Below are 72089 nucleotides of genomic sequence, written 5' to 3' on the forward strand. Positions count from 1 at the left end.
CTACAAACGAGGACTGCATCGAAGGTTATAACATGAGGGTTTCAGGTTTCCAATTACCAGAAGGGTTCGAAGAATGGACATCCTATCTCCGGGCCATCACTGCAGAACAAATAAACTGGACTTTGGGTTGGCTCCCTGTGGAAGAAATTATATACATGCCCTCCACTGGTCCTCACTTCCTCTTAATGGGACTCAGAGGTATTCAACCTTATGCCCCTTACAGGGTGATGAGGCAGTTAGGAAGGTGTCAGGTGGTACACCCGGACGAAGATCTCAGCACCTATGTAGTCGAGGTCAGCAGTGACGGCCAATTCCCTGAAAAGACAGTTTGTTGCATATGGAGTGAATGCCAGTACCTGACAGCAAATACTCGGGTAGGTGATGTGTCTAGGGGTGAAGTCTCGCCAGCCTATCTCGCCTGGCATGATAAGAAGAACATTGCAGAGCGGCCGACCAAACGGCCTCACCTCCAAGATTTTGTTGGGTCATCATAAGAACAATGGGGCTGGCTCGCAAAGGAGGAAGGTTACCGGGTTGAAATCGGGAAGCTAAAACGGCAAGTTGAAAGGCTTGTATTCGAAAACAACGTGCAAGTCGCCCAGGAGCAGGCTGAAAAAAACAAGCTAGCCCAAGAGAACCAGACCCTGAAGGCCCGCCTTCGCCAAGCCAGTAAGAATAACATTGACCGACAGAAGCATCGCTCCGACGAAAGATTGATAGCAAGTTTGAGAAATCAGGTCATCCAAGGCCAAGAAGAATTAGAACAATCAGAAGCTTGCATCGCAAGGATGAAGGTCAAATGGGCAAAATGCACAATGGCCCGGAGGCAGCGTCTGCAACAGGTCATAAGGGATTATGAAATGAGCATCGGGATATTAAGGGAAACGAACTCCACTCTACATGATCGGATCATCAAACAAGCACGAGATGCCCAGGCCGACAGAAGACATTGTTACGATGCAATGGCCTGCATGGAAAGACAAATGGAGTTGTTCCAGGATCGACTTGCCGACAATGCTCAGGCACTGGGATTGAAGAACCGACAAATCAGGCAATTGTTCATTGAAAGGGACAACATTCGAGGAAGGATTGACGAAATTGGGCATTACATCTACATGAAATGCCTAGCATGTGAGCGAACACCTCGGAAGACCCTCCTTGTTTCCATCATGGGCTGCGTCCACCGGATTATGAACGAGTTGAAGAGCTTGCAAATAGACCTTACACCTAGGGCCGCGAAAGGGCCGAAAGATGCCTCGTGGGCCCCTAAGTTGAAAAATTAGTCTTTGATCGAGTCCTGTTTATTTGGCTTTGTTGCTTTCCCATATGTTGTTTTCTTTTCGTTTAGTCAAACCAAGTTAAAAATTGTGGAGTCTGTACTGTTGCTATTCTTGTTTGAAGTAATGTGTAATAGCAAATTTTGATAATGAAATTAAGTGACTCCAAAAGAATTTCTATGTGTCTTTACTTTATGGCAGAACTACGCCTGGTCTGATTCGCGCGGGGACATGATACATAGGCAATCCCGATAAGATTCGACCACTTTTAATAAAGAAAGAATAAAATAAAATACATGGTTTCCCAAATACTCTAAAGGACAAATGAGCAAACCGGGATGACGTATGTTGTTTGAAGCAAAGCATGTAGAAACGGTTAACTTCCTAGGAGCATTGCATCCTCTATGTGTCGTGATCAAATCTGTTAAACTCTAAATCTAACAAAGTTTGGTGTTGTCTGATTCAAGACAGTTAGTTGTTAAAGAATTCTGGCAACACACTCTTACCAAACCAGATCCAAAGGACCAGTAGTAACAAGCATGACTACTTCAGAGAATAGTAATGAGGAAGAAAGGCCGATGAGCCAGTTGTTAAAAGAGGCGATGGAAAAGATTGAAAGGATGGGACTAGAGATGAATGCAATGTAGCTGGCTCTAGCCAAAGCACAAAAGAGCCCTGAGCCACTGGGGCACATGCCGGAATACCCTCACTCCGGCCCTTCAACAAGCCTCCCGAATCCCCGTTATCATCAAGAAAGAAGCCCTCATGATTCCCAAGCCCCACCACTCCATCAACCTCTCCCAACACCCAATATTCCCACCTTTGTGGGACCTACATCAGCCCCCTTGCAAAGAACGACCAGTGAGCCATTATTTCAGGCTCACGATACGCAATACTATCCCCCTGAGCCTACATTCCATGCCCCCGAACCACATGCTTACAATCCACACTTGTAGGTACCGGCAGAGATTGAAAAGCCGGTTAAAGCCCCTGAACAGGATGAGGTATTGAGAAAGTTCAAAAGCCTGGAGCAGTCCTTCAGGAACCTGCACGGTTTGAGCAACCAGGTCAGCGTAGCGTACAAAGATCTATGCCCTTTCCCAGACGTCCAACTCCCGGCTGGGTTCAAGATGCCTAAGTTTGATTTATATGAAGGGCACGGTGATCCCATGGCACATTTGCGGGGATTCTGTAGCAAAATGAGAGGGGCAGGCGGCAAGGATGAGCTGCTAATAGCTTATTTCGGCCAAAGTCTGAGAGGGTCTGCACTAGAATGGTATACCAGGCAGGATTCCAGTAGGTGGTATACTTGGGATGATCTAGCGCAGGCTTTCGCAGGTCATTTCCAGTACAATCTCGAGATAGTCCCTGACCGTCTCACATTATTAAGAACTGGGAAGAAACTCGGGGAAAGTTTTCGCGAGTTCGGGTTCCGCTGGAGAGAGCAAGCGGCCAGAGTCGATCCTCCCATGAGAGAGGGAGAGATGGTGGACTATTTCTTACAAACATTGGATCCAACCTACTTTGGTCACTTGGTGACAACGGTTGGAAAATCCTTCAACGAGGTGGTCAAGATAGGGGTCATGATAGAAGAGGGTCTGAGGTCTGACAAAATCTTGAACTACTCGGCATTCAAGGCCACGACCCAGGCTATTCAGAGAGGCACAGGAGGTGCGCTGAGAAGAAAGAAAGAAGAGGTTGCCACGATCGAGGCAGGCAGTTGGTCCAGGGCTGGCAAGCCACACTACAACCAACCCAGACCTCACAGGCCAAACTACCCATACAACCCACCACAACATTTCTATCCACTTCGAGAACCACATTGCTCCGTACACAGGGCCCAGGCATACACTCAGCCTCCGGTTCGCTCGCAATGGCGCGCGCCGACTCCCCAGAACATATATGCACCACCACAAAACACCTATCCTCCACCGAGGGCGTATAGAAACCATCCAGGGGCAGGCTTTTGGGGAAATCCAGATGCTAGGAATGACAGGTTGCGGAAACAGAGAACTTTCACGGAGTTGGGAGAAACCTACACCGCTTTGTTCCACAAACTGAGGCAATTGGGTTTGGTTAGTCCTGTCCAGACTCGAGAACCAAATCCCCCACCCCAGAATTTGGATCGATCAATAAGTTGTGAATACTGCTCAGGGATGCTCGGGCATGATACCGAAAAGTGTTGGAAATTGAGGCATGCCATACAGGATCTTATTGACACCAATAAGATCGAGGTCTAGACACCGGAGGCTCCTAACATCAACCAGAACCCACTGCCAGCGCACCTCGAGACTCACATGATTGAGTTGATGTATGAGGGAGGAGAGTTGAGAAAACCCTCACAAACAGTGATGATGATCCAGGCCGCCCCGAAAGAAGCTTCAACCAGCGGGGGAACGAGGGTACAGTCACAAGGAGAAGGCGTCAAGCCAATAGTGATATTGGGAAAGAGCCCGTCCGCCATAACGAGCAAACCCGAGCCAAACAAGTTGGTAATATCAGGGATTCCGCCCACACCTGCAGTTGTGTTGAAAGGGGTATATAAAGAACTGGTCACCATAAAGCCTGTAGTCCAGCTGCCGATGATTGATAGCAAGGCTGTGCCTTGGAAATATGAAAAGGCGGTGGTGATGTACAAGGGAAAACAGGTGGAAGAAGTTAGTTGTGAAGCGCAAGGGCTGACTCGATCAGGTCGATGTTTTGCTCCGGTGGAGTTAAGGAGAACCAACCCAGCTGCAACCAAGAAACCTGTGTCTGAAGAAGAGGCTGAAGAGTTCCTGAGGAAGATGAAAGTGCAGGACTACTCCGTGGTCGAACAGCTGAGAAAAACACCGGCCCAGATCTCGCTGCTGTCATTACTGATCCATTCTGAGGAGCATCGCTGGGCTTTGATGAAGATATTGAACGAAGCTCATGTACCCAACGAGATTTCTGTAAACCACCTGGAAACCATTGCCAACAAGATTTTCGAGGTGAACAGGGTGACATTCTCAGATGATGATCTGCCGGTGGAAGGTACGGAGCATAATAAAGCTCTATACCTAGCTGTCAAATGTGAAGACTCGGTAGTTACTCGGGTATTGGTGGATAACGGTTCAAGTGCCAATATCTGCCCATTATCCACTCTAAACCAGTTAAAGATAGATCACGGAAGAATCCGCAAGAATAGCATCTGCGTCCGAGGATTCGACGGAAATGGAACAGCCACTGTAGGGGATGTTGTACTTGAATTGACCATCGGTCCAGTCCTGTTCACCATGGAGTTCCAGGTGCTAGATGCCACAGTATCTTATAACCTTCTGTTAGGACGACCATGGATTCATGCAGCCAAAGCAGTGCCCTCCACCCTACATCAGATGGTGAAGTTCGAGTGGGAAAGGCAAGAGGTCGTGCTACACGGCGAGGACACAGCGTGCACCATGGGTGGCGCCATTGTACCTTTCATAGAGACCGATGATGACAAAGGTCCTTGGGTCTACCAGATTTTCGATACAGTGTCGGCAAACAAAATTTCTGAAGGAGAAATCATCCCGCACCCTAGGGTAGCTGCCGCGACAGTCATGATGGTCTCGGAAATGCTGGGTAATGGATTTGTGCCGGGAAAAGGCCTGGGAGTCGAGCTTCAGGGGATTGTCCAACCTGTCACCCTGCCTAAAAATCTAGAAACTTTCGGATTGGGGTTCAAACCAACCGCAGCAGATAGGAAGCAAGCGCGAAAAATGAAGAAGAGGGTCTGGTTTCTGCCCAAACCGGTGCCACGTCTCTCAAGGTCCTTTGTCAGAGCCAGTGCCAAGGGGTCGCTAGTCCCGAAGATCCTAGGACCATTGATTGGTATGGATGGGGACCTGAATCAGAGTTTCGAGAGGCTATTCGCTGATGTCAGTATGGTAGAAGCTGGAGAAGGTTCCAGCAAAACAGAGATACAGTTTGTGGGGCCTGAGGCCAAAACCAACAATTGGACAGTTACTCCTCTTCCTGTCCGAGGGAGTCTTGGTAGTAGGCTTTGATTTATGTTTTGTTTGTTTTGTTTTGATCGGATTATTCCAGGGTGTAATCCAAATTTTACTTTTGTTTTGTAAAAGTGTGAACCCTTTTATCCCGCAAGTTTAATAAAGTTCTCTTCTTTTGCCCATTTTAATTTTGTTTTGTTCTTTTTCTTTCTGAACAGTTCTCTTTTTACTGGTTCTAATGATATGGCATGCACAGCGGATCGTCGACCTAGTCTAATAAATCAATCTGAATCCGACTTAATGACACAAGAGGTCGTTTGCGACGATGAATCTGAATATGACGAAGATAAAGCCTTCGAAGAGATAAACCGAGAACTGCGCCAATTTGAAGAAAAACCCAAACCTAACCTAAATGACACTGAGGCTGTGAATCTAGGGGACGCTGATAATGTCCGAGAAACCAAAATCAGCATCCATATTGAGCCGAATGTCAGGGAAGAATTGATCAAAACCCTCATGGAATTCAAAGATGTTTTTGCATGGTCATATGATGATATGCCAGGATTAAGCACCAATTTAGTGGTTCACAAATTGCCCACTGACCTGGCATACCCTCCGGTCAAGCAAAAGCTAAGGAAATTTAAAACAGAAATGAGTGTAAAGATCAAAGAAGAGGTGATTAAGCAGTTGCAGGCGAAGGTCATTCGGGTCACTCGATATACCGAGTGGTTGGCCAATGTGGTACCAGTTCCAAAGAAGGACGGGAAAATCAGGGTGTGCGTCGACTACCGCAACCTCAACAAAGCCAGTCCTAAGGACAACTTTCCATTACCCAACATCCATATCTTGATCGATAATTGCGCTGGGCGCGATATCGGATCATTTGTGGATTGCTATGCGGGTTATCATCAGATCCTAATGGACGAAGAAGATGCGGAAAAGACAGCATTTATCACGCCATAGGGAACTTACTGCTATCGAGTAATGCCGTTCGAACTAAAGAATGCCGGGGCAACGTACATGCGAGCAATGACTGCTGTGTTTCACGACATGATACACAAAGAAATTGAGGTGTACGTCGATGATGTGATCATAAAGTCTTGGCGTTAGGAAGACCATGTAGCAGACCTAAGGAGATTCTTCCAAAGACTCCGAAGGTATGATATCAAGCTTAACCCGGCCAAATGAGCATTTGGGGTTCCATCAGGAAAGTTGTTAGGATTCATCGTCAGTCGACAGGGAATTGAGTTAGACCCATCCAAAGTCAAATCCATCCGAGATTTGCCACCGCCAAAGAACAAAACAGAGGTAATGAGCTTGCTGAGTAGACTCAATTACATCAGCAGGTTCATCGCTCAACTCACAGCAACTTGTGAGCCCATATTTCGGCTGCTGAGAAAGGATGCTGCGGTAAGTTGGACGGCAGAGTGTCAAGAGGCCTTCGACCAAATCAAAGCGTATCTGTCTAATCCACCCGTATTGGTCCCACCTAAGCCAGGGAAGCCCTTAATTCTTTATCTGACGGTCCTGGAAAATTCATTTGGTTGTGTACTGGGGCAACATGATGACACAGGAAGGAAGGAGCAGGCCATCTACTATCTTAGCAAGAAATTCACAGTACATGAGGTCAAGTACACTCAACTCGAGAAAACATGTTGCGCCCTAACTTGGGTAGCTCAGAAGTTGAAGCACTACCTGTCTTCGTATACTACTTATCTCATATCCCGTTTGGACCCATTGAGGTATATCTTTCAGAAACCTATGCCCACAGGGAGGTTGGCAAAGTGGCAAATTCTGCTCACAGAGTTCGATATCATCTATGTGACAAGGACAGCCATGAAAGCCCAAGCACTGGCCGACCATCTGGCAGAGAATCCCGTTGATGAAAAATACGAGCCCTTAAGAACGTATTTTCCCGACGAAGAGGTAATGCATACAAATGAGCTGGAGTTACCCAAAGAACCAGGTTGGAAGCTTTTCTTCGATGGAGCTGCAAATGCGAAAGGGGTTGGAATAGGAGCAGTACTCATTTCTGAAACAGGACGCCATTATCCTGTTACGGCTCAACTACGCTTCTATTGCACCAATAATATGGCCGAGTATGAAGCTTGCATTTTGGGTCTGCGATTGGCTGCGGACATGGATGTCCAAGACGTCTTGGTCTTGGGAGACTCGGACCTCTTGGTGCATCAGATTCAGGGTGAATAGGAAACGCGGGATCTAAAGCTCATACCATATCGACAATGCTTGCATGATCTGAGCAAGCGATTTCGATCAGTGAAGTTCAAACATATCCCGAGAGTTCATAACGAAGTTGCAGATGCATTGGCCACCTTAGCATCAATGTTGCACCACCCGGACAAAATGTATGTTGATCCTCTGTACATCCAGGTCCGTGATCAGCACGCTTATTGCAACGCCGTAGAAGAAGAAGCAGATGACGAACCCTGGTTTCATGATATCAAGGAATACCTCAGAATGAGGATATATCCAGAACAGGCCACTAGAGACCAAAAAAGAGCCCTTCGGCGTTTGTCGAATGGTTTCTTCCTCAGCGGAGGAGTGTTGTACAAAAGAACCCCGGATTTGGTATTGTTGAGATGCATAGATGCCTGTCAAGCCACGACGGTTATGGCAGAGGTACATGCTGGAGTTTGTGGGCCACACATGAGCGGATATGTATTGGCAAGGACGATCCTTCGAACAGGGTGTTATTGGCTCACCATGGAACACGACTGTATCACTTTCGTGAGGAAATGCCATCAGTGCCAGATACATGGAGATCTGATTCATTCTCCGCCAACAGAGTTACACGCGATGTCAGCACCCTGGCCGTTTGTGGCATGGGGCATGGACGTCATTGGACCTATCGAGCCAGCAACATCCAACGGTCATAGGTTCATTCTAGTAACTATTGACTACTTCACCAAATGGGTTGAGGCTAACACCTTCAAGTCGGTAACTAAAAAGGCAGTGGTGGATTTTGTGCACTCCCATATCATCTGCAGATTTGGGATCCCAAAAGTGATCATCACGGATAACGGTGCGAATCTTAATAGTAGCCTGATGAGAGAGGTATGCCAACAATTCAAGATTACACACCGCAATTCCACCCCATATCGTCCCAAGGCGAATGGAGCGGTCGAAGAAGCCAATAAGAACATCAAGAAAATACTGCGAAAGATGGTGGAAGGATCTAGACAATGGCATGAGAGATTACCCTTTGCTTTGTTGGGTTACCGCACTACCGTCCGAACCTCCGTAGGTGCAACTCCTTATTTGTTGGTGTACGGAACTGAGGCTGTAATACTAGCGGAGGTCGAAATTCCATCCCTCCGGATTGTCGCTGAAGCCGAGATTGATGATGATGAATGGGTCAAAGCTCGATTGGAACAGTTAAGTTTGATAGACGAGAAAAGATTGGCAGCAGTGTGCCATGGTCAGCTGTATCAGAAGAGAATGGCGAGAACATATAATAAGAAGGTACGCCACAGGAAGTTTGAAGTAGGGCAGCAGGTGCTAAAGAGAATCCTCCCGCATCAGGTTGAGGCAAAAGGCAAGTTCGCCCCAAATTGGCAAGGGCCTTATATTGTGACCAGAATGTTGTCCAACGGTGCTTTGTGTTTGACAGATATCGAGGGGAGATGTGTCGACATAGCTATCAATTATGATGCAGTCAAGAGATATTATGCATAATTTCTTTAATTATGGCAATTTTTGGTTCGTTTGTTTGTATTTGGTATTTATTGGATAATGAGATGACGAAGGCAATTCTTTCTTCTATCCAAACACTTTTAACCCTTGCTTCCCCCTTTTTGAGACTTAAGTTATTCTTTCATACCCCTCTTTTGGAATCACTAATGGAAAAGATATGAAAGAAAGAAAAGAAAAATCTTTAAAGGAAAATGAAAAAAGAAGGAAAAAAAAAAGAAAGAAGAAGAAGATAAAAACCACAAACATTGGGAACTACGTTCGACCTGATTCCTCAAAGAGGATACGTAGGCGCCTCACGGCTCGGTCATAGTGTGCATCATAGTGTATATAGGATGCATAGTTTACATAAATACGCATAATAAGGCACAGTGTACATAACGCACATGGCTCAACATAGAGTAAAAAGTAGAATCCCCCAAGTAAGAAAACTGGGGCAGAGGCTATGTTTTAAAATTCCAACAAAGGTTTGATTCCAAAAGTTGTAGCAGATCACCCGTCGAAATTATTTCATTTTGATAAGCCTTTCTTCTAGCCCTCACACCAAGACCAACATCGACGTCCAAAAGACCTCCCGATCAATATCCAAGAGATGCCAAGTCAGGCAAATAAAGCCGAGAATAATACACCGATCCCCAGCAAAGAAGAGGATCATAAGACTGGGAGTGAACTGGTGGTCAAAGGAATCTCCAGAAGAGAGGGTCGCATCGACAACACCCCGATTCCTCGACGAAGAAATAAAATGAGAGAGTCTTATTGGTGAAAACCTTCCCAGGCACCGAAAGGCGACGTAAGATGAGAGATATAAAATGAGAGAGTCTTATTGGTGAAAACCTTCACAGGCACCATAAGGCGCCGGGAGCTGAGAGAAAAGAGAGAGTCTCATTAGTGAAAACCCTTCGAAGGGCACTATGAGGCAACAAGACAGATCAACAAAAGCATCCACATTCGCAAAGAAATGGACACTCATTTATCCCCGGCAAGTCAGATCATCGGGCAAGTCGATTGATACAACTAGACTGGGTCGGAAATCTATGGTGCACATCATGATCACGGGGACCAGTCATGTCGTCCAGATAAGTTCTCCCGAATTTCTTTTCCCACCAAGTATTGGTTCAGAAATATTTTCTCCTTTTTCTATCTTTTTATTTCTCTTTCTAAAAATTTCTCTTGAAAAGGATTTTTCAAAGCTTACTACTAGAGACCAAGGGGGATTCATCTGATGCAGGATAACCCCAGCAGTCCTAAAGGATAGCCCCAGGCAATGCAATGTAGTGCCCTGCAATTTTGGAGGAAGTAAACTCCTAAAGAGAGTGGTTTCGGGAGTAAAAGCAGACTCCCACAGCATGTACTGTAAAGAGAAAGCAGAAAAGAGGATAAATTGAAAACCAATCCCCACCAGGCCGGAAACCCCCAGCAAGCAACTTTGTCCACCAACCAGTTATGGGGGCACAGAGCAAGAAAAGGGAAAAAGAGGAAAAATCATCCACCGGAAAGGCACCTCCTCCCACCATGGTTAAAACTAACTCAATCCTTTTTGTCTGCTGCAGGAAAACAAAGGATTGATGATGGCAGCAGGAAGCGATGCCAGGGAAATCACCAAAATCGGGGCAGAAAGTTTTCTGCCGATTGTCAAAAATTTTCTCCGAAGAACGAGGAAACAATTTTAATACTTTTCAGCTCTAGGTCGCCCACCAGTAAAATGCGGGAATACTTTAAGTTCTAGGTCGCCCACCAGTAAAATGCGGGAATACTTTAAGTTCTAGGTCGCCCACCAGTAAAATACGGGAATACTTTTAAGTTCTAGGTCATCCACCAGTAAAATGCGGGAATACTTTAAGTTCTAGGTCGCCCACCAGTAAAATGTGGGAATACTTTTAAGCTCTAGGTCGCCCACCAGTAAAATGCGGGAATACTTTAAGTTCTAGGTCGCCCACCAGTAAAATGCGGGAATACTTTTAAGTTCTAGGTCGCCCACCAGTAAAATGCGGGAATACATTTAAGTTCTAGGTCACCCACCAGTAAAATGCGGGAATACATTTAAGTTCTAGGTCGCCCACCAGTAAAATGCGGGAATACTTTTAAGTTTTCTGCCGATTGTCGAAAATTTTCTCGGAAGAACGGGGAAACAATTTCGAATACATTTAAGTTCTAGGTCGCCCACCAGTAAAATGCGGGAATACTTTAAGTTCTAGGTCGCCCACCAGTAAAATGCGGGAATACTTTTAAGTTCTAGGTCGCCCACCAGTAAAATGCGGGAATACATTTAAGCTCTAGGTCGCCCACCAATAAAATACGGGAATACTTTAAGTTCTAGGTCGCCCACCAGTAAAATGCGGGAATACTTTTAAGTTCTAGGTCGCCCACCAGTAAAATGCGGGAATACTTTAAGCTCTAGGTCGCCCACCAGTAAAATGCGGGAATACTTTAAGTTCTAGGTCGCTCACCAGTAAAATGCGGGAATACTTTTAAGTTCTAGGTCGCCCACCAGTAAAATGAGGGAATACTTTAAGCTCTAGGTCGCCCTGGAGAACAAGGACAAAGGAAGGAAGAAATCAGGCGTTCACCTGGAGAACAAGGATAAATAAAAGAAATAGAAATCAGGCGCCCACCTGGAGAATAAGGGAATACAATTGAAGTATTGAAGTCAAAAGCCCGCTCATATGAGAAAGGAGCACACTTAGAATCAATAAAGCAGAGGAATACAACAGGAATCCCTAGCAGGAAGCAATAAAAATCCCCAGCACCGGGAAGCAGAAGGCTACAACAAAAAATCCCCAGCATTCACAAAAGGCTGGTCACAAAAAAAAAATAACAAGAAAAAAAGAGAGAAAAAAAAATGAATCCAAAGTACGGAAGTGGAGAACATATGTGGTCTGCTCAAGAACTAGCGCCTACAACTAGCAAGTATCAAGGTTCAAATCCAAAGTCTGTATGAAGCACCATTCAAGACTCAAGACCAAGTTTCAGAAGACTTAAAGATAGGAATCCTTGTAACTAGTAGCTGATAGGCTTAGTTAGTCTTTTTCAGTTTTCATTTTTGTTGTAATGACAGGACCGCGGACCGGAACCTCAACGGAACGGCACCTCGATCGGCTCTCCACCTCGGTACACTCTACCATCTCTCTCATTTCCGAACTACACGTGGCCTGATTCCTGTATAACCAAGGATATGTAGGCAGCTCAGATACCAGGGCTCGGTCACATTCCCTTCCTTTCCTTAGTGTAGTCCGTCCAAGTAATGGTCGGGTCAAAAATATGTCTAGTCGTTCTTTGTCGGAAAACTCTTCGTGTTTCCAGTCAAAGAGGGGCAGCTGTAGACACCGGATTTTTGACCCTCCCCGAGAATTTTCACATTTTTAGCGTGGATATGTGAAATTGGGTCTAATATAGCCATTTTGACTATTTTTACCATATTTCGTTGCAAAAGGAAAAAATTACAAAAAAATATATATAAATTTTAGTTTATGTATTTCTCATAAACTTGAAAAAATACAAAATTGTACTTTATTTCGGTACTTTACATAATTTCGAAAATTACCAAGAAAATATAGTTCTATTAATGTTTTGTAGTCATTTTAAATTTTGAAAAATACAAAAATGTTACTTTATATTCTATCTTTATTTAAAAACGAAAATTACAAAAAACATAGTTTTATTAATATTTCATAGCTATTTTAATCTTGAAAAATATTAAAAAAAGATATAGTTTTGTTTAAATATTAGTCTTATTTTGGTAGTTATTTTGCTTACATAGGATTAGTCGAACAACGTCGTGTTCTTAATCGGGTCCGGGCAAAAGAATAATATTCGGGTTCAAACTACCCGTTGTTAGGCCTAATTTTCGGACCTAGCCCATAATAATCCGAGTCCACCACACATGAGGGGACACACGTGGGGAACACGGACGGAATCCCATACACGGGGAACCCCACCACGCGTGGGGAACACAAGCCTCGAAAATGGGCATTAATACACGGACAAGGATTTTGAAGAGGAGGACTTTTGAAAATTTTGAGAGGATTGGCACTGTTCCTCCATCTTCTTCCTAAAAGGAGAAGAACAAAAACGATAAAAACCCTACTCCAAAACCTTCACGCCTTCACGTCCGAAACAGCAAACAAAAACCACCATCGTCTTCCTCCTTATCTCAGGACCGAAAAGCCTAAGCAAAACCCTATCGTCCCCCACCGTGAAACCACCATAAACAGACCACTCATCCTCCTCCTAGCTCCGTCAAACCATTTGCCGGCGAACCTCCATTAAAGCCGTCGAGCAGCAGCTGTTGCTGCTGCGTCGTTGCTGTCCGTCGACCACATCCAAACACCAAGCAAAACCAGTCGCGACGCCCCCCTCACGTCCGAACGACCATCGCCTTCTTCCTCCATTAAATCCAACGAACACTGCTGCTTCGTCTTCGTCGTCACTGCCCCCACTCCCCCAACGCCATAACCACCGCCTGAAACCTGCGACCACCTCCAGTCGCACCTCCCACCGTCGCCTTCCCCGTCGCCTACAACCACCGGCTGTCCTCTATTACTGTTTTATCGACCATCACCAAACCACCCTTCCAGCTTCCCCATAACCCCTGCTGCTCGTCGTTCAGCCCCATCGACCACTGCCCAAACGACCCTCCAATCTCCACAGCTGCTCACCCACATCCGAACCCACCAACAACCACCCTTGCCTAGCTCCCTCTCCGTCCCACGTCCACCATCGCCCAGCTCCCTCCATCTCGTCACCTTCCCCATCGCCCAAAACCACCTGAAGAGAAAGATCCTATCGACTTCTTCTTCAACTGCCCAAACGACCCCCTCCTGCTGCAGCTTCACGTACCAGGTGTTGCGCCGGAAAAATACAGCAGCAACCAAACAATCCTTGGTTGTTGACAGTTGTGGATCCGAGCTTTCTATTTCCATCGAGGTCGTCTTTGGTTCATCGAGGTCCGGTACGTCGAGGTGTTTGTCCGAGGTTCCGTCGTTTTTCTTCGTTCAGAGAGGTCCGGTTTGAGTCCCGTCGGGGTCGTGTTTGTCGTCCCGAGTTTGCCGAGGTTCAAAGGTTAGTAAACCTCAAGTATTAGATAAGGAAATGTTACGTTAAATGTTCGAAGATGCAATATAGAAATTGGTATGATAATTTTCTGCTTATATTTTCATCGTATGCATTTTTGCTCATTTTGCGTTACGCGATTCTTATTTATCCGATGTCATTTAATTAAGTTGGACTAGTTGTTCTATGACACAAGTTTGACGTTAATCTGTTCGTCCTTTCCTTTGCTTAGGTCATTCGGACAAAATTATTATTAGTACATGCTCTTACTACTCCCGAAACACTCATTCACTAGACTCATTTTATTAAATTTTGACAAGTTATGAGATTTTAGTTGTAAAGAAGTCGTAAGGTTTAGTATTGTTAAAGGCGTAAAAATGGCATCATTTTAAAAATATAAAAAATTTAAAAAAAATAAAATGAGACGAGCCTCGCCAAATAAAAGGGACAAATTGCGGGGCCCTCACAAAATATATGTATTAAATACTTAGATTCCGGGACGGGCCGTTTAGCAAATTTCACGGCCCTACCCCAAAATAATAATGCGCTAGTTGCTTTAGGCGCGCCTTTAATAATGTTATCTCCCTAAACTCGGGTGCACATTTATGTGACCCAAATCCAAATCTCAACGGGATCGAAATACGTCTCTAATCACGGGCACATTGATTGTGGCGTGGCCCGAGATGCATTTCCATGACGTTGCGAATTCTTTTTTTTTAAAAAATAATAAATGAGACGAGCCTCGACAAACAAAAAATGCAAATTGTGGGGCCCTCAGTGAATACTTGTTTTAAATTTACTTAGAATTCAGGAGGGCCGCTTAGCGAATTTCGTGGCCTTCCCAAAATAATAACACGATAGTCTCTTTAGGCGCATGTTTAATAATCTACATTCTTAAACTTGGATGTGCATTTCATGCAACCCAGATCCAAATCCCAAAACATCAAATAAAATATGTTTCGGATTGTGGGTGCATTTCATGTGACGCAGTCCGAAGACATGTCTTAAGCGATGTTCACATTCTTTTAAAAATAATAATAATAATAAAGTGGTAAAAAGTTAAAATTGGCACATTGGTTCATAATTGTGTTTAAAATCAGATAAATAAGCCGAATATGACAGTTGAGCGACCGTGCTAGAACCACGGAACCCGGGAATGCCTAACACCTTCTCCCGGGTTAACAGAATTCCTTATCCGGATTTCTGGTACGCAAACTGTAATATGGAGTCATTCTTTTCCTCGATTCAGGATTAAAATAGGTGACTTGGGACACCCTAAATCTCCCAAGTGGCGACTCTGAAATAAATAAACCAATCCCGTTTTGATTGTCCTTTAATTGGAAAAAACTCCCTTGCGCCCCCTCGGGTGCGTAAAAAGGAGGTGTGACACTTATTTCACATTCTCACTCTATTAGCTATTCGCTTCTCGCCATTTCTTCCCACCTTCTCCGCCACCGCCCTCCACCGCATCACTACCGTGCACAACCTCATTCTCTGCCTCCTCTCTCTCATCATGGCCGTCGACTGCAGCCTCTCCGTCATTCATCGAATGCCACGTCATGATTGGAAATTGATAGTCTGCTTCCCTGCCAATCATACTCTTCCACGTGGACCTTTGTTCTTCTGGGCTAAATTCTTTTACCTTTCCAAAATTCTTGAATTCATAGACACCCTTTTGACCATCCTCAGTAATTCTCGATCACGAAGGCTCACGTTCCTCCACATGTACCACCATGCTACGGTGGCTGTTATCTGTTACCTCACTCTTTCTAGTGCGAATTCACAGTCGATGATCCATGTTGGGGCGATTACAAATTCTTCGGTTCATGTTATAATGTACGCTTATTACTTCCTTTGTGCAATGGGAAAGAGGCCACGGTGGAAGAGGTTGGTCACAAACTGCCAAATTTTTCAATTCATCCTTAACTTCCTATGTGCAGTGGTAACAATGTATTATCACCTCACAACTGAGATTGGGTGCTCTGGGGTTGGAACTTTGTGCTTTAATATGACCTTTAATACCTCACTTTTGCTACTTTTTCTTGACTTTCGTTCCAAGAACTATACCAACAACATGATCATCAAAGACCGTGCTGATAACCAAAAAAATACGTTTATTAGTTTCTAGTTAGCCTCCCTTTTCCGTTGCTTTTATATAGTACTTGGTTTAGTTCGTTTCTATATGCTTATGCAATACTTACATCATTACATCTGTATTTTAGTAAAATTAGGGGCTGTTTGGTTTACATACTATCTATGATGAGATTAGATATTGATATGCTGTAAATAATAATGTAAGAATTCTTATGCAGATATTGCTTACTTTAAGATTTTTTTTAATTTTTAATTACTTTAAACCAGGGTACTGTATCTTTTGTTAAAAAAAAAAGATATTACTTTTATCTCGTTATTGTTAATACATGCATATATCCTTATTTCACATTCTCACTCTATTAGCTCTTCGCTTCTCGCCATTTCTTCCCACCTTCTCCGCCACCGCCCTCCACCGCATCACTAGCGTGCACAGCCTCATTCTCTGCCTCCTCTCTCTCATCATGGGCGTCGACTGCAGCCTCTCCGTCATTCATCAAATGCCACATCATGATTGGAAATGGATAGTCTGCTTCCCTGCCAATCATACTCTTCCACGTGGACCTTTGTTCTTCTGGCTAAATTCTTTTACCTTTCCAAGATTCTTGAATTCATAGACACCCTTTAGATCATCCTCAGTAATTCTCGATCACGAAGGCTCACGTTCCTCCACGTGTACCACCATGCTACGGTGCCTGTTATCTGTTACCTCACTCTTTCTAGTGCGAATTCACAGTCGATGATCCATGTTGGGGTGATTACAAATTCTTCGGTTCATGTTATAATGTACGCTTATTACTTCCTTTGTGCAATGGGAAAGAGGCCACGGTGGAAGAGGTTGGTCACAAACTGCCAAATTTTTCAATTCATCCTTAACTTCCTATGTGCAGTGGCAACAATGTATTATCACCTCACAACTGAGATTGGGTGCTCTGGGGTTGGAACTTTGTGCTTTAATATGACCTTTAATACCTCACTTTTGCTACTTTTTCTTGACTTTCGTTCCAAGAACTATACCAACAACATGATCATCAAAGACCGTGCTGATAACCAAAAAAAATACGTTTATTAGTTTCTAGCTAGCCTCCCTTTTCCGTTGCTTTTATATAGTACTTGGTTTAGTTCGTTTCTATATGCTTATGCAATACTTACATCATTACATTTGTATTTTAGTAAAATTAGGGGCTGTTTGGTTTACATACTATCTATGATGAGATTAGATATTGATATGCCGTAAATAATAATGTAAGAATTCTTATGCAGATATTGCTTACTTTAAGATTTTTTTTAATTTTTAATTACTTTAAACCAGGGTACTGTATCTTTTGTTAAAAAAAAAGATATTACTTTTAACTCGTTATTGTTAATACATGCATATATCCTTATTTCACATTCTCACTCTATTAGCTCTTCGCTTCTCGCCATTTCTTCCCACCTTCTCCGCCACCGCCCTCCACCGCATCACTACCGTGCACAGCCTCATTCTCTGCCTCCTCTCTCTCATCATGGCCGTCGACTGCAGCCTCTCCGTCATTCATCAAATGCCATGTCATGATTGGAAATGGATAGTCTGCTTCCTTGCCAATCATACTCTTCCACGTGGACCTTTGTTCTTCTGGGCTAAATTCTTTTACCTTTCCAAGATTCTTGAATTCATAGACACCCTTTTGATCATCCTCAGTAATTCTCGATCACGAAGGCTCACGTTTCTCCACGTGTACCACCATGCTACGGTGCCTGTTATCTGCTACCTCACTCTTTCTAGTGCGAATTCACAGTCGATGATCCATGTTGGGGTGATTACAAATTCTTCGGTTCATGTTATAATGTACGCTTATTACTTCCTTTGTGCAATGGGAAAGATGCCACGGTGGAAGAGGTTGGTCACAAACTGCCCAATTTTTCAATTCATCCTTAACTTCCTATGTGCAGTGACAACAATGTATTATCACCTCACAACTGAGATTGGGTGCTCTGGGATTGGAACTTTGTGCTTTAATATGACCTTTAATACCTCGCTTTTGCTACTTTTTCTTGACTTTCGTTCCAAGAACTAAACCAACAACATGATCATCAAAGACCGTGCTGATAACCAAAAAAAATTCGTTTATTAGTTTCTAGCTAGCCTCCCTTTTCCGTTACTTTTATATAGTACTTGGTTTAGTTCGTTTCTATATGCTTATGCAATACTTACATCATTACATTTGTATTTTAGTAAAATTAGGGGCTGTTTGGTTTACATACTATCTATGATGAGATTAGATATTGATATGCCGTAAATAATAATGTAAGAATTCTTATGCAGATATTGCTTACTTTAAGATTTTTTTTAATTTTTAATTACTTTAAACCAGGGTACTGTATCTTTTGTTAAAAAAAAAGATATTACTTTTAACTCGTTATTGTTAATACATGCATATATCCTTATTTCACATTCTCACTCTATTAGCTCTTCGCTTCTCGCCATTTCTTCCCACCTTCTCCGCCACCGCCCTCCACCGCATCACTATCGTGCACAGTCTCATTCTCTGCCTCCTCTCTCTCATCATGGCCGTCGACTGCAGCCTCTCCGTCATTCATCAAATGCCACATCATGATTGGAAATGGATAGTCTGCTTCCCTGCCAATCATACTCTTCCACGTGGACCTTTGTTCTTCTGGCTAAATTCTTTTACCTTTCCAAGATTCTTGAATTCATAGACACCCTTTAGATCATCCTCAGTAATTCTCGATCACGAAGGCTCACGTTCCTCCATGTGTACCACCATGCTACGGTGCCTGTTATCTGTTACCTCACTCTTTCTAGTGCGAATTCACAGTCGATGATCCATGTTGGGGTGATTACAAATTCTTCGGTTCATGTTATAATGTACGCTTATTACTTCCTTTGTGCAATGGGAAAGAGGCCACGGTGGAAGAGGTTGGTCACAAACTGCCAAATTTTTCAATTCATCCTTAACTTCCGATGTGCAGTGGCAACAATGTATTATCACCTCACAACTGAGATTGGGTGCTCTGGGGTTGGAACTTTGTGCTTTAATATGACCTTTAATACCTCACTTTTGCTACTTTTTCTTGACTTTCGTTCCAAGAACTATACCAACAACATGATCATCAAAGACCGTGCTGATAACCAAAAAAATCCGTTTATTAGTTTCTAGCTAGCCTCCCTTTTCCGTTGCTTTTATATAGTACTTGGTTTAGTTCGTTTCTACATGCTTATGCAATACTTACATCGTTACATCTGTATTTTAGTAAAATTAGGGGTTGTTTGGTTTACATACTATTTATGATGAGATTAGATATTGATATGCCGTAAATAATAATGTAAGAATTCTTATGCAGATATTGCTTACTTTAGGATTTGTTTTTAAAAAAATTAATTACTTTAAACCATATGGTATCTTTTGTTTTAAAAAACGATTACTTTTATCTAGTTATTGTTAATACATGCATACATTCTTATTTCACATTCCTCCAACATTAAAATAAGTAATACACATGCATAACTTATTTATGCAACTACTAGCAATGCGAAATTTAATGAGACCAACCGAATGTTGTATTAAGTTATAGTGGAAATGACACCAAGTAGCCACTTTTAAGCATACTATTTAAAATATATTCACAGTTACAATGTATTTAAAGATTAGCCATTTTTGTTCAAACTTTTGGACAGAGCGTCCTAGAGTTTAAACCTCAAAGTTCAAACTTCAGGACATCGTGTCCTAAAGTTCAAAAATTGTGTCCAGAAATTGGAATCTTATATCTTGAATTTTAAATTAGTAGTTCAGGAATTCAGAACAAAGTATCCTGAATTTCAAATTAGCAGTTCAAAAATTCATGATACTAAGTCCTGAAGTTCCAAATTCTGGACACTAATTCCTGAATTTCCAAATTCAAAATATTTTGTCCGAAGTTTGGGTGAATTGGCTAATCTTTAAAGACATTATAAATGATGGATATATTTTAAATATCAAACTTAAAAGTGGCTATTGCTGCACTTTGCCCTAAGTTATACAACAATTATCTAATATCATGTACAACCAACCAAATGGTGAGTATAATTTATCCGAAATTGTAAGTTAAAAATTATTTTTTGTTAATGCGGTGAACCAAATCTAACCAAATAAAATATGAAATAACAAAGGGAATCTAACAGATAAATTCATTATTCTTTCTGAAACGCCCCTGTGATGGCCCGATAGGCCATCTAGAGCTTTAACCCATAATTCTGTGTTTCAAAACCTTTTTTTATCTTTTCTCAATTTACGTGCACAGTCCGTATCTCTTTTCTGAAAGTTTTTTATGTGAAAATTTAATTAATATGTGAATTCATACCTTAAAACTTATTTGAGTTGACTTCAGTTAATATTTTGAGCAAATAGATCTGCATCCATAGTTTCATGATCCTGGTGGATTCACATCGTAATTTGGGACTTGGTCGTATGCCCGCAATCGAATTCGGAAGTCCCTAGTGTAGACATGTGATTTTTGACCCTCCCCAAGATCTTTTATATATTAGCGTAAAATATTTAATTTAGGCATAATATAAATATTTTAAGTAATTTGGACTCTTTTTACTCTATTTTATTACAAGAAAACAAAATCACAAAAATAGGTTCATTTATGTTTTGTAGTCATTTTTAGTTAAAAAAAGAAATCTTAAAAATATATACGACAATAGTATCGTATTTTTATTTTAATATGATATTTTGAAAATACCAAAAATAGATTTGTTTTAATGGTTAGTTTTATTTTAATAATTATTTGAATAGTAGGAATAATTAACAAATGGGCGCGTATTTTTAATCTCATTCGTGGCAAAAGAATAGAGCTTGTGCTCGAGCAACCCATCTTTAGGCCTAATTTTGGACCTAGCCCACAATTGCCAAGTCCATAATTCCTAGGCCCATACCCCTTAACCTAAAACCCTACCACTAACCTAGACCTATATATATGAAACAAAGCCTAAAGAAAAAAAGGAGGAAAAAAAAGAAAAAAAAAAGAAAAAGGCTGACCAAAAGGCAGCGCCGCTTTCTCTAAAAAGACCGAAGGAAAAACAAACAAAAATGAAGGACCCCAAGATCTACATAGAGATCAGCCATTTTCATTTGGGAGCCTAAGGTACCTAGGAGCTAAAAACACAAAAACAAATACTCAAAAAGAGAAGAAACAAACACCAAAAAGCTAACAGAACACCACCCCGTCTGACTCCATCTTCTTCTTCATTAGAAAAGGAAATCAACGCATGCGACACAGATACGCTCACCCCCCCTCCCCCTCATTCCGAACAACCAACAGCGACCACCGGCTACTATTTTCAATCCAAAACGAGAGCCCTTTTGCACTCGAAATGATTGCTTGTATAGATTGCGCCCGGGTTTTGTTTCGAGCTCGTCATTAAGGTTTTGGCCGTTTGGTTCTGTTCCGTTGGAAGGTCCCTGTTTTGCTTTTGCTTGGGTCAAAATTGTAGTTGCCGATTTCCTGGTATTTTTGGCTTCACCGAAGGTTCTTCAATATAAAAGGAAGTTCTCAGCTGTAAGGTCCACTCTTTGCACTAATATTATCTCAATTTGAAATTGCTAGTATAGTGAATGATATTGGCTATTGTCGCTCTTCGATGTTATTTTATCTTTTGTTCGTCGTCTTCGTTCATTTGTCTGTTTTGTAAAGATAGGTACTTCCTTCTTGAAATCTTTTGGATGAATTCATGCTAATTTTTGCTACTTTGAATCAAATCATATGCTTGATATATTTATTAGATTGATGTATTGGTTTGTTATTTTTTTTAATATAAAATATGGCAGTAAGTTTATTTGGCCATTTGTATTTTAAGAGTTAATTGATCATGTTTGGAATTGTTTGAAGCTGATAAGGCTCAGGATTCAATTTAACTTTGAACCTGTTCATTTAATTACGTAGGTAGAAGTAGAGTAATTAATAATGAGAGGCCTGGGTCGCGATGTTAATACCATAGGTACGTTTCCCATGGCATGGTTACGATACGTGAATCTCAATTCGGGGGTGCATTTCATGCGACCTGATTATAACAACTTCAAATAATAAAATCCTTTGAAAAGGTTCGATGTGTGCCACAAATTAAATGAGGTAACCGGTGGCCCTCGCTTAATTAACTTATATCCTTTAGAATTCGAGGTGTGCCATTAGCAAATTTCCATGGCCCTCGAGAAGTTGAAAATGCATAGTTGCTTTGGGTGCGCTATTTTAAAAATTACCTTCCTAAACTCGGGTGTGCATTTATGTGACCCAAATCCAAATCTTAACAATGTTAGATAAAATATGTTGAGGACCGCAGGTGCATTTATGTGACGTGGTTCAAGACGTGTTTTAATAATGTTGAAATCTTCCTAAAAAAATAATTCAATAAGAGCGGTTATAAAGTTAAAATTGCACCATGGACTAAAACATGTACTAAAATCAAGTAAATAGGTCAATTATAATAGTTAAGCGACCGTTCTAGAACCACGAAACTCGGGAATGCCTAACACCTTCTCCCGGGTTAACAGAATTTCTTAACCGAATTTCTGGTTCGCGGACTGTTAACAGAGTCATATTTTTCCTCGGTTCGGGATTCAACCGGTGACTTGGGACACCATTAATATCCCAAGTGGTGACTCTAAATCTCTTAATAAATTAAATCCCATTCCGATTGTCCTTTAAATGGAAAAACTCCTTTACGCCCTTGCGGGGTGTAGGTGAAAAGGAGGTGTGACAGCTCTGGCGACTCTGCTGGGGATAGAACCCAGAATCTCTGGTTCAAGGTTCAGAATTCGAGCTTAGATAAATTGTTGTATTTTATTGTATCTGATTTTCCTACATGTTTTGTGCTGAATGTGCTAAATGTTACCGCTTTGATATTATTTGAACTGTATATAAACTGTGCCGACACCCTTCTCTCTTCACCTACGGGGATGTTCTTACTGGTTGAGACTCCCTATTCTGTTAGTGTCAGACCTTGAAATAAGAAAGAGGCCGGACAAGTTACTAAGCCGATTGACCTTTTGGTTCCCGGAAAGTTGCCCCCTCCTCGACTCGAGTCGTCCACTCGGGTACACAGTCTAGAACACCGACCCAGGTTTTGAACATAGTATAACGTGACTTCATACCGGATCCCTAGTAGGAACGATTATTTGCATCATGTTGCATTTGACTTAGGGGACTCAACACAGGGGTTGGGTCCGTCTAAGACTAGCAACCTGAAATGAAAAGACCATCCTGATACATCCTACTTGCTTTGTACATATATTTGTTTCGAACCTGCATGTTGATCGGTTTCTGACTCTCGGGAATGTTGGAAAATTGAGAAAAAAAAAAGAGAAAAGAGAACAAAAGAAATATCAGTTAGGGAGTTAATTGATTATTTTAGAAATAAAAATCAATGACCAATTACTGGCAAAACTCTGCCGAAATTTTGAGGAAATAAAAAAAAAGGAAAATGTTTTATTTTGTTTTACTAAAAAAAAAAGCAAAGACAAATAGAAAAAAAAAGAGTCTTTTAATTTTGGAAAGTTGGTTGTTGAAAAAGAAAAGGATAAAAAGAGTCATTGTTTTAGTTTGAAAAACATAAGTTGTTTCATTATTTGTTGAAAAGGAAGGGAAAAAGAGGTTTTTATTTTTAGTTTGGAAAAATAGGTTGTTTTATTGTCTGTGGAAAATGAAAAGGAAAAAGAGTCTGTTATTTTTAGCTTGGAAAAATAGGCTGTTTTATTTGTTGAAAAGAAAAAGGAAAAAGAGGGTCTTGTTTCTAAAAAATAGTTTTTATTCGCTTATGAAATGCCAAAAATAAAAATGGAAAAGAGTCATGTTTTAAAATAGTTCGGATAATTCGCCCGAACTACGCATGGTTTGATTCTCACAGGGCGTGAGATACGCACGCAACCCTCATCGGGCCCAACCTCCCCTTTGCAAAAATAACTAAAAAATATCAAAATTTTAATTTTTGTCATAAATAAACCAGGTGATGCCATTTTTGTCAAAAATAGCCAAATGTTCCCAAACGGTGTGTCGGAAGGCTGACTTTGCATAAACAGCCACCTTTGGTCGTATTTTGATTTTTGACCCTCACAACCTTAAAATCTTCGCCCCCGAGACGCAGGAAGGCCGTGTTTGCAATACTGGGTCATTTATTTTAATTTTGAAAAAACAAGAAAAGAGTCAGTGGTCAAGTGAATACCGTTCGGATTTTTGGGTCAAAGTTGGCATATAGGGGAAGGAATCTGTCATTTTGTTTTTGGGTTTGTATTTATTTTGATTAGAGTATATGGGTCGTTTGATTTTCGACTCTGTATTGCATCGTTAAGTTGGTCAGTTTTGTCGTTATTATGAAAATGGAAAATTCCAAAAAATATTTTATTGTCGTTTACCTTTTATTTGCAAGAACTACGCACTGTCTGATTCATGCGGGGTCATGATACGTAGGCAATCTCCATAAGATTCGACCGCAACCAAAAAAAAAATGAAAAATGAAAAATGGAAAGGAAGAATTGAAGAAAAATGGGAAAAGATGTTGTGAATAACGAGGACCGACCCAATCCATTCTAACATGTTTTGTTTTGAATTGTGAAGAAAGTTGAGGTGGTCGGTTGTGGTAAGCTGGAAACACAAGATCCAAGGAAAATGATAACTGACATCGAAGCTGTTACGAGTGCTCAAGAGACTCAGGATCAGAGGGTTCAACAAGGGTCTACTGTGGTTGAGGAAAATAGAACACTGAAACAACAAATGACCAAAATACGTCAAGCCTGGGCCAATGGCCAAGGACAGCCTTGTCACGAGCCACAATTTGCTACAAAACAAGAACAGTACCACTATCCCGAGTACCACTCGTACTCGTTTGATCTTCCTGCAAACATCGAGAAGCCTGCTCGGAAGAGGGTACAGGAAGAAATAACCCAAAGAGTGAAAAGATTAGAACAACGGTTGAAAAACATGCAAGAAATGGCAGGACAAAAGAGTGTTGCCTTCAAAGATCTATGCATGTTCCCCAATGTCCGCTTGCCGCCTGGCTTCAAGATCCCCAAATTTGAAAAGTACAATGGACATGGAGACCCCATAGCCCACCTGAAAAGGTATTGCAACCAATTGAGAGGTGTTGGAAGAAATGAAGAATTGCTTATAGCTTATTTTGGGGAAAGCCTCACGGGTGTAGCATCTGAATGGTTTTTGGATCAAGACACATCTTGCTGGTACGTCTGGGATGACATGGCACGGGACTTTGTCAAACAGTTTCAATACAACATCGACATCGCCCCAGACCGCATTTCCCTTTCTAACCTAAAAAAGAAACCAACTGAAAGTTTCAGGGAATATGCCATCAAATGGAGAGAGCAGGCAGCTAGAGCTAAGCCACCCATGGATGACCACGAGTTAATCACTGTCTTTCTACAGGCTCAAGAGCCAGATTATTTTCAATACATGACATCCGCAGTGGGTAAATCCTTCCCGGAAGCAATCAAAATGGGAGAAATGGTGGAGAACGGTCTTAAGATAGGCAGAATTATAAGTCAAACAGCTCTCAAAGCTGCAGCTCAAGCTGTCCAAATTGAATATGGTAACACGAATGAGAGGGATGGAGAAATCATGGTGATATCAGGGTCGAGAAGAGGTCCTAGGAGAACATCTCGAAGGCATGTGCAGCCTCATCAGGTTTTCCATGACCCCCCTAAGCATTACTATCCACCTCCGAACCCCTCATACTCGCCACCAAATCACCCAAGAAAGCGAGAACGAGTAGCACAAAATCTTCACTAGCCTCCACAAAATTTTCAATTACCTTTTAACCCACATCCAAGCCAGGGGTATAGAAGGGAACAAAAGTTGAAAGATAGTTTTACACCAATAGGAGAGTCCTATGCAAGCTTATTTGAGAAGTTAAAACAACATGACATGATTGCACCCATTCCTCCAAATCATGTGGACCGACGTGCGAGAAGATTTGACTCATCTAAAAGGTGTGAATACCACTCCAATGCTCTGGGGCACAATGTGGAAAATTGTCGGGATTTGAAGAGAGAAATAGAAAGGATGATCCAGGAAAATTTAATTCATGACAGTGGCACCCAGAACATGCCCGGTGACATGGGGTATGAGAATCCTCTTGGGAACTTGTTGACCGAAGTTGAAATTACTAACGCAGATAGTGGTCATGGCATTATGGATGCGAAGCTTAGTGGCTAAAATGTCGTGCTTGGTAATTGGAAAGACGCTCCATTCCTAAGTCAGCTCGGGAGGAGCTTTGGTGGTCCATTTTGCTGTCATTTCTATTGTCCGGGTTATTTGCAGGGTTGTAATCCAGATATTGTCTTGTGATCAAACCCTCTTATCCTTTCACTTTTGTCTAGCTTGTTTAGTCGTAGTAGTTCATTTAGTGTTGACCATGGGTGTTTCAGGTTCATTCTAGGGTCGTACTCCAGTTTGTTTGCTTGTTTTATTATTCGAGTTATTTCATCGTTGTCTAATGCAAATTCCGGTCTTTTGTTACTTCCAATCATTTTTCTTTGTTTAGTTCTTTTCTATCCTTTTGTTTGGTCTTTTGTCCAATGCTAGTTCTAGTGACATGACATGCACGCATAATTCTCAGTCGGATCTTTAAAAGCTATGTTAGTCGGAAAACTATGGGGGTACTTGAGGAAATAAGAACATATTTGGACGTTGGAGAATTGTTTGACGCCCGAACCATGTGAAACTGGGTCAAAGAGAACAAGTCGGCCAAAGTTACAGGGGGCCGGTCGTGGTAATAAGAGTAAGAGTGTTGCCCAATGACACGTTATATTAGACAGATGTAGAAGAAAAATGTGTGGAAATGGTTGTCAATTCCGATGCGGTCAAGAGATGATGTGCATGGTTTCTTTATTCTGATTGTACTTGTTTGTATTGGGCATATTTTGAAGTTTGAAATGATGAAGGCGTTTTGTTCTGCGATCCAAACACTTTTTTTTCATTGTCACCCCTTTCGAGCCGTGTTTATTTTCTTTCGTACCCCTCTTTCGGAATCAACGACACAATTAAGAAACGCAAGTGTCGCAAATAAGCAAATGAAAAAAGGGGAAGGAAAGGGAAAAAGAAAAGGAAATAAAAAAAGGGGAAAAGGAAAGAAAGGAAAAGGAGAAAGAAAGAAAGAAAGGAAGAAAGGAAAAGAAGAAAAAGAAAAGAGAAAAGGAAAGAAAAGAAAAGAAAGAAAGAGAAGAAAGAAAAAGAAAAATGAAGAAAAGAAAGGAAAAAGAAAAAAAAGAGAAAAAAAGAAAAAGAAAGAGAGAGAAAGAAAATCGCAACAACGTAGTTTCTATGACGTGAACTACGTTTGACTTGATCCCGAAAGGGTACGTAGGCAGCCTCTATGAGGTTCAGTCATACCAAAACAAAAATCCAAAAGTCCCCAAGCAAGAAACTGGGGCAGAAATTGTGGTTGTTGTGAGAAGTTAGATTCCGAAAGTTGTAATTTTAACCCATTTTGAAATTGTTTTGAGCCTTTTATACTCTTTCTTTCTAACCCATCCAAAAGCCTACATTACGGTTCAAAGAAAGACCTTCTGATCAGTCTTTGAGAAATGCCAAGTCAAGCAGGTAAGGTAATTCTTGTCAGGGGCAACACTCCGGTCCAAACAAGGAAAATGAAAATGAGAGAATCTTATTGATGAAAATCCTCATGGGTATCGCAAGGTGATGAAAGCTGAGAGAAATAAAAAATGAGAGAGTCTTATTGGTGAAAACCTTCACGGGCACCTTGAGGCGACAGTAAGTTGAGAGAAAGAACGAAATGAGAGAGGTTTGATGGTGAAAACCCTTTGGGGCACTACAAGCCGAATAAAGAATGCGAATCAAAATGGATAAGTGGAGCAATGAAACCCAGTTTCACGGCAAAAAGGAACAACAAGAGATGAACATCAGATTTGCTTAACAGAATAGGTCGCAGGTGCATGCCAAGGTCATTAGAGTCGGTATCCACATCCGATAGGTTTCTACTGTGTAGTTTTCTTGTTAGGAATCATCACTTTCTATTGTCCTTTACTCTGTTTCTTTTGTTTTGTTTATTTCCCCTTTCTGAGTCTTTTGGTCGTAACAAGTGAGGAATGACTTCAAAATTTTCCACCAGCTTTCCAATTGCATAAAATGGGGTCGCAAGTCAGGAAAAATAACAAGAGCACTGAGCTGGTAATAATCAAGATACTTTGGGATCCTTATGAAAACAAAGTTTGGTAGATGTCGGTTCAGGAATAATGCAACAGATAGAGGGTATTGGGATTGAACGGGGAAAAAGGGTATTTCAGTGACACAGATGACGGGGAAAGTGGTTAGTCAGTAAACATGCAAGACCTTCAAGAAGAATCAGTTGTCACAGAAAACATATGGGGTCAGATAAGAAGACTAGAAGTAATAATTGAGAGATAGTCGTCAAGAAGGGCAGAAGTTATCAGCCAAGTTTCAAAGATGGTCGGAGAACGCAAAGCATGGAAAGGAGAAAAGGAAAGCCATCCCAGCGGGAGTACCACAACCAACTACCGCACTTTTAAACTGACAGAATTTTCTTTGATTTGAAATAGGGGCATGAAAATGTTATTGATGGCAGAAAGATATGCCATATGAGGATTATCAAACTGGTGCAGAAAATTTTCTGTCGTGTTGATTTTTTTTTCCGGGTACCCATCTGAAGAACATGAAGGTCAATACAAGTGTTTTAAAAAAAAAAGAGAAAAAGAGAGGGAAGTAGTTTTCAGGAAAGAAACACCAGTTCTAAGAAAGGTAATTTTTGGAGGAATGAAACACTAGTTTTTAGGGAAGCGGTTTTTGAAGGAGGACAACACCAGTTTTTAGGGAAGCAGTTCTGAAGGAAGATAATTCAAGTTGGTGGGTAGATAAAACAAATTTTAAAGGAAAATGGTTAAAAGAAATCTTAGTCTGATGAATTTTTCACCTAAGATAAAAAAATCTTAGTCTGTTGAATCTTTCACCTAAGATAAAGAAATCTTAGTCTGTTGAATTTTTCACCTAAGATAAAAATCTTAGTCTGATGAATCTTTCACCCAAGATAAATGCAAAAGTTGGAAAAACGAAAGGAAGGCATAATTTGGAAAAAGATAAAGGCAGAAGTTGGAAAAGAAAGGAGGGTATAATTTAGATAAAGGCATAAGTTGGAAAAAAGAATGGAAGGCAGAATTTGAGGAAAAAGAAAGGAAGGCATAATTTAAAGAAGGGGAAGACAGAAGTCGAAAAAAAAGAAGAAAGGAAGACATAATTTGGGAACAAGAAAGGAAGGCGGAATTTGAAAAAAAAGGAAGTTGGACTTTGGAAAATTAAGAAAGTCGGGATCACGCAAAATGGACCTAGTTTGATGAATTATCTCCTAGAGTCACAATCTTAGTCTGTTGAATCTTTCTCCTAAGATGAAAATCTTAGTCTGATGAATTTTTCACCTAAGGTAAGGATAAAAATCTTAGTTTGTTGAATCTTTCTCCTAAGATGAAAATCTTAGTCTGATGAATTTTTCACCTAAGATAAAGGATAAAAATCTTAGTCTGTTGAATCTTTCTCCTAAGATTCATCTTAGTTTGATGAATTTTTCACCTAAGATAAAGACAAAAATCTTAGTCTGTTGAATCTTTCTCCTAAGATGAAAATCTTAGTCTGATGAATTTTTCACCTAAGATAAAGATAAATCTTAGTCCGTCGAATCTTTCACCTAAGATGAGAATCTTAGTCTGATGAATTTTTCATCTAAGATAAAGTTTAAATTTTAAGATACATTGCAGTCTTTAAATTTTTAAAAGTTGCATTTCAGTCTTATCACAATTCAAGTTTTAGTTCTTATTAGTATGTGGTATCAAACAACCAGTTTTCCAAACTGGGGCAGAAAGTTTTCTTTGTTTTGTCTATTTCTGTGAAGTCAGGAGCCCGCCTGGATAATAGAGGAATACATTCAATTTCAAATTCAGCAATCAGGAGCCCGCCTGAAGAACAGAGGTGATACAATTCAAATTTTAGTTTCAATCTACTTTTTGTCTTTTTGAAGTCAGGAGCCCGCCTGAAGAACAGAGGCATACAATTCAAGTTTCGGAAGTCAGGAGCCCGCCTGTATAATAGAGATATTTCAAGTCAAGTTTTAATCAAATTTTTATTAATATCAAGTAACATGTACCCAGTTTCCAAACTGGGGCAGAAGGTTTTCTTGGTTCGTTTATTTTTATGAAGTCAGGAGCCCGCCTGGATAACAGAGGAATACATTCAGTTCAAGTTCAGTAGTCAAGAGCCCGCCTGAATAACAGAGGGATACATTCAATTTCAAGTTTCAGTAGTCAGAAGTCCGCCTGGAGAATAGAGACATACAATTCAAGTTTCAGCAATCAGGAGCCCGCCTGAAGAACAGAGGTGATACAATTCAAATTTTTAGTTCTCAATTGATTTCTTTGTCTTTTTGAAGTCAGGAATCCGCCTGAAGTACAGAGGTATACAATTCAAGTTTCGGAAATCAGGAGCCCGCCTGGATAATAGAGGAATACATTTCAAATTTCAGAAGTCAGGAGTCCGCCTGGAGAATAGAGACATACAATTCAAGTTTCGGAAATCAGGAGCCCGCCTGTATAACAGAGTCAGGAGCCCGCCTGGATAACAGAGGAATACATTCAATTTCAAGTTCAGCAGTCAGGCGCCCACCTGGAGAACAAGGGAAAACAATTCAAGTTTCTAGGGAAAACAGTTTCGAAGGGAGACAGTTCGAGTTTCAGGGAGAATGGTTCAAAGTGTAAGGGAAAATAGTGTCGAGTAACAAGGGAGGATAGTTCAGGTTCAGCAATCAGGCGCCCACCTGAAAAAAAAGGAAATTCAATTCAGAATGCATTTCAAAAGTTGATGAAGGATGTGAGTTGCTCACAACATGGCCGAGGTCACAAGCACTACATGTCCGGTCCTGACTCAGAAGCTGTAGAAGAATGAGCTAGCACTTGCAGCTAACAAGTGTCAAGGTTCAAACCTAAAGTCTATATGAAGAACTATTCAAGACTCAAGATCAAGCTTCAGAAGACGTATAGATAGGAATCTTGTAGCTCGTAGTCGATAGGCTTAACTAGTCTTTTTAATCTTTTGATTTTTGATGTAATAACCGGGACCGCAGACCGGAACCTCGACGGAACGGCACCTCGACTAGATCTCCACCTCGGCATACTCTATCACCTCACTCATTTCTGAACTACACGTGGCTTGATTCCTTTATAGCCAAGGATATGTAGGCAGCTCAAATGCCAGAGCTCGGTCACATCCCCCTTTTCTCTTAGTCTTAGTCTCTCCAATTAAGGGTCGGGTCAAAAACTTGTCTAGTCAATCTTTGTCTGAAAACTTTGTATGTTTCCAGTCAAAGAGGGGCAGCTGTAGACATGTGATTTTTGACCCTCCCCAATATCTTTTATATATTAGCGTAGAATATTTAATTTAGGCATAATATAAATATTTTAAGTAATTTGGACTCTTTTTACTCTATTTTATTACAAGAAAACAAAATCACAAAAATAGGTTCATTTATGTTTTGTAGTCATTTTTAGTTAAAAAAAGAAATCTTAAAAATATATACGACAATAGTATCGTATTTTTATTTTAATATGATATTTTGAAAATACCAAAAATAGATTTGTTTTAATGGTTAGTTTTATTTTAATAATTATTTGAATAGTAGGAATAATTAACAAATGGCCGCGTATTTTTAATCTCATTCGCGACAAAAGAATAGAGCTTGGGCTCGAGCAACCCATCTTTAGGCCTAATTTTGGACCTAGCCCACAATTGCCAAGCCCATAATTCCTAGGCCCATACCCCTTAACCTAAAACCCTACCACTAACCTAGACCTATATATATGAAACAAAGCCTAAAGAAAAAAAGGAGGAAAAAAAAGAAAAAGAAAAAGAAAAAAGCTGACCAAAAGGCAGCGCCGCTTTCTCTAAAAATACCGAAGGAAAAACAAACAAAATGAAGGACCCCAAGATCTACATAGAGATCAGCCATTTTCATTTGGGAGCCTAAGGTACCTAGGAGCTAAAAACACAAAAACAAATACTCAAAAAAGAGAAGAACCAAACACCAAAAAGCTAACAGAACACCACCCCGTCTGACTCCATCTTCTTCTTCATTAGAAAAGGAAATCAATGCCTGCGACACAGATACGCTCACCCCCTCCCCCTCATTCCGAACAACCAACAGCGACCACCGGCTACTATTTTCAATCCAAAACGAGAGCCCTTTTGCACTCGAAATGATTGCTTGTATAGATTGCGCCCGGGTTTTGTTTCGAGCTCGTCATTGAGGTTTTGGCCGTTTGGTTTTGTTCCGTTGGAAGGTCCTGTTTTGCTTTTGCTTGGGGTCAAAATTGTAGTTGCCGATTTCCTGGTATTTTTGGCTTCACCGAAGGTTCTTCAATATAAAAGGAAGTTCTCAGCTGTAAGGTCCACTCTTTGCACTAATATTATCTCAATTTGACTTTGCTAGCATAGTGAATGATATTGGCTATTGTCGCTCTTCGATGTTATTTTATCTTTTGTTCGTCGTCTTCGTTCATTTGTCTGTTTTGTAAAGATAGGTACTTCCTTCTTGAAATCTTTTATATGAATTCATGCTAATTTTTGCTGCTTTGAATCAAGTCATATGCTTGATATATTTATTAGATTGATGTATTGGTTTGTTATTATTTTTAATATAAAACATGGCAGTAAGTTTATTTGGCCATTTGTATTTTAAGAGTTAATTGATCATGTTTGGAATTGTTTGAAGCTGATAAGGCTCAGGATTGAATTTAACTTTGGACATATTCATTTAATTATGTAGGTAGAAGTAGAGTAATTATTAATGAGAGGCCTGGGTCGCGATGTTAATACCATGGGTACGTTTCCCATGGCATGGTTACGATACGTGAATCTCAATTCGGGGGTGCATTTCATGCGACCTGATTATAACAACTTCAAATAATAAAATCCTTTGAAAAGGTTCGATGTGTGCCACAAATTAAATGAGGTAACCGGTGGCCCTCGCTTAATTAACTTATATTCTTTAGAATTCGAGGTATGCCATTAGCAAATTTCCATGGCCCTCGAGAAGTTGAAAATGCATAGTTGCTTTGAGTGCGCTATTTTAAAAATTACCTTCCTAAACTCGGGTGTGCATTTATGTGACCCAAATCTAAATCTTAACAATGTTAGATAAAATATGTTGAGGACCGCAGGTGCATTTATGTGACGTGGTTCAAGACGTGTTTTAGTAACGTTGAAATCTTCCTTAAAAAATAATTCAATAAAAGCGGTTATAAAGTTAAAATTGCACCATGGACTAAAACATGTACTAAAATCAAGTAAATAGGCCAATTATAATAGTTAAGTGACCGTGCTAGAACCACGGAACTCGGGAATGCCTAACACCTTCTCCCGGGTTAACAGAATTCCTTACCCGGATTTCTGGTTCGTGGACTGTTAACAGAGTCATATTTTTCCTCGGTTCAGGATTCAACTGGTGACTTGGGACACTATTAATATCTCAAGTGGCGACTCTAAATCTCTTAATAAATTAAATCCCATTCCGATTGTCCTTTAAATGGAAAAACTCCTTTACGCCCTTAAGGGGTGTAGGTGAAAAGGAGGCGTGACACCTAGCTCGATTTATCGCAATTTGTTGAAAATTTGAAGTTTAAAAGTTTAAAGAAATTTCAAGTTTGACCAAAGTTTCAACTTTGTTGTTACTGGATCCAGATTTAGTTCCGAAGCTTGCCATAGGTTCATTACTTTATTTATGACTTGTGTGTAAAATTTCATGCAAAACAAAGCTTATTTGACGTAATTCGGACACCTGGTTGTTAAAATGAAAGTTCTTAAGTTTTATTGAAAAATTCCTTCGTTTTGGTATCCGATTTGTAGTTCTAGATGTTATTTTGGTATTTTGATCGCGTGAACGACTTTGTATAATATTTTTGGACTTGTGGGCATATTTGGTTTGGAGCCCCGAGGGCTCGAGTGAGTTTCGGATAGGCTACGAGTGTTTTGAACTTAAGAAAAATTCTGGTTTTTAGCTTCTGCTGGTTTCTGGTGTCTTCTTCTTCACGATCGCGAAGAATGTCCCTCAATCGTGAAGGGTAATTTAGGATAGGGGAGGAAATTATTCTTCGCAATGCGAATGCGGGGTCCTGGTTGCGAATGCGAAGTGGATGGGGCTTTCCCTTCGCGAATGCGACTGTTCCTCTGTAAACGCAAAGTATTGTGGGGGGGGGGAGAATGGGTTAGAGTGATATGCGAACGCGGACCTTGGATCGCGAATGTGATGGTTAGGGGGAGAACTATCGCGAAAGTGAAGGCCAGTTTGGCCGTTGTGCATCGCAAACGCGATGAAAACCTGACACACAGGCCTTAAATATTTCAAAACACGGGATTTCACCCATTTTTCACCATCTTTCCATTTGAGTTCGGCCTAGAGGCGATTTTGAAGAGAAAATTCATTACCAATTCATTGGTTAGTATACTTTAACTTATTTTCCTCCATTTCTAACATCACCCATTAATTTCTAGTCTTAATCTTTGTTCTTCCATGGTAAATAACTAGAGATTTGGGAAGAATTGGGGGGGGGGAGGGTTTGTGAATTCGGGATTTAGACCTCAATTTAGGGGCAAATTTCAAAACTAATTACATAATCGGGCTCGGGGTGAATGGGTAAGCGGGTTTTGGTCCGAATCTCCGGTTTTTACCAAGCGGACCCAGGGCTAACTTTTTTACTTTATGGAAAAAGTGTAAAAATTCTAACTTTATGTATTGTAATTGATTCCCTTAGAATTATTTGACGGTATTGAGTCGATTTTTGTTAGATACGATTAGTTTTGAGGCGAATTCTAAAGAAAAGGCTCCGGTAGAGCTCTGAGTTGATTGCGAAGTGAGGTAAGTATCGTGGTTAACATTGTCTTGAGGGATTAGGACTTGTTTTCCTATTTTCTACGTGTTTAAATGTGTGGGTACAACGTATATGTGAGGTGACGAGTACTTATGCGCTGTTGTTGGGTTAAAGCATGTGGGTGGAACTTGTTTCCTTGTGCGTTGATATCCATACCTATATTAGTTTATTACTTACTTGATCGTTCTCTCTGCATTTATGAATTAATTGTGATAATTGAGTATATTCGGAAGTTGAGGTTTGGCATCTTGGAACTATTATTTACGTAAGGTTTATTCTTGCATTATCTATCTCCCAATTTTTTATATTCAGTACTACACGGTAAGGTTGGGAGTAAAAGCACGAAGGTGATGCCGTGTCATACTTATCATTTGATGGTGAGGTTGAGAGTTAAAGCACGAAGGGTGATGTCGTACCATATTTATTGTTTCATAGTGAGGTTGAGAATAAAGGCACGAAGGGTGAAATCGTGCTATACTTAGTACATGCTCTTACTACTCCCGAAACACTCATTCACTAGACTCATTTTATTAAATTTTGACAAGTTATGAGATTTTAGTTGTAAAGAAGTCGTAAGGTTTAGTATTGTTAAAGGCGTAAAAATGGCATCATTTTAAAAATATAAAAAATTTAAAAAAAATAAAATGAGACGAGCCTCGCCAAATAAAAGGGACAAATTGCGGGGCCCTCACAAAATATATGTATTAAATACTTAGATTCCGGGACGGGCCGTTTAGCAAATTTCACGGCCCTACCCCAAAATAATAATGCGCTAGTTGCTTTAGGCGCGCCTTTAATAATGTTATCTCCCTAAACTCGGGTGCACATTTATGTGACCCAAATCCAAATCTCAACGGGATAGAAATACGTCTCTAATCACGGGCACATTGATTGTGGCGTGGCCCGAGATGCATTTCCATGACGTTGCGAATTCTTTTTTTTAAAAAAATAATAAATGAGACGAGCCTCGACAAACAAAAAATGCAAATTGTGGGGCCCTCAGTGAATACTTGTTTTAAATTTACTTAGAATTCAGGAGGGCCGCTTAGCGAATTTCGTGGCCTTCCCAAAATAATAACACGATAGTCTCTTTAGGCGCATGTTTAATAATCTACATTCTTAAACTTGGATGTGCATTTCATGCAACCCAGATCCAAATCCCAAAACATCAAATAAAATATGTTTCAGATTGTGGGTGCATTTCATGTGACGCAGTCCGAAGACATGTCTTAAGCGATGTTCACATTCTTTTAAAAATAATAATAATAATAAAGTGGTAAAAAGTTAAAATTGGCACATTGGTTCATAATTGTGTTTAAAATTAGATAAATAAGCCGAATATGACAGTTGAGCGACCGTGCTAGAACCACGGAACCCGGGAATGCCTAACACCTTCTCCCGGGTTAACAGAATTCCTTATCCGGATTTCTGGTACGCAAACTGTAATATGGAGTCATTCTTTTCCTCGATTCAGGATTAAAATAGGTGACTTGGGACACCCTAAATCTCCCAAGTGGCGACTCTGAAATAAATAAACCAATCCCGTTTTGATTGTCCTTTAATTGGAAAAAACTCCCTTGCGCCCCCTCGGGTGCGTAAAAAGGAGGTGTGACACTTATTTCACATTCTCACTCTATTAGCTATTCGCTTCTCGCCATTTCTTCCCACCTTCTCCGCCACCGCCCTCCACCGCATCACTACCGTGCACAACCTCATTCTCTGCCTCCTCTCTCTCATCATGGCCGTCGACTGCAGCCTCTCCGTCATTCATCGAATGCCACGTCATGATTGGAAATTGATAGTCTGCTTCCCTGCCAATCATACTCTTCCACGTGGACCTTTGTTCTTCTGGGCTAAATTCTTTTACCTTTCCAAAATTCTTGAATTCATAGACACCCTTTTGACCATCCTCAGTAATTCTCGATCACGAAGGCTCATGTTCCTCCACATGTACCACCATGCTACGGTGCCTGTTATCTGTTACCTCACTCTTTCTAGTGTGAATTCACAGTCGATGATCCATGTTGGGGCGATTACAAATTCTTCGGTTCATGTTATAATGTACGCTTATTACTTCCTTTGTGCAATGGGAAAGAGGCCACGGTGGAAGAGGTTGGTCACAAACTGCCAAATTTTTCAATTCATCCTTAACTTCCTATGTGCAGTGGTAACAATGTATTATCACCTCACAACTGAGATTGGGTGCTCTGGGGTTGGAACTTTGTGCTTTAATATGACCTTTAATACCTCACTTTTGCTACTTTTTCTTGACTTTCGTTCCAAGAACTATACCAACAACATGATCATCAAAGACCGTGCTGATAACCAAAAAAATACGTTTATTAGTTTCTAGTTAGCCTCCCTTTTCCGTTGCTTTTATATAGTACTTGGTTTAGTTCGTTTCTATATGCTTATGCAATACTTACATCATTACATTTGTATTTTAGTAAAATTAGGGGCTGTTTGGTTTACATACTATCTATGATGAGATTAGATATTGATATGCTGTAAATAATAATGTAAGAATTCTTATGCAGATATTGCTTACTTTAAGATTTTTTTTAATTTTTAATTACTTTAAACCAGGGTACTGTATCTTTTGTTAAAAAAAAAAGATATTACTTTTATCTCGTTATTGTTAATACATGCATATATCCTTATTTCACATTCTCACTCTATTAGCTCTTCGCTTCTCGCCATTTCTTCCCACCTTCTCCGCCACCGCCCTCCACCGCATCACTACCGTGCACAGCCTCATTCTATGCCTCCTCTCTCTCATCATGGGCGTCGACTGCAGCCTCTCCGTCATTCATCAAATGCCACGTTATGATTGGAAATGGATAGTCTGCTTCCCTGCCAATCATACTCTTCCACGTGGACCTTTGTTCTTCTGGGCTAAATTCTTTTACCTTTCCAAGATTCTTGAATTCATAGACACCCTTTTGACCATCCTCAGTAATTCTCGATCACGAAGGCTCACGTTCCTCCACGTGTACCACCATGCTACGGTGCCTGTTATCTGTTACCTCACTCTTTCTAGTGCGAATTCACAGTCGATGATCCATGTTGGGGTGATTACAAATTCTTCGGTTCATGTTATAATGTACGCTTATTACTTCCTTTGTGCAATGGGAAAGAGGCCACGGTGGAAGAGGTTGGTCACAAACTGCCAAATTTTTCAATTCATCCTTAACTTCCTATGTGCAGTGGCAACAATGTATTATCACCTCACAACTGAGATTGGGTGCTCTGGGGTTGGAACTTTGTGCTTTAATATGACCTTTAATACCTCACTTTTGCTACTTTTTCTTGACTTTCGTTCCAAGAACTATACCAACAACATGATCATCAAAGACCGTGCTGATAACCAAAAAAAATACGTTTATTAGTTTCTAGCTAGCCTCCCTTTTCCGTTGCTTTTATATAGTACTTGGTTTAGTTCGTTTCTATATGCTTATGCAATACTTACATCATTACATTTGTATTTTAGTAAAATTAGGGGCTGTTTGGTTTACATACTATCTATGATGAGATTAGATATTGATATGCCGTAAATAATAATGTAAGAATTCTTATGCAGATATTGCTTACTTTAAGATTTTTTTTAATTTTTAATTACTTTAAACCAGGGTACTGTATCTTTTGTTAAAAAAAAAGATATTACTTTTAACTCGTTATTGTTAATACATGCATATATCCTTATTTCACATTCTCACTCTATTAGCTCTTCGCTTCTCGCCATTTCTTCCCACCTTCTCCGCCACCGCCCTCCACCGCATCACTACCGTGCACAGCCTCATTCTCTGACTCCTCTCTCTCATCATGGCCGTCGACTGCAGCCTCTCCGTCATTCATCAAATGCCATGTCATGATTGGAAATGGATAGTCTGCTTCCTTGCCAATCATACTCTTCCACGTGGACCTTTGTTCTTCTGGGCTAAATTCTTTTACCTTTCCAAGATTCTTGAATTCATAGACACCCTTTTGATCATCCTCAGTAATTCTCGATCACGAAGGCTCACGTTTCTCCACGTGTACCACCATGCTACGGTGCCTGTTATCTGCTACCTCACTCTTTCTAGTGCGAATTCACAGTCGATGATCCATGTTGGGGTGATTACAAATTCTTCGGTTCATGTTATAATGTACGCTTATTACTTCCTTTGTGCAATGGGAAAGATGCCACGGTGGAAGAGGTTGGTCACAAACTGCCCAATTTTTCAATTCATCCTTAACTTCCTATGTGTAGTGACAACAATGTATTATCACCTCACAACTGAGATTGGGTGCTCTGGGATTGGAACTTTGTGCTTTAATATGACCTTAATACCTCGCTTTTGCTACTTTTTCTTGACTTTCGTTCCAAGAACTAAACCAACAACATGATCATCAAAGACCGTGCTGATAACCAAAAAAAATTCGTTTATTAGTTTCTAGCTAGCCTCCCTTTTCCGTTACTTTTATATAGTACTTGGTTTAGTTCGTTTCTACATGCTTATGCAATACTTACATTGTTACATCTGTATTTTAGTAAAATTAGGGGTTGTTTGGTTTACATACTATTTATGATGAGATTAGATATTGATATGTCGTGAATAATAATGTAAGAATTCTTATGCAGATATTGCTTACTTTAAGATTTTTTTTAATTTTTAATTACTTTAAACCAGGGTACTGTATCTTTTGTTAAAAAAAAAGATATTACTTTTAACTCGTTATTGTTAATACATGCATATATCCTTATTTCACATTCTCACTCTATTAGCTCTTCGCTTCTCGCCATTTCTTCCCACCTTCTCCGCCACCGCCCTCCACCGCATCACTACCGTGCACAGCCTCATTCTCTGCCTCCTCTCTCTCATCATGGCCGTCGACTGCAGCCTCTCCGTCATTCATCAAATGCCACATCATGATTGGAAATGGATAGTCTGCTTCCCTGCCAATCATACTCTTCCACGTGGACCTTTGTTCTTCTGGCTAAATTCTTTTACCTTTCCAAGATTCTTGAATTCATAGACACCCTTTAGATCATCCTCAGTAATTCTCGATCACGAAGGCTCACGTTCCTCCATGTGTACCACCATGCTACGGTGCCTGTTATCTGTTACCTCACTCTTTCTAGTGCGAATTCACAGTCGATGATCCATGTTGGGGTGATTACAATTTCTTTGGTTCATGTTATAATGTACGCTTATTACTTCCTTTGTGCAATGGGAAAGAGGCCACGGTGGAAGAGGTTGGTCACAAACTGCCAAATTTTTCAATTCATCCTTAACTTCCTATGTGCAGTGGCAACAATGTATTATCACCTCACAACTGAGATTGGGTGCTCTGGGGTTGGAACTTTGTGCTTTAATATGACCTTTAATACCTCACTTTTGCTACTTTTTCTTGACTTTCGTTCCAAGAACTATACCAACAACATGATCATCAAAGACCGTGCTGATAACCAAAAAAATCCGTTTATTAGTTTCTAGCTAGCCTCCCTTTTCCGTTGCTTTTATATAGTACTTGGTTTAGTTCGTTTCTACATGCTTATGCAATACTTACATCGTTACATCTGTATTTTAGTAAAATTAGGGGTTGTTTGGTTTACATACTATTTATGATGAGATTAGATATTGATATGCCGTAAATAATAATGTAAGAATTCTTATGCAGATATTGCTTACTTTAGGATTTGTTTTTAAAAAAATTAATTACTTTAAACCATATGGTATCTTTTGTTTTAAAAAACGATTAATTTTATCTAGTTATTGTTAATACATGCATACATTCTTATTTCACATTCCTCCAACATTAAATAAGTAATACACATGCATAACTTATTTATGCAACTACTAGCAATGCGAAATTTAATGAGACCAACCGAATGTTGTATTAAGTTATAGTGGAAATGACACCAAGTAGCCACTTTTAAGCATACTATTTAAAATATATTCACAGTTACAATGTATTTAAAGATTAGCCATTTTTGTTCAAACTTTTGGACAGAGCGTCCTAGAGTTTAAACCTCAAAGTTCAAACTTCAGGACATCGTGTCCTAAAGTTCAAAAATTGTGTCCAGAAATTGGAATCTTATATCTTGAATTTTAAATTAGTAGTTCAGGAATTCAGAACAAAGTATCCTGAATTTCAAATTAGCAGTTCAAAAATTCATGATACTAAGTCCTGAAGTTCCAAATTCTGGACACTAATTCCTGAATTTCCAAATTCAAAATATTTTGTCCGAAGTTTGGGTGAATTGGCTAATCTTTAAAGACATTATAAATGATGGATATATTTTAAATATCAAACTTAAAAGTGGCTATTGCTGCACTTTGCCCTAAGTTATACAACAATTATCTAATATCATGTACAACCAACCAAATGGTGAGTATAATTTATCCGAAATTGTAAGTTAAAAATTATTTTTTGTTAATGCGGTGAACCAAATCTAACCAAATAAAATATGAAATAACAAAGGGAATCTAACAGATAAATTCATTATTCTTTCTGAAACGCCCCTGTGATGGCCCGATAGGCCATCTAGAGCTTTAACCCATAATTCTGTGTTTCAAAACCTTTTTTTATCTTTTCTCAATTTACGTGCACAGTCCGTATCTCTTTTCTGAAAGTTTTTTATGTGAAAATTTAATTAATATGTGAATTCATACCTTAAAACTTATTTGAGTTGACTTCAGTTAACATTTTGAGCAAATAGATCTGCATCCATAGTTTCACGATCCTGGTGGATTCACATCGTAATTTGGGACTTGGTCGTATGCCCGCAATCGAATTCGGAAGTCCCTAGTGTAGACATGTGATTTTTGACCCTCCCCAAGATTTTTTATATATTAGCGTAAATTATTTAATTTAGGCATAATATAAATATTTTAAGTAATTTGGACTCTTTTTACTCTATTTTATTATAAGAAAACAAAATCACAAAAATAGGTTCATTTATGTTTTGTAGTCATTTTTTGTTAAAAAAAGAAATCTTAAAAATATATACGATAATAGTATCGTATTTTTATTTTAATATGATATTTTGAAAATACCAAAAATAGATTTGTTTTAATGGTTAGTTTTATTTTAATAATTATTTGAATAGTAGGAATAATTAACAAATGGGCGCGTATTTTTAATCTCATTCGTGGCAAAAGAATAGAGCTTGTGCTCGAGCAACCCATCTTTAGGCCTAATTTTGGACCTAGCCCACAATTGCCAAGTCCATAATTCCTAGGCCCATACCCCTTAACCTAAAACACTACCACTAACCTAGACCTATATATATGAAACAAAGCCTAAAGAAAAAAAGGAGGAAAAAAAGAAAAAAAAAAGAAAAAGGCTGACCAAAAGGCAGCGCCGCTTTCTCTAAAAAGACCGAAGGAAAAACAAACAAAAATGAAGGACCCCAAGATCTACATAGAGATCAGCCATTTTCATTTGGGAGCCTAAGGTACCTAGGAGCTAAAAACACAAAAACAAATACTCAAAAAGAGAAGAAACAAACACCAAAAAGCTAACAGAACACCACCCCGTCTGACTCCATCTTCTTCTTCATTAGAAAAGGAAATCAACGCATGCGACACAGATACGCTCACCCCCCCTCCCCCTCATTCCGAACAACCAACAGCGACCACCGGCTACTATTTTCAATCCAAAACGAGAGCCCTTTTGCACTCGAAATGATTGCTTGTATAGATTGCGCCCGGGTTTTGTTTCGAGCTCGTCATTAAGGTTTTGGCCGTTTGGTTCTGTTCCGTTGGAAGGTCCCTGTTTTGCTTTTGCTTGAGTCAAAATTGTAGTTGCCGATTTCCTGGTATTTTTGGCTTCACCGAAGGTTCTTCAATATAAAAGGAAGTTCTCAGCTGTAAGGTCCACTCTTTGCACTAATATTATCTCAATTTGAAATTGCTAGTATAGTGAATGATATTGGCTATTGTCGCTCTTCGATGTTATTTTATCTTTTGTTCGTCGTCTTCGTTCATTTGTCTGTTTTGTAAAGATAGGTACTTCCTTCTTGAAATCTTTTGGATGAATTCATGCTAATTTTTGCTACTTTGAATCAAATCATATGCTTGATATATTTATTAGATTGATGTATTGGTTTGTTATTTTTTTTAATATAAAATATGGCAGTAAGTTTATTTGGCCATTTGTATTTTAAGAGTTAATTGATCATGTTTGGAATTGTTTGAAGCTGATAAGGCTCAGGATTCAATTTAACTTTGAACCTGTTCATTTAATTACGTAGGTAGAAGTAGAGTAATTAATAATGAGAGGCCTGGGTCGCGATGTTAATACCATAGGTACGTTTCCCATGGCATGGTTACGATACGTGAATCTCAATTCGGGGGTGCATTTCATGCGACCTGATTATAACAACTTCAAATAATAAAATCCTTTGAAAAGGTTCGATGTGTGCCACAAATTAAATGAGGTAACCGGTGGCCCTCGCTTAATTAACTTATATCCTTTAGAATTCGAGGTGTGCCATTAGCAAATTTCCATGGCCCTCGAGAAGTTGAAAATGCATAGTTGCTTTGGGTGCGCTATTTTAAAAATTACCTTCCTAAACTCGGGTGTGCATTTATGTGACCCAAATCCAAATCTTAACAATGTTAGATAAAATATGTTGAGGACCGCAGGTGCATTTATGTGACGTGGTTCAAGACGTGTTTTAATAACGTTGAAATCTTCTTAAAAAAATAATTCAATAAGAGCGGTTATAAAGTTAAAATTGCACCATGGACTAAAACATGTACTAAAATCAAGTAAATAGGTCAATTATAATAGTTAAGCGACCGTTCTAGAACCACGAAACTCGGGAATGCCTAACACCTTCTCCCGGGTTAACAGAATTTCTTAACCGAATTTCTGGTTCGCGGACTGTTAACAGAGTCATATTTTTCCTCGGTTCGGGATTCAACCGGTGACTTGGGACACCATTAATATCCCAAGTGGTGAATCTAAATCTCTTAATAAATTAAATCCCATTCCGATTGTCCTTTAAATGGAAAAACTCCTTTACGCCCTTGCGGGGTGTAGGTGAAAAGGAGGTGTGACAGCTCTGGCGACTCTGCTGGGGATAGAACCCAGAATCTCTGGTTCAAGGTTCAGAATTCGAGCTTAGATAAATTGTTGTATTTTATTGTATCTGATTTTCCTACATGTTTTGTGCTGAATGTGCTAAATGTTACCGCTTTGATATTATTTGAACTGTATATAAACTGTGCCGACACCCTTCTCTCTTCACCTACGGGGATGTTCTTACTGGTTGAGACTCCCTATTCTGTTAGTGTCAGACCTTGAAATAAGAAAGAGGCCGGACAAGTTACTAAGCCGATTGACCTTTTGGTTCCCGGAAAGTTGCCCCCTCCTCGACTCGAGTCGTCCACTCGGGTACACAGTCTAGAACACCGACCCAGGTTTTGAACATAGTATAACTTGACTTCATACCGGATCCCTAGTAGGAACGATTATTTGCATCATGTTGCATTTGACTTAGGGGACTCAACACAGGGGTTGGGTCCGTCTAAGACTAGCAACCTGAAATGAAAAGACCATCCTGATACATCCTACTTGCTTTGTACATATATTTGTTTCGAACCTGCATGTTGACCGGTTTCTGACTCTCGGGAATGTTGGAAAATTGAGAAAAAAAGAAGAGAAAAGAGAACAAAAGAAATATCAGTTAGGGAGTTAATTGATTATTTTAGAAATAAAAATCAATGACCAATTACTGGCAAAACTCTGCCGAAATTTTGAGGAAATAAAAAAAAAGGAAAATGTTTTATTTTGTTTTACTAAAAAAAAAAGCAAAGACAAATAGAAAAAAAAAAGAGCCTTTTAATTTTGGAAAGTTGGTTGTTGAAAAAGAAAAGGATAAAAAGAGTCATTGTTTTAGTTTGAAAAACATAAGTTGTTTCATTATTTGTTGAAAAGGAAGGGAAAAAGAGGTTTTTATTTTTAGTTTGGAAAAATAGGTTGTTTTATTGTCTGTGGAAAATGAAAAGGAAAAAGAGTCTGTTATTTTTAGCTTGGAAAAATAGGCTGTTTTATTTGTTGAAAAGAAAAAGGAAAAAGAGGGTCTTGTTTCTAAAAAATAGTTTTTATTCGCTTATGAAATGCCAAAAATAAAAATGGAAAAGAGTCATGTTTTAAAATAGTTCGGATAATTCGCCCGAACTACGCATGGTTTGATTCTCACAGGGCGTGAGATACGCACGCAACCCTCATCGGGCCCAACCTCCCCTTTGCAAAAATAACTAAAAAATATCAAAATTTTAATTTTTGTCATAAATAAACCAGGTGATGCCATTTTTGTCAAAAATAGCCAAATGTTCCCAAACGGTGTGTCGGAAGGCTGACTTTGCATAAACAGCCACCTTTGGTCGTATTTTGATTTTTGACCCTCACAACCTTAAAATCTTCGCCCCCGAGACGCAGGAAGGCCGTGTTTGCAATACTGGGTCATTTATTTTAATTTTGAAAAAACAAGAAAAGAGTCAGTGGTCAAGTGAATACCGTTCGGATTTTTGGGTCAAAGTTGGCATATAGGGGAAGGAATCTGTCATTTTGTTTTTGGGTTTGTATTTATTTTGATTAGAGTATATGGGTCGTTTGATTTTCGACTCTGTATTGCATCGTTAAGTTGGTCAGTTTTGTCGTTATTATGAAAATGGAAAATTCCAAAAAATATTTTATTGTCGTTTACCTTTTATTTGCAAGAACTACGCACGGTCTGATTCATGCGGGGTCATGATACGTAGGCAATCTCCATAAGATTCGACCGCAACCAAAAAAAAAATGAAAAATGAAAAATGGAAAGGAAGAATTGAAGAAAAATGGGAAAAGATGTTGTGAATAACGAGGACCGACCCAATCCATTCTAACATGTTTTGTTTTGAATTGTGAAGAAAGTTGAGGTGGTCGGTTGTGGTAAGCTGGAAACACAAGATCCAAGGAAAATGATAACTGACATCGAAGCTGTTACGAGTGCTCAAGAGACTCAGGATCAGAGGGTTCAACAAGGGTCTACTGTGGTTGAGGAAAATAGAACACTGAAACAACAAATGACCAAAATACGTCAAGCCTGGGCCAATGGCCAAGGACAGCCTTGTCACGAGCCACAATTTGCTACAAAATAAGAACAGTACCACTATCCCGAGTACCACTCGTACTCGTTTGATCTTCCTGCAAGCATCGAGAAGCCTGCTCGGAAGAGGGTACAGGAAGAAATAACCCAAAGAGTGAAAATATTAGAACAACGGTTGAAAAACATGCAAGAAATGGCAGGACAAAAGAGTGTTGCCTTCAAAGATCTATGCATGTTCCCCGATGTCCGCTTGCCGCCTGGCTTCAAGATCCCCAAATTTGAAAAGTACAATGGACATGGAGACCCCATAGCCCACCTGAAAAGGTATTGCAACCAATTGAGAGGTGTTGGAAGAAATGAAGAATTGCTTATAGCTTATTTTGGGGAAAGCCTCACGGGTGTAGCATCTGAATGGTTTTTGGATCAAGACACATCTTGCTGGTACGTCTGGGATGACATGGCACGGGACTTTGTCAAACAGTTTCAATACAACATCGACATCGCCCCAGACCGCATTTCCCTTTCTAACCTAAAAAGAAACCAACTGAAAGTTTCAGGGAATATGCCATCAAATGGAGAGAGCAGGCAGCTAGAGCTAAGCCACCCATGGATGACCACGAGTTAATCACTGTCTTTCTACAGGCTCAAGAGCCAGATTATTTTCAATACATGACATCCGCAGTGGGTAAATCCTTCCCGGAAGCAATCAAAATAGGAGAAATGGTGGAGAACGGTCTTAAGATAGGCAGAATTATAAGTCAAACAGCTCTCAAAGCTGCAGCTCAAGCTGTCCAAATTGAATATGGTAACACGAATGAGAGGGATGAAGAAATCATGGTGATATCAGGGTCGAGAAGAGGTCCTAGGAGAACATCTCGAAGGCATATGCAGCCTCATCAGGTTTTCCATGACCCCCCCTAAGCATTACTATCCACCTCCGAACCCCTCATACTCGCCACCAAATCACCCAAGAAAGGGAGAACGAGTAGCACAAAATCTTCACTAGCCTCCACAAAATTTTCAATTACCTTTTAACCCACATCCAAGCCAGGGGTATAGAAGGGAACAAAAGTTGAAAGATAGTTTTACACCAATAGGAGAGTCCTATGCAAGCTTATTTGAGAAGTTAAAACAACATGACATGATTGCACCCATTCCTCCAAATCATGTGGACCGACGTGCGAGAAGATTTGACTCATCTAAAAGGTGTGAATACCACTCCAATGCTCTGGGGCACAATGTGGAAAATTGTCGGGATTTGAAGAGAGAAATAGAAAGGATGATCCAGGAAAATTTAATTCATGACAGTGGCACCCAGAACATGCCCGGTGACATGGGGTATGAGAATCCTCTTGGGAACTTGTTGACCGAAGTTGAAATTACTAACGCAGATAGTGGTCATGGCATTATGGATGCGAAGCTTAGTGGCTAAAATGTCGTGCTTGGTAATTGGAAAGACGCTCCATTCCTAAGTCAGCTGGGGAGGAGCTTTGGTGGTCCATTTTGCTGTCATTTCTATTGTCCGGGTTATTTGCAGGGTTGTAATCCAGATATTGTCTTGTGATCAAACCCTCTTATCCTTTCATTTTTGTCTAGCTTGTTTAGTCGTAGTAGTTCATTTAGTGTTGACCATGGGTGTTTCAGGTTCATTCTAGGGTCGTACTCCAGTTTGTTTGCTTGTTTTATTATTCGAGTTATTTCATCGTTGTCTAATGCAAATTCCGGTCTTTTGTTACTTCCAATCATTTTTCTTTGTTTAGTTCTTTTCTATCCTTTTGTTTGGTCTTTTGTCCAATGCTAGTTCTAGTGACATGACATGCACGCATAATTCTCAGTCGGATCTTTAAAAGCTATGTTACTCGGAAAACTATGGGGGTACTTGAGGAAATAAGAACATATTTGGACATTGGAGAATTGTTTGACGCCCGAACCATGTGAAACTGGGTCAAAGAGAACAAGTCGGCCAAAGTTACAGGGGGCCGGTCGTGGTAATAAGAGTAAGAGTGTTGCCCAATGACACGTTATATTAGACAGATGTAGAAGAAATATGTGTGGAAATGGTCGTCAATTCCGATGCGGTCAAGAGATGATGTGCATGGTTTCTTTATTCTGATTGTACTTGTTTGTATTGGGCATATTTTGAAGTTTGAAATGATGAAGGCGTTTTGTTCTGCTATCCAAACACTTTTTTTTCATTGTCACCCCTTTCGAGCCGTGTTTATTTTCTTTTGTACCCCTCTTTCGGAATCAACGACACAATTAAGAAACGCAAGTGTCGCAAATAAGCAAATGAAAAAAGGGGAAGGAAAGGGAAAAAGAAAAGGAAATAAAAAAAGGGGAAAAGGAAAGAAAGGAAAAGGAGAAAGAAAGAAAGAAAGGAAGAAAGGAAAAGAAGAAAAAAAAGAGAAAAGGAAAGAAAAGAAAAGAAAGAAAGAGAAGAAAGAAAAAGAAAAATGAAGAAAAGAAAGGAAAAAGAAAAAAAAGAGAAAAAAAGAAAAAGAAAGAGAGAGAAAGAAAATCGCAACAACGTAGTTTCTATGACGTGAACTACGTTTGACTTGATCCCGAAAGGGTACGTAGGCAGCCTCTATGAGGTTCAGTCATACCAAAACAAAAATCCAGAAGTCCCCAAGCAAGAAACTGGGGCAGAAATTGTGGTTGTTGTGAGAAGTTAGATTCCGAAAGTTGTAATTTTAACCCATTTTGAAATTGTTTTGAGCCTTTTATACTCTTTCTTTCTAACCCATCCAAAAGCCTACATTACGGTTCAAAGAAAGACCTTCTGATCAGTCTTTGAGAAATGCCAAGTCAAGCAGGTAAGGTAATTCTTGTCAGGGGCAACACTCCGGTCCAAACAAGGAAAATGAAAATGAGAGAATCTTATTGATGAAAATCCTCATGGGTATCGCAAGGTGATGAAAGCTGAGAGAAATAAAAAATGAGAGAGTCTTATTGGTGAAAACCTTCACAGGCACCTTGAGGCGACAGTAAGTTGAGAGAAAGAACGAAATGAGAGAGGTTTGATGGTGAAAACCCTTTGGGGCACTACAAGCCGAATAAGGAATGCGAATCAAAATGGATAAGTGGAGCAATGAAACCCAGTTTCACGGCAAAAAGGAACAACAAGAGATGAACATCAGATTTGCTTAACAGAATAGGTCGCAGGTGCATGTCAAGGTCATTAGAGTCGGTATCCACATCCGATAGGTTTCTACTGTGTAGTTTTCTTGTTAGGAATCATCTCTTTCTATTGTCCTTTACTCTGTTCCTTTTGTTTTGTTTATTTCCCCTTTCTGAGTCTTTTGGTCGTAACAAGTGAGGAATGACTTCAAAATTTTCCACCAGCTTTCCAATTGAATAAAATGGGGTCGCAAGTCAGGAAAAATAACAAGAGCACTGAGCTGGTAATAATCAAGATACTTTGGGATCCTTATGAAAACAAAGTTTGGTAGATGTCGGTTCAGGAATAATGCAACAGATAGAGGGTATTGGGATTGAACGGGGAAAAAGGGTATTTTAGTGACACAGATGACGGGGAAAGTGGTTAGTCAGTAAACATGCAAGACCTTCAAGAAGAATCAGTTGTCACAGAAAACATATGGGGTCAGATAAGAAGACTAGAAGTAATAATTGAGAGATAGTCGTCAAGAAGGGCAGAAGTTATCAGCCAAGTTTCAAAGATGGTCGGAGAACGCAAAGCATGGAAAGGAGAAAAGGAAAGCCATCCCAGCGGGAGTACCACAACCAACTACCGCACTTTTAAACTGACAGAATTTTCTTTGATTTGAAATAGGGGCATGAAAATGTTATTGATGGCAGAAAGATATGCCATATGAGGATTATCAAACTGGTGCAGAAAATTTTCTGTCGTGTTGATTTTTTTTTTCCGGGTACCCATCTGAAGAACATGAAGGTCAATACAAGTGTTTTAAAAAAAAGAGAAAAAGAGAGGGAAGTAGTTTTCAGGAAAGAAACACCAGTTCTAAGAAAGGTAATTTTTGGAGGAATGAAACACTAGTTTTTAGGGAAGCGGTTTTTGAAGGAGGACAACACCAGTTTTTAGGGAAGCAGTTCTGAAGGAAGATAATTCAAGTTGGTGGGTAGATAAAACAAATTTTAAAGGAAAATGGTTAAAAGAAATCTTAGTCTGATGAATTTTTCACCTAAGATAAAAAAATCTTAGTCTGTTGAATCTTTCACCTAAGATAAAGAAATCTTAGTCTGTTGAATTTTTCACCTAAGATAAAAATCTTAGTCTGATGAATCTTTCACCCAAGATAAATGCAAAAGTTGGAAAAACGAAAAGAAGGCATAATTTGGAAAAAGATAAAGGCAGAAGTTGGAAAAGAAAGGAGGGTATAATTTAGATAAAGGCATAAGTTGGAAAAAAGAATGGAAGGCAGAATTTGAGGAAAAAGAAAGGAAGGCATAATTTAAAGAAGGGGAAGACAGAAGTCGAAAAAAAAGAAGAAAGGAAGACATAATTTGGGAACAAGAAAGGAAGGCGGAATTTGAAAAGAAAGGAAGTTGGACTTTGGAAAATTAAGAAAGTCGGGATCACGCAAAATGGACCTAGTCTGATGAATTATCTCCTAGAGTCACAATCTTAGTCTGTTGAATCTTTCTCCTAAGATGAAAATCTTAGTCTGATGAATTTTTCACCTAAGGTAAGGATAAAAATCTTAGTTTGTTGAATCTTTCTCCTAAGATGAAAATCTTAGTCTGATGAATTTTTCACCTAAGATAAAGGATAAAAATCTTAGTCTGTTGAATCTTTCTCCTAAGATTCATCTTAGTTTGATGAATTTTTCACCTAAGATAAAGACAAAAATCTTAGTCTGTTGAATCTTTCTCCTAAGATGAAAATCTTAGTCCGATGAATTTTTCACCTAAGATAAAGATAAATCTTAGTCCGTCGAATCTTTCACCTAAGATGAGAATCTTAGTCTGATGAATTTTTCATCTAAGATAAAGTTTAAATTTTAAGATACATTGCAGTCTTTAAATTTTTAAAAGTTGCATTTCAGTCTTATCACAATTCAAGTTTTAGTTCTTATTAGTATGTGGTATCAAACAACCAGTTTTCCAAACTGGGGCAGAAAGTTTTCTTTGTTTTGTCTATTTCTGTGAAGTCAGGAGCCCGCCTGGATAATAGAGGAATACATTCAATTTCAAATTCAGCAATCAGGAGCCCGCCTGAAGAACAGAGGTGATACAATTCAAATTTTAGTTTCAATCTACTTTTTGTCTTTTTGAAGTCAGGAGCCCGCCTGAAGAACAGAGGCATACAATTCAAGTTTCGGAAGTCAGGAGCCCGCCTGTATAATAGAGGTATTTCAAGTCAAGTTTTAATCAAATTTTTATTAATATCAAGTAACATGTACCCAGTTTCCAAACTGGGGCAGAAGGTTTTCTTGGTTCGTTTATTTTTATGAAGTCAGGAGCCCGCCTGGATAACAGAGGAATACATTCAGTTCAAGTTCAGTAGTCAAGAGCCCGCCTGAATAACAGAGGGATACATTCAATTTCAAGTTTCAGTAGTCAGGAGTCCGCCTGGAGAATAGAGACATACAATTCAAGTTTCAGCAATCAGGAGCCCGCCTGAAGAACAGAGGTGATACAATTCAAATTTTTAGTTCTCAATTGATTTCTTTGTCTTTTTGAAGTCAGGAATCCGCCTGAAGTACAGAGGTATACAATTCAAGTTTCGGAAATCAGGAGCCCGCCTGGATAATAGAGGAATACATTTCAAATTTCAGAAGTCAGGAGTCCGCCTGGAGAATAGAGACATACAATTCAAGTTTCGGAAATCAGGAGCCCGCCTGTATAACAGAGTCAGGAGCCCGCCTGGATAACAGAGGAATACATTCAATTTCAAGTTCAGCAGTCAGGCGCCCACCTGGAGAACAAGGGAAAACAATTCAAGTTTCTAGGGAAAACAGTTTCGAAGGGAGACAGTTCGAGTTTCAGGGAGAATGGTTCAAAGTGTAAGGGAAAATAGTGTCGAGTAACAAGGGAGGATAGTTCAGGTTCAGCAATCAGGCGCCCACCTGAAAAAAAAGGAAATTCAATTCAGAATGCATTTCAAAAGTTGATGAAGGATGTGAGTTGCTCACAACATGGCCGAGGTCACAAGCACTACATGTCCGGTCCTGACTCAGAAGCTGTAGAAGAATGAGCTAGCACTTGCAGCTAACAAGTGTCAAGGTTCAAACCTAAAGTCTATATGAAGAACTATTCAAGACTCAAGATCAAGCTTCAGAAGACGTATAGATAGGAATCTTGTAGCTCGTAGTCGATAGGCTTAACTAGTCTTTTTAATCTTTTGATTTTTGATGTAATAACCGGGACCGCAGACCGGAACCTCGACGGAACGGCACCTCGACTAGATCTCCACCTCGGCATACTCTATCACCTCACTCATTTCTGAACTACACGTGGCTTGATTCCTTTATAGCCAAGGATATGTAGGCAGCTCAAATGCCAGAGCTCGGTCACATCCCCCTTTTCTCTTAGTCTTAGTCTCTCCAATTAAGGGTCGGGTCAAAAACTTGTCTAGTCAATCTTTGTCTGAAAACTTTGTATGTTTCCAGTCAAAGAGGGGCAGCTGTAGACATGTGATTTTTGACCCTCCCCAATATCTTTTATATATTAGCGTAAAATATTTAATTTAGGCATAATATAAATATTTTAAGTAATTTGGACTCTTTTTACTCTATTTTATTACAAGAAAACAAAATCACAAAAATAGGTTCATTTATGTTTTGTAGTCATTTTTAGTTAAAAAAAGAAATCTTAAAAATATATACGACAATAGTATCGTATTTTTATTTTAATATGATATTTTGAAAATACCAAAAATAGATTTGTTTTAATGGTTAGTTTTATTTTAATAATTATTTGAATAGTAGGAATAATTAACAAATGGCCGCGTATTTTTAATCTCATTCGCGACAAAAGAATAGAGCTTGGGCTCGAGCAACCCATCTTTAGGCCTAATTTTGGACCTAGCCCACAATTGCCAAGCCCATAATTCCTAGGCCCATACCCCTTAACCTAAAACCCTACCACTAACCTAGACCTATATATATGAAACAAAGCCTAAAGAAAAAAAGGAGGAAAAAAAAGAAAAAGAAAAAGAAAAAAGCTGACCAAAAGGCAGCGCCGCTTTCTCTAAAAATACCGAAGGAAAAACAAACAAAATGAAGGACCCCAAGATCTACATAGAGATCAGCCATTTTCATTTGGGAGCCTAAGGTACCTAGGAGCTAAAAACACAAAAACAAATACTCAAAAAAGAGAAGAACCAAACACCAAAAAGCTAACAGAACACCACCCCGTCTGACTCCATCTTCTTCTTCATTAGAAAAGGAAATCAATGCCTGCGACACAGATACGCTCACCCCCTCCCCCTCATTCCGAACAACCAACAGCGACCACCGGCTACTATTTTCAATCCAAAACGAGAGCCCTTTTGCACTCGAAATGATTGCTTGTATAGATTGCGCCCGGGTTTTGTTTCGAGCTCGTCATTGAGGTTTTGGCCGTTTGGTTTTGTTCCGTTGGAAGGTCCTGTTTTGCTTTTGCTTGGGGTCAAAATTGTAGTTGCCGATTTCCTGGTATTTTTGGCTTCACCGAAGGTTCTTCAATATAAAAGGAAGTTCTCAGCTGTAAGGTCCACTCTTTGCACTAATATTATCTCAATTTGACTTTGCTAGCATAGTGAATGATATTGGCTATTGTCGCTCTTCGATGTTATTTTATCTTTTGTTCGTCGTCTTCGTTCATTTGTCTGTTTTGTAAAGATAGGTACTTCCTTCTTGAAATCTTTTATATGAATTCATGCTAATTTTTGCTGCTTTGAATCAAGTCATATGCTTGATATATTTATTAGATTGATGTATTGGTTTGTTATTATTTTTAATATAAAACATGGCAGTAAGTTTATTTGGCCATTTGTATTTTAAGAGTTAATTGATCATGTTTGGAATTGTTTGAAGCTGATAAGGCTCAGGATTGAATTTAACTTTGGACATATTCATTTAATTATGTAGGTAGAAGTAGAGTAATTATTAATGAGAGGCCTGGGTCGCGATGTTAATACCATGGGTACGTTTCCCATGGCATGGTTACGATACGTGAATCTCAATTCGGGGGTGCATTTCATGCGACCTGATTATAACAACTTCAAATAATAAAATCCTTTGAAAAGGTTCGATGTGTGCCACAAATTAAATGAGGTAACCGGTGGCCCTCGCTTAATTAACTTATATTCTTTAGAATTCGAGGTATGCCATTAGCAAATTTCCATGGCCCTCGAGAAGTTGAAAATGCATAGTTGCTTTGAGTGCGCTATTTTAAAAATTACCTTCCTAAACTCGGGTGTGCATTTATGTGACCCAAATCTAAATCTTAACAATGTTAGATAAAATATGTTGAGGACCGCAGGTGCATTTATGTGACGTGGTTCAAGACGTGTTTTAGTAACGTTGAAATCTTCCTTAAAAAATAATTCAATAAAAGCGGTTATAAAGTAAAAATTGCACCATGGACTAAAACATGTACTAAAATCAAGTAAATAGGCCAATTATAATAGTTAAGTGACCGTGCTAGAACCACGGAACTCGGGAATGCCTAACACCTTCTCCCGGGTTAACAGAATTCCTTACCCGGATTTCTGATTCGCGGACTGTTAACAGAGTCATATTTTTCCTCGGTTCAGGATTCAACTGGTGACTTGGGACACTATTAATATCTCAAGTGGCGACTCTAAATCTCTTAATAAATTAAATCCCATTCCGATTGTCCTTTAAATGGAAAAACTCCTTTACGCCCTTAAGGGGTGTAGGTGAAAAGGAGGCGTGACACCTAGCTCGATTTATCGCAATTTGTTGAAAATTTGAAGTTTAAAAGTTTAAAGAAATTTCAAGTTTGACCAAAGTTTCAACTTTGTTGTTACTGGATCCAGATTTAGTTCCGAAGCTTGCCATAGGTTCATTACTTTATTTATGACTTGTGTGTAAAATTTCATGCAAAACAAAGCTTATTTGACGTAATTCAGACACCTGGTTGTTAAAATGAAAGTTCTTAAGTTTTATTGAAAAATTCCTTCGTTTTGGTATCCGATTTGTAGTTCTAGATGTTATTTTGGTATTTTGATCGCGTGAACGACTTTGTATAATATTTTTGGACTTGTGGGCATATTTGGTTTGGAGCCCCGAGGGCTCGAGTGAGTTTCGGATAGGCTACGAGTGTTTTGAACTTAAGAAAAATTCTGGTTTTTAGCTTCTGCTGGTTTCTGATGTCTTCTTCTTCACGATCGCGAAGAATGTCCCTCAATCGTGAAGGGTAATTTAGGATAGGGGAGGAAATTATTCTTCGCAATGCGAATGCGGGGTCCTGGTTGCGAATGCGAAGTGGATGGGGCTTTCCCTTCGCGAATGCGACTGTTCCTCTGTAAACGCAAAGTATTGTGGGGGGGGAGAATGGGTTAGAGTGATATGCGAACGCGGACCTTGGATCGCGAATGTGATGGTTAGGGGGAGAACTATCGCGAAAGTGAAGGCCAGTTTGGCCGTTGTGCATCGCAAACGCGATGAAAACCTGACGCACAGGCCTTAAATATTTCAAAACACGGGATTTCACCCATTTTTCACCATCTTTCCATTTGAGTTCGGCCTAGAGGCGATTTTGAAGAGAAAATTCATTACCAATTCATTGGTTAGTATACTTTAACTTATTTTCCTCCATTTCTAACATCACCCATTAATTTCTAGTCTTAATCTTTGTTCTTCCATGGTAAATAACTAGAGATTTGGGAAGAATTGGGGGGGGGGGAGGGTTTGTGAATTCGGGATTTAGACCTCAATTTAGGGGCAAATTTCAAAACTAATTACATAATCGGGCTCGGGGTGAATGGGTAAGCGGGTTTTGGTCCGAATCTCCGGTTTTTACCAAGCGGACCCAGGGCTAACTTTTTTACTTTATGGAAAAAGTGTAAAAATTCTAACTTTATGTATTGTAATTGATTCCCTTAGAATTATTTGACGGTATTGAGTCGATTTTTGTTAGATACGATTAGTTTTGAGGCGAATTCTAAAGAAAAGGCTCCGGTAGAGCTCTGAGTTGATTGCGAAGTGAGGTAAGTATCGTGGTTAACATTGTCTTAAGGGATTAGGACTTGTTTTCCTATTTTCTACGTGTTTAAATGTGTGGGTACAACGTATATGTGAGGTGACGAGTACTTATGCGCTGTTGTTAGGTTAAAGCATGTGGGTGGAACTTGTTTCCTTGTGCGTTGATATCCATACCTATATTAGTTTATTACTTACTTGATCGTTCTCTCTGCATTTATGAATTAATTGTGATAATTGAGTATATTCGGAAGTTGAGGTTTGGCATCTTGGAACTATTATTTACGTAAGGTTTATTCTTGCATTATCTATCTCCCAATTTTTTATATTCAGTACTACACGGTAAGGTTGGGAGTAAAAGCACGAAGGTGATGCCGTGTCATACTTATCATTTGATGGTGAGGTTGAGAGTTAAAGCACGAAGGGTGATGTCGTACCATATTTATTGTTTCATAGTGAGGTTGAGAATAAAGGCACGAAGGGTGAAATCGTGCTATACTTAGTACATGCTCTTACTACTCCCGAAACACTCATTCACTAGACTCATTTTATTAAATTTTGACAAGTTATGAGATTTTAGTTGTAAAGAAGTCGTAAGGTTATGTAAGATAAGATGAAGTCACTCCATGAAAATGACACATACAAGTTAGTGAAATAACTTAAGATAGCTTTATCAAACAAATAGATATTCAAAAAAATTAATGCCCCGATTGTTTTAAGAATTAACGCCTCGATCCCCTATTAACTGTTTTCCCCATATTTGTTTTTGCTATTGTAGGTTGCCGGAAAGATTTGTTTTGAGCTTCAGAGTGTTTTGGGACACTTAGTCCCTAAATGAGAGCTTAAGCTTTAGAATTTAGACCGTAGTCGGAGCAGTATAAAGACGACCTCGGAATGGAATTCATAGATTCTGTTAGCTCTATTGAGTGATTTCAGGCTTAGGGGCATGTCCGGATTGTGTTTTGGAGGTCCGTAGCTTATTTAGGCTTGAAATACCGAAGTTGAATTTTTGAAGTTTCCGGATTGATAGTGAGATTTTGATATCGAGGTCGGAATCCAATTCTGAAAGTTTGAATAGCTCTGTAGTGTTGAAGGTGACTTGTGTGTAAAATTTGAGGTCAATCGGACTTGGTTTGGTTGGTTTTGTCATTGGCTATAGAATTCTTAAGATTTCAAGTTCATTAGGCTTGGATTGGAGGGTGAATCGTAGTTTTAGCATTGTTTGATGTGATTCGAGGATTGGACTAAGTTCGTATGATGTTTTAGGATTGGTTGGCATGTTTTGTCGGGGTCCTAGGGCCTCGGGTGAGTTTCGGATGCTTAACGGATTGGAATTTGGACTTAGGAAAAATCTGAGGTTTGCTGAACCTGTCATAACCGCACCTGCATGTGTGGGACCGCAGGTGCGGCGCCGAAGAAGCGGTTTAGGAACCGCAAGTGAGGTCCAAGGCATAACTAGAGTTGGTCGTAGAAGCGGACCGCATCTGCGAGTAAGTGAGTGCAGGTGCGGAATCTGGACCTTTAATAAAATCTCATAGGTGCGAGTCCCCAGCCACAGAAGCGGGACCGTGTCACAACCTAGATTTTCCGCCCTCGGGAGTCGTGATGGCGCCTACTCGTGAAAGCTAGGCAAGCCGAATATTATAAATTCATTACCATTTTTATTAAACATATTAAACAATTTAAAATAATAAGTGATTAAACAACGGAATAAGATTAAATAATCAGAAATACAGAAGCCGAAACTTAATATTTCAACCAAACACTGCTATATAATTTGAAGTACAATACTATCTAGAATTTGGTGTCACAAGTCACGGAATGTGTAAGAATACTACAAACAAGGTCTGAATGAAATACATAAGTCTGTCTTTGAATAAGTAAAAACAGAAAGAGAAAAGATAGTAGGAGATGCCAAGGCATGCGGACGTCTGCAGGACTACCTCGAGTCGCCGAGTGGACTGAAGACAGCACCCTCACTGCGGTCCAAACGCTCCGGTATCAGTATCTGCATACAGTGTAGAGTGTAGTATGAGCAAAATCGACCCCATGTGTTGATAAGTGCGTAGCCTAACCTCGGGGAAGTAGTGACGAGGCTAGGACCAGACTACCAAATAAACCTGTGTAGTTAAATCATATACAACGGAAATAGAAGAAGATAATTACAACTAAAGTTGGGCGGGGGAAACATGTTGCGGGGAGTAGCAGGTAACAACAGAATAATAGTAGAGAAATGTAAGGACGTCATAAATCAAATACCAGCAAAAGATAAGGAAATAAGAAACAAGTAGACATGTAATACCGTTGGAGGCGTGCAACCCGATCCTAAATCACATAGTACCGTTGCAGGCGTACAACCCGCTCCCATTTCATATAATACCATTGCAGGCGTGCAACCTGCTCCCATTTCATATATTACCGTTGTAGGCGTGCAACCCGCTTCCATTTCATATAATACCATTGCAGGCGTGCAACCCGCTCCCATCTCATATAGTTCCGTTGCAGGCGTGCAACCCGCTCCCTTTCCATTTATCAATACCAATCATAAAAGAATCCCGACAAGGGAATAATAATTTAACAACAACGTCCCGACAACGGAACAATACTATAACAACAACATCCCGGCAAGGGAACAATAATGATAATCCTCATATGAAGCACAATAAACTACAACGGAGTCACAACAATTACAATACAAGACTCACGAGCATGCTTGACACCAACGTATAGATACTCGTCACCATGACTATACGTCGTAGTCCACAATTAGCACATAGAAAATAAGACTCAACTCCTAATCCCTCAAGTTAAGGTTAGACCAAACATTTACCTCAAACTTTCACGGCCAACTCAAGCCTCAAACACCGCTTTTTCTCTAAAATTCGCTTCCAAATTACTTGTATCTAGTCCAAATTGATTTAACAACATCAATAAATGTTAAAGAATTCATACTCAATGCTTAATTATAGGTTTTCTATCATTTTTCCCAAAAAGTCAAAAGATCGACCCCGGGCCTTCTTGGTCAAAACTCGAGGTTCAGACCAAAACCTGATCACTTATTCACCCACGAGCCCGAATATGCAATGAGTTTCGAAATTTGACTCCAAAACGAGGTCTAAATCCCAATTAATCAAAATGCCCTAACTCTACCCAAATTCCTAATTTCTACCATAAAAACCTTAGATTTTAGGATGAAAATTGATGAAATGCAATGGGAAATCGAAAGAAAAAGGTTTAGAATCATATACCATTGCTTTGGGGAAGAACTTGTTCTTTGAAAATCGCTCAATGCTCCCAAATTTTGAAAATATTAAATAAATGGGTTCTGCCCGATTTTGCTTCTATTTTAAAAATGACTGGGCAGGTCTTCATCGCGTTCGTGATAGGCCTATCGCGTTCGTGATGGGTCAGGCCCAGCTGATCATCGCGTTTGCGTTCGATGGCTCGCATTCGCGGAGTTTCAGCTCCTAGAGCCTTCGCGTTCGCGGTCAGATGGCCGCGTTCGCGTAGAACAAATGGGAAACCCCTCCCCCATGCTATTAACCTTACGCGTTCGCGAGTGTCTGGACGCATTCACGAAGGGAACTCCCCCCACAACCTCGCGTTCGCGTCCCAAGCTCCGCATTCGCGAAGAACAAACTGGCACCTAAGGAAGTTGCCTTACGCATTCGCGAGTGGAACCACATAAACGCGAAGAACAAAACCTCTGTGCACCTGAGACAGCAAAAACCTGCAACTATTTTCTAAGTTTAAAACCTTCTGAAACTCACTCGAGCCCTTGGGGCTCCAAACAAACATGCATACTAACTCAAAAACATCATATGAACTTATCCTTGCGATCAAATCGCCAAAATAACCTCTTAAATAATGAATTTAGCATAGAAATCTAAGAGAAATCTCAAAACTTTCAAGATCAATTTTCACAACTACGGATCCGAATCACCTCAAATGACTTTCGTTTTTTTACCAAATTTTACAGGGTCAACTTAAATCATATATAAGACCTGTACCGGGCTCCGGAACCAAAATACGGGCCCGATACTATCAACTTCCAAACATTTTTTTATTTCTAAAAGCTCATATATATTCCAGAAATAATTTTCTTTAAAAAATTCATTTCTCGGGATTGGGACATCGGAATTCGATTCCGGCATACGCCCAAGTCCCATATTTTCTTATGGACCCTCTGGGACCGTCAAATCACGGGTTCGAGTCTGTTTACCCAAAATGTTGACCGAAGTCAACTTAAATTTATTTTAAAGTCTAAATTCATCATTTTTCACAGATTTTCACCTAATGGCTTTCCGGCTACGCGTCCGGACTGCGGACACAAATTGAGGTGATACTAAAAGAGGTTTTTAAGGTCTCGAAAAACAGAATTTGTTTTTAACCCAAAAGGTCCTCACATTCTCCACCTCTAAAACAACCGTTCGTCCTCGAATGGACATAAGAAGGAAGTACCTGAGTCGGGAAAAAGAAGGGGATAACGGCTCCACATATCGGACTCGGACTCCCAGGTTGATGCCTCAGCAGGCTGACCTCTCCACTAAACACGAACAGAAGGGAAACTTTTCGATTTCAACTAATGAACCTGCTGGTCTAGAATGGCTACCGGCTCCTCCTCATAGGACAAGTCCTTGTCCAACTGGACAATGCTGAAATCTAACACATGGGATGGATCGCCATGATACTTCTGAAGAATGGACACATGAAACACTGGATGCACGGCTGATAAACTCGGCGGCAACGCAAGTCTGTATGCCACCTCTCCCACTCGATCAAGAATCTCAAACGGGCCAATGAACCTAGGGCTAAGCTTGCCCTTCTTCCCAAATCTCATCACGCCCTTCATAGGGACACTTGAAGCAATACCCGCTCACTGAACATGAAAGCCAAGTCACGAACCTTACGGTCGGCATAACTCTTTTGCTTGGACTGACCTGTACGAAGCCTATCCTGAATAATCCTAACCTTGTCCAAGGCATCCTGTACTAGATCCGTACCCAACAACCGAGCCTCTCTCGGATCAAACCATCCAACCGGCGACTGACACCGCCTACCATACAAAGACTCATAAGGAGCCATCTGGATACTCGACTAGTAGCCGTTGTTGTAGGCAAACTCTGCTAAAGGCAAAAACTGATCCTACGAGCCTCCAAAGTCAATGACACAAGCTCGGAGCATATCCTCCAAAATCTGAATGGTCCGCTCGGACTGCCCGTCCGTTTGAGGATGAAACGTTGTGATCAACTCAACCCGTGTGCCCAACTCCTGCTGAACAACTCTCCAGAAATGTGAGGTAAACTGCGTACCTTGGTCCAAAATGATAGACACGGGCACACCATGAAGATGAACAATCTCCCGAATATAGATCTTAGCTAACCTCTCGAAAGAATACGAGACTACCACAAGAATGAAATGTGCTAACTTGGTCAGCCTATCAACAATAACCCACACTGCATCGAACTTCCTACGAGTCCATGGGAGTCCAACAACGAAGTCCATAGTGATACGCTCCCACTTCCACTCAGGAATCTCAATCTTCTGGAACAAACCACCAGGCCTATGATGCTCGTACTTTACCTGCTGATAATTCAAACACTGCGCCACATACGCAACAATATCCTTATCCATCCTCATCCACCAATAGTCCTACCGCAAATCCTGATACATCTTAGCGGCGCTCGGATGAATAGAGTATCGGGAACTATGGGCCTCCTCTAAAATCAACTCTCGGAGTCCATCCACATTAGGCACACAAACTCGACCCTGCAGCCTCAAAACTCCATCATCTCCCAATGTAACCTGCTTGGCACCTCTATGCTGCACCATATCCCTAAGGACACACAAATGAGGATCATCATACTGCCGATCTTGGATATGCTCCAAAAATGAAGAACAAGCGACTGTGCAAGCTAACACAAGGCTGGGCACAGAAACATCCAACCTCACGAACTGATTGGCCAAAGCCTGAACATCCAAAGCAAGCAATCTCTTACTGACCGGAATATAAGCAAGACTGCCCATACTGGCTGACTTCCTACTCAAAGCATCGGCCACCACATTGGCCTTTCCCGGATGATATAAGATGGTGATATCATAGTCTTTCAACAGCTCTAACCACTTTCTCTGCCTCAAATTTAGCTCATTCTGCTTGAATAAGTACTACAGACTCTTGTGATCCGTGAACACCTCACATGCCATGCCATACAGATAATGCCTCCAAATCTTCAACGCGTGAACAATGGCTACTAACTCCAAATCATGAACCGAATAGTTCTTCTCATGAATCTTCAACTACCACAAAGCATAGACAATGACCTTGCCATCCTGCATCAACACCGCACCAAGTCCAATACGAGATGTATCACAATAAACCGTGTAAGGCCCTCAACCTGTGGGCAAAACCAACACCGGTGCCGTAGTCAAAGCTGTCTTCAGCTTCTGAAAGCTCACCTCACACTCGTCCGACCACCTAAAATGGGCACCCTTCTGGGTCAACCTGGTCATCGGGGCTGTAACAAATGAAAACCCCTCCACAAAGCGATGATTATAGCCTGCCAAACCCAAGAAACTCCGGATCTCTGTAGCTGATTCTAATCTAGGCCAGTTCTTGACTGCCTCAATCTTCTTCGGATCAACCTGAATACCCTCTGCTGATACAACATGACCCAGGAATGCAATTGAACTCAACCAGAACTCACACTTCGAAAACTTAGCATACAACTGACTATCTCTCAAAGTTTGAAGAACCACTCTAAGATGCTGCTCATGCTCCTCCTGGCCGCGGGAGTAGATCAAAATATCATCAATGAAGACTATCATGAATGAATCCAAGTAAGGCCTGAATACTCGGTTCATCAAATCCATAAAAGCTGCTGGGGCATTTGTCAACCCAAATGACATCACCAAGAACTCGTAATGCCCATACCGAGTGCGAAAAGCTATCTTAGGAACATCAGATGCCCTAATCCTTAACTGAGGGTAGCCAGATCTCAAGTCAATCTTCGAAAATACCTTGGCACCCTGATGCTGATCAAACAAATTATCAATCCTTGACAGCAGATACTTATTCTTGATTGTAACCTTGTTCAATTGTCGGTAATCTATACACATTCGCATCGATCCATCCTTCTTCTTAACAAACAACACCGGTGCACCCCAAGGTGAGAGACTAAGTCTAATGAAACCCTTCTCAAGCAAGTCTTACAACTGCTCCTTCAATTCTTTCAACTCAGGCGGGGCCATACGATACGATGGAATAGAAATGGGCTGAGTGCCCGAAGCCAAATTAATGCAAAAGTCAATATCCTTGTCGGACGGCATACCCGACAGGTCTGAAAGAAATACTTCAGGAAACTCACGAACAACAGGCACAAAATCAAGAACATATGCCAAATAAGCCAAACAGCCTTTCTCGACCATACGCCAAGCCTTCATATATGAGATAACACTACGGGTAGAATGACCAGGAGTCCCCCTCCACTCTAAATGAGGCAAACCCGACAAAGCTAAGGTCACAGTCTTGGCATGACAATCCAAGATCGCATGGTATGGTGATAACCAGTCTATCCCTAATATGACATCAAAATCAACCATATGCAAAAGTAACAAATCTACACGAGTCTCAAGACCCCCGATCACAACTATACATGAACGATAGACTCGATCTACTTCAATAGAATCATCCACCAGTGTAGACACATATACAAGAGCACTCAAGGAATCACTAGGCATGACCAGATACGGTGCAAAATAAGATGACACATAGGAGTACGTAGATCCTAGATCAAATAGAACTGAAGCATCTCTACTACGAACCAAAACAATACCTGTGATAACTGCATCGAAAGCCTCAGCCTCAGGTCTGGCTGGAAGAGCATAACATTGGGCCTGGGCCCCACCACTCTGAACTACATCTCTGGGACGGCCTGCTGCTAGTTGGTCTTCCCCTCTAGTGGCCTGAGCTCCACCTCTAATACCTCTACCTCCACCTCTAACACCTCTACCCCTACCTATAGCTGGCTGGGCGGGAGGTGGAACACTCAGTTCCTAAACCATGGTACGAGAACCCTGGTGCTGAGAACTGCTCGGTGCTCGAGGGAAATATCTAGCAATATGCCTCGTGTCAACACAAGTAAAACAAGCCCTTGGCTGTTGGGGCTAACGACCCTAAAAACTCTAAAGCGGTAGTGCACTGATAGGAGCTGGTGGTGCACTGTAGGATTCCTGATCAAAATACTGCATATGAGAACCACGGCCACCTGAAGCACCGTGAGAAACCTGAAGTGCTAACTGAAAAGGCCTAGGAGGATGGCCTCTACCATATGAATCCCTGCCTCCAAACGAGGCGCCATTGAATCTGCCTGAATGACGAGGCCTCTTGTCATACCCCTGACCACCTCCCTACAACAGAACCATCTCAACTCTCCTGGCCACATTGGCCGCCTCCTGAAAAGAAATCTCACTCCCTGTCTCCTTATCCATCTAAAGTCGAATAGGTTGAATAAGTCTATCAATGAACCTCCTCACGCTCTCTCTCTCTCTCTCAGTGGGAAGTATAAGAAGAGCATGACGGGCTAAATCAATAAACCTGGTCTCGTACTGAGTAACAGTCATAGAACCCTGCTGGAGATGCTCAAACTGCCTCCGATATATCTCTCTCTTAGTGATAGGGAGAAACTTCTCCAGAAATAGCTGAGAAAACTGCTCCCAAGTCAAAGATGGTAACCCTACTGGCCTAGCCAAATAATAATCTCTCCACCAAGTCTTGGCAGATCCAGATAAGTAAAAAGTGACAAAGTTGACCCCATTGGTCTCCACTATCCCCATGTTCCTGAGAACCTCATGACAACTATCTATATAATCCTGGGGATCCTCAAAAGATGCACCGCTGAAAGTAGTAGTGAAGAGCTTGGTGAACCTGTCCAATCTCCACAAAGCATCGGCAAATATAGTTTCTCCATCACCAGTCTGAGCTACCACATCCGGCTGAACTTCTCCAACTGGCTGAGCTGCTAGAGTATGAAACTAGGGAGCCATCTGCTCCGGAGTGCGAGTAGCAGGAATCTGGGCTCCTCCTCCAGCCTGAGAGACAGCTGGTGCAACAGGAAGCAAGCTTGCCCGGATGACGCTCTCCTAAGGCCCACTAGACGGACCAGAGTATCCTGGAGTACTGGGGTAGCAATAAACCCCTTTGGGACCTGAGCTAGGCCTACCGAAACTGCTTGGGCTGGAGCCTCATCATCAAAGTCAACCTGAGGCTCCGCCGCTGGTGCTGCTACTCTAGGCTGAGCTCTGCCCCTACCTCGGCCTCGCCCTCTGCCCCTCGTAGGAGCTACTACTGGGGGATCGGGCTACTGGTCAGTGGATGAGGAAGCGCGTGTTCTCTCCATCTGTGAAAGAACAAAGTAGAAATTCAATTAGCATTGAGAAACCAAACCGTATGACAGGAAAGAATAAATGTGAAGTTTAAGGAAATTTTAAGTTTGACCGAAGTTTGACTTTGTTGTTACTGGGCCCAGATTTTACTTCCGGAGCTTGCCATAGGTTCATTACTTTATTTATGAGTTTTGTGTAACATTTTGTGCAAACCAAAGTTGATTTGACGTAATTCGGACGTCCGGTTGTTAAAATAAAAGTTCTTAAGCTCTATTGAAACTTTCCTTCGTTGTAGTGTTCGATTTGTAGTTTTAGATGTTATTTTGGTATTTTGATTGCTTGATCAAGTTTGTATAATATTTTTGGACTTGTGTGCATATTTGGTTTGGAGCCCCGAGGGCTCGAGTGAGTTTCGGATAGGCTACGAGTGTTTTGAACTTAAGGAAAATTCTGGTTTTTAGCTTCTGCTGGTTTCTGGTGTCTTCTTCTTCGTGGTCGCGAAGAATGTCCCCCGATCGCGAAGGGTAGTTTGGGACAGGGAAGGAAATTGTTCTTCGCGACGCGAACGAGGGGTCCTGGTTGCGAATGCGAAGTGGATAGGGGCTTGCCCTTCGAGAATGCGACTGTTCCTCTACGAACACAAAGTATTGTGGGCGTGGGGGGAGGGACTGGGTTAGAGTGCTACATGAACGCAGACCTTGGATCGCGAATGCGATGGTGGGGGGGGGGAGAACTATCGTGAACGCGAAGGCCATTTTGGCCATTGTGCATCGCGAACACGCAGGTCCTTCGCAAACGCGATGAAGACCTGATGCACTGACCTTAAATATTTCAAAACACGGGATTTCACCCATTTTTCACCATATTTTCATTTGAGTTTGGCCTAGAGGCGATTTTGAAGAGAAAATTCATTACCAATTCATTGGTTAGTATACTTTAACTTATTTTCTTCCATTTCTAACATCACCCATTAATTTCTAGTCTTAATCTTTATTCTTCCATGGTAAATAACTAGAGATTTGGAAAGAATTGGGGGGGGGGGTTTGTGAATTTGGGATTTAGACCTCAATTTAGGGTCGGATTTCAAAACTAATTACATAATCGGGCTCGGGAGTGAATGGGTAAGCGGGTTTTGGTCTGAATCTTGGGTTTTTACCAAGCGGGCCCGGGGTTGACTTTTTTACTTTTTGGGAAAAGGGTAAAAATTCTAACTTTATGTATTGTAATTGATTCCCTTAATATTATTTGATGGTATCGAGTCGATTTTGGTTAGATATGACTGGTTTGGAGGCGGATTCTAAAGAAAAGGCCCTAATAGAGCTCTGAGTTGATTGCGAAATGAGGTAAGTATCGCGGTTAACTTTGTCTTAAGGGATTAGGACTTGTTTTCCTATTTGCTATGTGTTTAAATGTGTGGGTACAGCTTATATATGAGGTGATGAGTATTTATGCATTGTTGCTGGGTTAAAACATGCGGGTGAGACTTATTTCCTTGTGCGTTGATATCCATACCAAGATTAGTTTATTACTTACTTGATCGTTCTTTCTGCATTTATGAATTAATTGTGATGGTTGAGTATATTCGGAAGTTGAGGTTTGGCATCTTGGAACTATTATTTACGTAAGGTTTATTTTTGCATTATCTATCTCCCAAATTTTTATATTCATTACTACAAGATAAGGTTGAGAGTCAAAGCATGAAGGTGATGTCGTGTCATATTTATTATTTCATGGTGAGGTTGAGAGTTAAAGCAGGAAGGGTGATGTCGTCCCATATTTATCATTTTATGGTGAGGTTGAGAGTAAAAGCACGAAGGGTGATATCGTGTTATACTTATCGTTTCATGGTGAGGTTGAGAGTAAAAGCATGAAGGATGGTGCCATGCCATTATTATGATAAATCCATGCAAAATACTCATAAAGATTATTGGGTAGAAGCCATGGAAGATAAGATGAAGTCACTCCATGAGAATGACACATACGAGTAGTGAAATAACCGAAAAATAAGAGAGCTTTATCAAATAAATAGATATTCAAAAAAAAAGCAAGATCAACTACCTATGCGCCTTGGCACAAGGCGAGGTTAGTTGTTAATGGTTTTGGCCAGAAGAAGGGAGTTGACTTTGATATAAAAAAAATTCTTATTTGAAGATGTCTTTTATTCGTATGGCTCTAGGCTTAACTGCAAGTCTAAATTTAGCTGTTGAGTACATGGATGTCAAGACTACTTTTATTTATAGTGATTTATATAGAGCATCTTGAGGGTTTCGTAGTTAAGCATGTAGATAAGCATGAGCTTTGCAGAAAATTAATAGGCATGAAGCTTGTCAATAGTCACTCTACTTGTAGACACATTTAACCTTTTGGCTGGAGGGGGGATTTTGTTGGGCTCATGCCATATTGTCCGGCCAAAGACTCAATGGCCTAATCCTATTCTCTTTTGGTTTTCATTATTATTAAGAATTGGATTTGATTTTTATTCCTATTTTGGAGTTGGTTTTCCCTTCAAAAAAAGTACCACTTATTATTTATAAATAGAACAACTTTGGAGAATTACTCTATGCTCATTTGGTATTAGCCTTTAAAAGTGTTTAGCGCATAAGAGAAGTTTTGAGAGAGCATCAATCAAGAGAGAAGAGAGGAGAAAAAGAATTCTTTTTTATGTAGATTTTTATTTTTATTCATCCAGCTTTAGGTTACGTTTTCTAATTCGTTCTCCATTGGATTGGGCTAAAATTTTGATTGAGTGTTCATAACATGTTGATATTTGATTTGAGCAGTTGGATTTGGACGTCCACAACATCCAATTTTGGCCCTGAACAGTAGCTCAATTTTTGGGTGATTTGTCTTTTTTTTTCAATTGATTTGTTATTGCTCTTGTTGCTATTATTACTTCATGCTTAACACTCGTTGTTTAGCTGATCTGATAAATTTTTGTAATTATCTTATTGTTATAGTAGAGCTTTTGAATTTTTGTGATTCGATGGTTTTTACCTTTGATTTGAAGTATTTTCCACATTAAAATTAGGTGTTCTTTAACTTTTTTATTTTTGGGTTTGCCTGTTTCTTGACATAACAAAAGTTGCTCTTATTCCTGATTCCTCAAAGCCCGATAGTAGAGTCTGCCCTGATAGAACATGTGCAGTGAAAGCAAGAAAGAATCAGACACTTAAATGTAAAATGGACAATAATAATAAACGAGATTGCAAACACTAACCTTTTGAAGCTATTACACAACTCGTCCGTAGCACCGCTATCCAGGAATGTAGTTTTCTACTATGTAAACTAACTGACCTTTGAACAGAGAATACTCGTGTGGAAAAGTATTATGGCTCAGGAAAAGTCAGTCTTATGGTCAGCAAATATTCTATTTATAGCCCATGTTTTAGGGTGTAAACCCTAGTCCAAAACTTGTATAATGCTTTGCCTATAAGAAATAATTTTTCAAGTTCATTAATTAATTAGGCATAGCAGGGAACACATAGTTAAATAACGAGGTTTTCAATTGTATTTTTAATTAAAAATATAAATGAATTTATCCTACCACAATAAATTATAGATTATTCCACTAAAAACTTATAATTGCACGCCTTAGTTGAGTTTTAATTTTTTTTATTAAATCTTATTTAACTCCCATGTTAAGATTATAGATACCAATCAATTAAAGTAAATTACTAATAATTTAATTCATTGACTAATTAAATTTTTTATACTCCCGCTTAACTTATTTCATATGACGTATACAAAACCCACATGTAGGGTTCTCACATGAAAACTTATAAACATATATAAAGGGGTATCATCAATCTTAAAGTTGAGACATGTATTCTATCAACTAATTATTATTTCTGTGACGACCCGATAGGTCGTTTCGAGTATTAGGCCTTATTTCCATATTCCGAGACCTTCGTTAGCTTTGTTTGATGTTTCTTGATTTGCGTGCATGGACCATATCATTTTTTGAAAAGATTTTATGTAAAAAATTGGAAAAAAACACTGGTTTTGGCTTTTAAAACAACTTGAGTGGAGTACGATCAATATTTTGGGAAAACGATCCTGGATTGGTGTTTTGACGATTCTGGTAAATCTGTATCATGATTATGGGCTTGACCGATGTGCGGAATTGAAATTGAAGTCCCTAGGTTGATTTGGCTCATTTTGCCCAAAGCTAACATTTTGAAAGTTTGAAAATTTTCTAAGTTTGATCGTAAGTTGACTTCATGGCTATCAGGTTCGAATTTTGATGTTGAAATTTGGTATAGGTTAGTATTACTATTTGAAACTTGTCTGAATAATTAGGTGCAATTTGAAGTTGGTTTGACATGATTCGGACACTTAGATGTGATTCTAGTTGTTCTTGAGTTTCCTTTGAAATTTTATTCGTTTTGAGGATTGATTTATAGTTTTAGATGTTATTTTGGTAACTTGATTGCGTGAGCGAGTTTGATGTTATTACACTTCTGTAGATGTTGGGTTTAGAGCCCGAGGGGATCAAGTGAGTTTTAGATGTGTTTCGGATGACTTTGGATGGTTTGAAGTCAGCTGGTGTCCTTCCAGTTCTGGTGTTCTGATGCATATCTCGCATTTGAAAGGTCTGGCTCGCATTTGTGAGTCTTGCTTTTGCAGAAAATATTTCGCATTTGCGAGCAGGGCCTGTGATTGGGTAACCTTGCATTTACGAAGAAATTGTTCGCAGTTGCAAATAGCACAGGATCACTTTTGTGATCACTTGGTCGCATTTGTGGTTCCTGGCAAAATAGGACATCTTCGCAATTGCGAAGATATTGGCCACATTTGCGAAGGTTGGTTATTTGCATTTGCAATCACTTTTGTCGCATTTGCGACATCTGGGCTCCCGATGCTCGGTTCACATTTGTGACATGTGTTTTGCATTTGCGATGATCACAATTGCAAACAAGACACCGCGATTACGATATTTGCATCTGGATAAAAGAGGGGAAAATCGGGACTTAGCTCATTTTAAACCATTTCTTAACCCTAAACACTCTAGAGGTGATTTTGCAAGAGATTTTTCTTCCCAAATTCATTGGTAAGTAACTTTAATCCATTTTTTTTCAATTCCCCATTACTTTTCATGAGATTTCAACATCAAAATTTAGGATTTCCATTGTAGAAATTAGGGATTTGGGTAGAAATTGGGGATTTTCGTAAAATTGAGATTTAGACCTCAAATTAAGGTCAGATTTAAAATAAATCACATAACTAGGTTCGGAGGTGAATGGGTAATTGGGTTTAGGTCCAAATCTCGTGTTTTGACCAAACAGTCTGGGGTTGACTTTTGTTAACATTTTAAAAAATGATCAAAATTGAACCTCTTTCATTAATGGGTAGTTTCCAAAGCTTATTTTGAATCATTTAATCGATAATTAGCTAGATTCGGTTGGTTTGGAGGCTTGTTGAAAAGGCAAGGCCGCTGTTGGGTGATTGCTTTGATTCGCGGAGTGAGGTAAGTTTTGGGTCTAATCTTGACTTGATAAAATTCGGAATTCATTAACTATGTGTTATGTGAATTTTGTAGGAAAACGGCGTATATGCGAGGCGACGAGTGTATATACGCCGTCATGGTATTTATTTCCATGTTATCATTTATTTTCTGTTATTCCTGTGAGTACGTGATTTTTGCTTCGCGAAAACTACTCCAAAAAAAATCGAAAAAAGTAAAACAAATTACCTTCGGGTACAATTTTGAGAATTTGCGTGACGTCTTGATTTATTTTCTGTCCATAAATGCTCTCCTTGCTATAGTTAAAAATACAAAAATACATGTTTCATGCATTTAGGAAAAAATGGTACATTTAGGAATTAATTAACCATTATTTGGTTTTAAAAGCGAAAATCACAAAAAATATGCATTTTTATTATATTTATTTTCATGGTAATTTTATTAAATGTTTTAATTCGTGCGATAATTGTTGTTAGGTGTTAATTAATATTTGTGTAGTTTAATTTTGGTTTTTAGGAATTTTTGTTTAATTATAAGGAAGGAAAATACCGGATTTGGGCCAAAAACTGAAAATCAAGCCCAAACCAATACAATGACCCAGTCCAAACTAGGTCTTCCAGGGACGCCCCCCAAACGACGTCGTATAGGGCGTTTGATCTGAGCTGTCTGTCCATTCTAATCTAACGATCCCATGGCCTTCCCCAGCACCCGACCCGTTTAAATCTTAGACCGACCCAGTCTCGTTTAATGCGGACGACGCCGTTTCCTATTACGAAATAGATCCTGGCCATAGATCCAACTCGATCCAATGGCCAGGGTCTAATCTCCTACCCCATATATAAACCCCTCATCACACCCCCGCGCCCCCTATCCGAACACCTCCCCCCTTCCATCGTCTCTCTCAAGAGACTAACCCAACACCCCGTTCCAAACCGAAGCCGCCACCATACACTCTCACCGTAAACCCGGCAACCACGACGCCGGTGACCACCAAAATAACACCCCTGATGCACCCAACCACCCT

General features: G+C 40.0%; 5 protein-coding genes and 4 pseudogenes across 5 annotated transcripts; all 9 read left to right on the forward strand.

Moving 5' to 3' along the window:
- Positions 1-15383: 15383 nt before the first annotated feature.
- LOC142165199 (uncharacterized) lies at positions 15384-16115 on the forward strand (the record flags this gene model as incomplete). The annotated part of the gene is made up of 1 exon (XM_075223807.1): positions 15384-16115. A coding segment is annotated over one exon (732 nt), but the record flags the coding sequence as incomplete, so codon positions are not given.
- A 292-nt stretch (positions 16116-16407) lies between these two features.
- LOC142165200 (uncharacterized) lies at positions 16408-17150 on the forward strand (annotated as a pseudogene).
- Positions 17151-17448: 298 nt separating this feature from the next.
- On the forward strand, positions 17449-18135 carry LOC142165201 (uncharacterized). The gene has a single exon (XM_075223808.1). It carries the CDS (start codon positions 17449-17451, stop codon positions 18133-18135), a length of 687 nt encoding a protein of 228 aa, XP_075079909.1.
- A 355-nt stretch (positions 18136-18490) lies between these two features.
- On the forward strand, positions 18491-19239 carry LOC142165202 (uncharacterized; annotated as a pseudogene).
- Positions 19240-20989: 1750 nt separating this feature from the next.
- LOC142164687 (uncharacterized) lies at positions 20990-31611 on the forward strand. The gene is made up of 2 exons (XM_075223011.1): positions 20990-30058; positions 30133-31611. Exon 1 carries the CDS (start codon positions 24719-24721, stop codon positions 25850-25852), a length of 1134 nt encoding a protein of 377 aa, XP_075079112.1. The 5' UTR covers positions 20990-24718; the 3' UTR covers positions 25853-30058; positions 30133-31611.
- Positions 31612-36625: 5014 nt separating this feature from the next.
- LOC142165203 (uncharacterized) lies at positions 36626-37357 on the forward strand (the record flags this gene model as incomplete). The annotated part of the gene is made up of 1 exon (XM_075223809.1): positions 36626-37357. A coding segment is annotated over one exon (732 nt), but the record flags the coding sequence as incomplete, so codon positions are not given.
- A 292-nt stretch (positions 37358-37649) lies between these two features.
- LOC142165205 (uncharacterized) lies at positions 37650-38393 on the forward strand. The gene has a single exon (XM_075223810.1). The coding sequence runs from the start codon at positions 37650-37652 to the stop codon at positions 38391-38393; it is 744 nt and encodes a 247-aa protein (XP_075079911.1).
- A 298-nt stretch (positions 38394-38691) lies between these two features.
- LOC142165206 (uncharacterized) lies at positions 38692-39377 on the forward strand (annotated as a pseudogene).
- Positions 39378-39732: 355 nt separating this feature from the next.
- LOC142165207 (uncharacterized) lies at positions 39733-40481 on the forward strand (annotated as a pseudogene).
- The last annotated feature ends 31608 nt before the right edge of the window (positions 40482-72089 follow it).

Source organism: Nicotiana tabacum, chromosome 10 (assembly GCF_000715075.1).
Source record: "Nicotiana tabacum cultivar K326 chromosome 10, ASM71507v2, whole genome shotgun sequence".
Classification (NCBI taxonomy): Eukaryota; Viridiplantae; Streptophyta; class Magnoliopsida; order Solanales; family Solanaceae; genus Nicotiana; species Nicotiana tabacum.

Coding starts and splice junctions, on each gene's coding strand:
- LOC142165201 (XM_075223808.1), top strand. CDS start 17,449: ATGCATATATCCTTATTTCACATTCTCACTCTATTAGCTCTTCGCTTC.
- LOC142164687 (XM_075223011.1), top strand. CDS start 24,719: ATGATAACTGACATCGAAGCTGTTACGAGTGCTCAAGAGACTCAGGAT.
- LOC142165205 (XM_075223810.1), top strand. CDS start 37,650: ATGCATATATCCTTATTTCACATTCTCACTCTATTAGCTCTTCGCTTC.